General features: G+C 39.0%; 1 protein-coding gene and 1 pseudogene across 1 annotated transcript; both read left to right on the plus strand.

Moving 5' to 3' along the window:
- The first annotated feature begins 40,394 nt into the window (after window positions 1-40,394).
- Window positions 40,395-40,744, plus strand: LOC132225135 (ATP synthase subunit epsilon, mitochondrial-like). The gene has a single exon (XM_059680389.1). The coding sequence runs from the start codon at window positions 40,438-40,440 to the stop codon at window positions 40,591-40,593; it is 156 nt and encodes a 51-aa protein (XP_059536372.1). The 5' UTR covers window positions 40,395-40,437; the 3' UTR covers window positions 40,594-40,744.
- Window positions 40,745-59,212: 18,468 nt separating this feature from the next.
- LOC132223464 (eukaryotic translation initiation factor 1-like) lies at window positions 59,213-60,175 on the plus strand (annotated as a pseudogene).
- Window positions 60,176-72,089: the final 11,914 nt, after the last annotated feature.

The raw sequence follows: 72,089 nt of genomic DNA on the forward strand, positions 1-72,089 counted from the left end.
CGTTGCTACTTCATAACTGCAATGTTCGTAATGTAAATATCTGATATGCAGGATGGTCTTAGGCGACCCCTGTGAAAGGGTCTTTTGACCGCCAAAGGGGTCGCGACCCACAGGTTGAGAACCGCTGCTTTAAGGTATCCAGAAGCAGCCTCCCCAAAATGTGCCACTTTGACATGTGGACTACTTTGAGATTAAAGCAATCAAGACCCAGCACATTCAAGAAAATCTTTTACCTCTTTCTTAACTGCCTGTAACAATTTAGATAGAGTGTCTGGTCCAGGAAGAGAGCAATCATCAGCGATAGAGTATGGGCTAGGTGGGTAGACTGAAGGGAGCTGATAAGGCCTGTTTGTTCAAATTCCTCTCAGTGTCTCTGCATGGCATGGCAAACATTTGTTTACTAAACATTTACTCTTCTCATATTTCTGTAAATTGTCTCTCTCTCCTTTGAATTTCCAGACCCCCACCCTCTACTCCTTAGGTAAGGATGACATACAACGCCCAATTGCCTGACTACCTTTGGGTCTCATAAACTTATGGAGCCCCCATATATATGTAATTAAATTTGTGCTTTTTTCCTGTTAATCTGTTTTATGTTAATTTGATTATTAGACCAGTCAAAGAACCTAGAAGGGTAGAATAAAGTTTTTTTTCTCACCAACAACCTTACAAATAATTAGCTAAACTGCTTGTCCATATTGATATTTGAAACAAAATCCTTGTTAACTAAACTTTAGTTAAGATTCTGTCCTCCCGAGAACCAAGATGGCGGCGATATAGGCAGACTCGTCCCAGGTCGTGTCCGGGAGCAAATGGAATGAACAGCTGAAACTAGTAACACCCACACCGAATTGGCGAAATTGCTCAGCTGATGAGAGGGTTTGCAGCCAGGAAGAGCAGAACTCCCCTGGAAAGGTAAAAAAAAAAAAAAAAAACAGGGATTTGGGCAGGAAAGTTTGCCAGACCTCTGAGCCCAGAGAGTCGGAGGGAGACCGAGTGGCAGACAGCCGCGTCCCTTGGGACAGGCACAGCCCCTGATGGGGGAAAAGAGAACTGCGGGATTCCTGGCGCCGCCAGGGAAATTGAGAGCTGGGTTCTGTGACCTCGGAGGACTGAGCCTAAAGGGGGCAGCCTGAAGAGCTGACCTGACCATACAGTCCCAGTAAGAGAAGAAGCTTACAGAAACCAAGCCTTCCCCGTTTCCTCGGCCGGTGTTTGTTTGTCTGTTTTCACTGAATCCTGTTCATGGGACATTTCGGATACAGACACTCACCTGTGCTGAAGAGAGGGAGAGTGTGCGGAGGAGTGGAATCTGGGGAGAGACTGGGGAGAGAGGGGGAGCCGGGAGAGGTGGCAGCGAATTGAGTGCTGAGACACCCCTGAGCCCAAGACTGGGGCAGCCACTCTCTCCAGAGAGTGAGGCTCCTCCCCCCGGCCCCCAGGCAAGGAGCACAGCCACACCCAGATTCCACCCTGTACGGGATCAAGGATTAAAATAACCTTATCAGTCCCTGGGAGTTAACAGGGTCTGGCCTATAGAGGGATTTTCAATCCCAGCAACAACATAGCACCGGTAACTATTACGCAGTCAGCTCTGGGCAGTGAACTTCCACTGGAAAGAGAGGCCCTATAGCCCCAGAGGCCAACCCCAGAACACTGCCACCCAGAGGCTGACCCACAAACTGACTCTTTGCTAAACACAAAATAAGGCAGTCTGGGAAATAAATGCGACCTGCTTTAAAATAAGGACTGTGGTTCACAACACAGAGGAACAGTATATCGCAGGGAAACTCAACACTCTCCTGAATACCTGGAAGGTCTAAGGCGAGCCACACTGAAGAATAGAAGAACCGAAGGACCTTCACTACTGCATTTTTTTTTCTTTTTTCACTTTTTAACTAAGAAATCAATTTTTTTTTCTGTTCTTTTTTTTTTTCTTTTTCCAACACCTGATTTTACCCTTTTAATTACTACCTTCTTATTTTTTAACCAGTATTATTACTGCTACCATTTTACCATTTTTTAAAGTGCCATTTTATTTTCTCTTTATTTTATTTTGGGATTAGTGTTCTCCATTCTATTTTCATTGTTATATTATTGGTTGTATCTAGTTTGCATTCATATCCAGGGAGCTGTTGCTGGAATTTGTTGGGATTAATGGCTGTTCTATAGGAGTATTCTCCTCATATAAAAAGTCTCTTCCCCTCTTCCACTTCATTCTCTCTTTTCGCTCTTTTTTTTTTTTTTCTTTTCTCGCTTTTATTTTCCCCCCTCCTTTTTCCCGATTTCATTTTTGCACTCCTTTTTTTGGTCCCTACTTTTCTTTTCTTTTTTTTCTTTTATCTTTTTCTCTTCCTTCTTCCTTATCCCCTAATTCTCTTAAGTCAGGTGGTCACCTTTATTTGGAGTTATTAATATCGTGAATATATTTGTGTATAGTGCCTGGTACGTGGTGCCTTGTTGTGTTGTATTTTGTGCCTTTAAATCAATGCAGCAGATCCAAGCAACAGCAACCTCCTGAGCACCACATCCTCTGCCGAGGAACAGCAGCTGTACGTGAAACCTCGCCCCACCAGCCAGAAGAGCCACCACAGCTGTGAACAGCACCCACCAGAGGAGCTGCTGCCAACTGAAGAGCAGCAGCTACCGCAACCGCCCGAAGAGCAACCACAGACCAAGGAGTCACTGCCACCCAGGGAGCAACCACTGAACGACTCAACATCTAGATATGTCAGTGAGATCAAACATGGGTAGACAAAGAAACCCCCAAAGGAAAGAGAAGGAGGACTCTCCAGAAAAGCAGCTAAGTAATACAGAGGCATGCAACATGACAGATAAAGAATTCAGAATAAGGATCCTAGAGTGCATAAACTGGATGGAGGAAAAAAATCGACAACCTCTTCAAGAAGCAAGAAGAAACAGATGAAAAAATCGATAACATATGGAAGAAGCTAGAAGAAACAGATGAAAAAATCGATAACATATGGAAGAAGCTAGAAGAAACAGATGAAAAAATCGGTAACATATGGAAGAAGCTAGAAGAAACAGATGAAAAAATCAACAACTTAAGTAAGGCCCAAGAAGAAATGAAGCGTGATATAGCTGCAATGAAAAACTCCATTGAAAGTATCAACAGTAGACTAGGAGAAGCGGAGGACCGAATTAGTGAATTAGAAGACAAGGAAGCAAAACACACCCAAAATGTACTGCAATTGGAGAAAAAAATTAAAAGACAGGAGGAGAGCCTAAGGGAGCTTTGGGACAACATGAAACGAAACAACATACGAATAATAGGAGTACCAGAACAACAGAAGGATGAACAAGGATTAGAAAACCTACTTGAAGAAATAATATCAGAAAACTTTCCTGAGGTGGGGAAGAAAAAAGTCACACAATCCCAGAGAGTCCCAAACAAGGTGAACCCGAAAAGACCCACACCAAGACACATCATAATCACCATGGCAAATGTTCAGGACAAAGAGAGAATCTTACAGGCTGCAAGAGAGAGACGGAAAGTTACATACAAGGGATCTCCCATTAGATTGTCAAATGACTTCTCAACAGAAACACATCAGGCCAGAAAAGAATGGACTGAAATTTACAAAGTGATGCAAAGCAAAGGACTGAATCCAAGAATACTCTATCCAGCAAGGCTATCATTCAAACTTGAAGGGGAAATAAGAAGCTTCACAGACAAAAAAAGGCTAAGGGAGTTTGTCACCACCAAGCCAGCAATGCAAGGAATGCTAAAGGGACTGGTATAAAAAGAAGAAATAAAAAGCTCAGAAAGAAAACAGCCACACACACACACAAAAAGAAATGGCTACAAACAAGTACCTTTCAATAATAACTTTAAACGTAAACGGACTAAATGCTCCAACCAAAAGACATCGAGTGGCTGAATGGATAAAAAAACATGACCCATACATCTGCTGTCTACAAGAAACCCACCTCATTAGAAGGGACTCACACAGACTGAAAGTGAAAGGATGGAAAAATATCTTTCAGGCAAATGGAAAGGAAAAGAAAGCTGGGGTAGCAATACTTATATCGGACAAAATAGACCTCAAAGTGAAGGCCTTAACAAGAGATAAGGAAGGCCACTTCATAATACTAAAGGGATCAATACAACAAGAAGATATAACCCTGGTAAACATATATGCACCCAATGTAGGAGCACCCAAATTCATAAAAAAAAAATACTCCTGGAAGATATCAAAGGAGAGATCGACAACAATACAATCATAGTAGGGGACTTTAATACACCATTGACAGCACTGGATAAGTCCTATAGACAAACAATCAGCAAAGATACAGCAATACTAAATGACTCATTAGATCAGATGGACTTAATAGACATCTTCAGAACACTTCACCCCAAAGCCAGGGAATATACGTTCTTCTCAGGTGCTCATGGTACATCTTCAAAAATAGACCACATATTGGGTCACAAGCAAAGTATCCCCAAATTCAAGAAGATTGAAATCATAAAAAGCATCTTCGCAGACCACGATGGCATAATACTAGAAATAAACTACAATAAAAACAACCCAAAATACTCAAACACCTGGAAGCTGAATAGCATGTTATTAAATATTGATTGGGTTACCAATGAGATCAAAGAAGAAATTAAAAACATCCTGGAAACGAATGACAATGAAAACACAACAATCCAAAACCTATGGGACACAATGAAAGCAGTCCTGAGAGGGAAGTTTATAGCTCTACAGGCCTATCTCAAAAAACAAGAAAAAATGGTAGTAAATCATCTAACTCTACAACTCAAAGAATTAGAAAGAGAGCAACAAGAAAACCCCAGAGTGAGCAGAAGGAAGGAGATAATAAAGATTAGAGCAGAAATAAATGACATAGAGACCAAAAAAACAATACAGAAAATCAATGAAACCAAGAGCTGGTTCTTTGAAAGGATAAACAAGATTGACAAACCTCTAGCCAGACTCACCAAGAAGCAGAGAGAGAGGACCCAAATAAATAAAATCAGAAACGATAGAGGCGAAATAACAACAGACCCCACAGAAATACAAATGATTGTTAAAAAATACTATGGACAGCTCTACTCCAACAAACTAGACAACATGGAGGAAATGGACAAATTCCTAGAAAAATACAACATTCCAAAACTCAATCAGGAAGAATCTAAAAATCTCAACAGGCCAATAACTATGGAAGAAATTGAAGCAGTCATCAAAAAGCTTCCATCAAACAAAAGCCCAGGACCAGACGGCTTCACAGGGGAGTTTTACCAAACATTCAAGGAAGAACTAAAACCTATCCTCCTCAGACTACTACAAAAAATTCAAGAGGAAGGAACACTTCCAAGCTCATTCTATGAAGCCAGCATCACCCTAATACCAAAACCAGGTAAAGACAACACAATGAAAGAGAATTACAGGCCAATATCCCTCATGAACATAGATGCCAAAATCCTCAACAAAATCTTAGCAAATCGGATTCAGCAGTACATCAGAAAGATCATACACCATGACCAAGTAGGATTTATCCCAGGGATGCAAGGATGGTACAATATCCACAAATCAATAAACGTGATACATCACATAAACAAATTGAAAGAAAAAAACCACATGGTCATATCAATTGATGCAGAAAAAGCATTTGACAAAATTCAACACCCATTTTTGATAAAAACTCTCAGCAAGGTGGGAGTAGAAGGATCATACCTCAACATAATAAAAGCCATATATGACAGGCCCACAGCCAACATCATACTCAATGGACAAAAACTAACACCATTTCCCCTAAGAACAGGAACAAGACAGGGATGCCCCCTCTCACCACTCCTGTTCAACATAGTACTGGAAGTGTTAGCCATTGCAATTCGGCAAGAAGAAGAAATAAAAGGCATCCAAATTGGAAAAGAGGAAGTAAAACTGTCCTTATTTGCAGACGACATGATATTATACATACAAAACCCTAGAGATTCCATCAAAAAGCTACTAGACTTAATACATGCATTTGGCAATGTAGCAGGATACAAAATTAACCCCAAGAAATCTGAGGCATTTCTATACACCAATAGTGAACTTTCAGAAAGAGAGATTATAAAAACAATCCCGTTTACCATTGCACCGAAAAAATTAAGCTACCTAGGAATAAACTTAACTAAAGAGGTAAAAGACCTTTACTCAGAAAACTACAGGACGTTGAAAAAAGATATAGAGGAAGACATAAACAGATGGAAGAACATACCGTGTTCATGGATTGGTAGAATCAACATCATTAAAATGTCCATACTACCGAAAGCAATCTATAAATTCAACGCACTTCCCATTAAAGTACCAACGGCATACTTCAGAGATCTAGAAGGAACTCTCCAAAAATTCATCTGGAATAAAAAAAGACCCCGAATAGCTGCAGCAATCCTGAAAAAGAACAAAGTAGGTGGGATCTCAATACCAGATATCAAGTTGTATTACAAAGCCACTGTTCTCAAAACTGCCTGGTACTGGCACAAGAATAGGCATATAGATCAATGGAATAGAATAGAGACCCCAGAAATCGGCCCGAACCAATATGCTCAATTAATATTTGACAAAGGAGGCAAGAACGTACAATGGAGCCAAGATAGTCTCTTCAATAAATGGTGCTGGGAAAATTGGACAGATATATGCAAGAAAATGAAACTAGACCACCAACTTACACCATACACAAAAATAAACTCAAAATGGATACAGGACTTAAATGTACGACGGGAAACCATAAAAATTCTAGAAGAATCCAAAGGCAACAAAATCTCAGACATATGCCGAAGCAATTTCTTCACTGATACAGCTCCTAGGGCACTTGAAACTAAAGAGAAAATGAACAAATGGGACTACATAAAAATAAAAAGCTTCTGCACAGCAAAAGAAACCATCAACAAAACAACGAGAAAACCCACTGTGTGGGAAAACATATTTGCCAATGACATATCTGATAAGGGCCTAATCTCCAAAATTTATAGGGAACTCATACAACTTAACAAAAGAAAGATAAACAATCCAATCAAAAAATGGGCAAAGGACCAGAAAGCCAAGAGACATATGAAAACATGCTCAAAGTCACTAATCATCCGAGAGATGCAAATCAAAACAGCAATGAGGTACCATCTCACACCTGTCAGACTGGCTATCATCAACAAATCAACAAACGACAAGTGCTGGAGAGGATGTGGAGAAAAAGGAACCCTCCTGCACTGCTGGTGGGAATGCAGACTGGTGCAGCCACTATGGAAGACAGTATGGAGTTTCCTTAAAAAACTGAAAATGGAACTCCCATTTGACCCTGTGATCCCACTTCTAGGAATATATCCCAAGAAACCAGAAACACCAATCAGAAAGGATATATGCACCCCTATGTTCATAGCAGCACAATTCACCATAGCTAAGATCTGGAAACAGCCTAAGTGCCCATCAGTAGATGAATGGATTAGAAAACTGTGGTACATCTACACGATGGAATACTATGCTGCTGTAAAAAGGAAGGAACTCTTACCATTTGCAACGTCATGGATGGAACTGGAGAGCATTATGCTAAGTGAAATAAGCCAGTCAATAAAGGAAAAATACCACATGATCTCACTCATTCATGGACAATAGAGACCATTATAAACTTTTGAACAATAATAGATACAGAGGTAGAGCTGCCTCAAACAGATTGTCAAACTGCAGCGGGAAGGCCGGGGAGGGTTGGGGGGCAGGAGGTAGGGGGGTAAGAGATCAACTAAAGGACTTGTATGCATGCATATAAGCATAACCAATGGACATAAGACACTGGGTGATAGGGGAGGCTAGGGGACTGTCTAGGGCGGGGGGATAAAATGGATACATATGTAATACCCTTTGTAATACTTTAAGCAATTAAAAAAAAAAAAGATTCTGTCCTCCCTCTAGGTCCCTGAAATTTGGCTCACCCTCAGGCTGAGCCAGTACACAGAAACTCCTTAAGGGCCCATCCTGGAAAATAGCCTGGCCTGAGGGTAAAATTTTATCAAATTTACTGTCTGACCATTAAGCTCTTTCAACTCACTTCCCCATATCTTTTATACTCCTCTCTATAAAATAAAACTTATTTTTTCCTAAGTCTTAAGATGCTTTGCAGGTCTTATGGTCATAGTATTCTCTCTATTATGCTAGTCCCACTTGTTCTATTGCAATAGTCCCTTCTAACCTTCTTGCAATAATCCTTTTGAATAAAATCTCTCCTCAATAAGTCAGGATTTGTTTTTATTTGTCATTATGCACATTCTTACTGAACTTTATTGAGTTGATTTTAGCCCATCATTATGGTCTGTCCAGAACCTGGTGAATCTTAGTTCTGTTATCTAGCATCTTAAATTTTATGTCACCTGCAAATTTAATATGTTCCTTGTATACATTTCATTCAATTTCTGATAAAAGCATTAAATAGAATTATTCACATCAGAGCCCTTCATTAGGATACTGCCCTTCAATTTGACACTGAACCATTTTATTCAGCCCCTTAGGAGACAGTAACCCAATCACCTCTAGATATGCCCAACAACACTGTTACCCAGCTTACTTTTTTGTTTACAAAGAGACCACGAAGTACACTGTCAAATATCTTGTTTGATATATATCCTGTTATAATCCTATATAATAAAAGGCTAATATGCAAATCAACCAAATAGCAGAACGACTGGTCGCTATGACGCACACTGACCATCAGAGGGCAGACACTAAACGCAGGAGCTGCCCCCTGGTGGTCATTGTGCTCCCACAGGGGGAGTGCCACTCAGCCAGAAGCCCTGAGCCAGTCTCATGGCTGGTGAGCGCAGTGGCAGTGGCAGCAGCGCTAAGGATGTCCGACTGCCTAAGCCATCAGTTGGACATCCCCCCAAGAGCTCCCAGACTGCAAAAGGGTTGAGGTGACCGTCCCCCCCCCTGCATTAATTTCGTGCACTGGGCCCCTAGTCTAGATATATTATATTATGTCTGTATATCTCTTGGTCTAATAGTTTTTGTACCTATTCATTTAAAGAGACACAAAATCTTTTATGACTCTGGGGAGGTGTTAGACCTTGGTTCTTGAGTTCAGCTAAGAAAGAATTCACAGTCAAGAACTCTGGTGTGAGAAGTTTATTTAGAAACTCACAGAGGTAGAAGTGAGCCAGCTGGGTTGCATGAACTCAGCAAACAAATTACAAAGGTAAAAGAAGGGCCCTGGATCTTTCTTTCTAAAGCAAAGATAACATGCCTGAGGGAAGAAGAGGGAGAAAGGCACAAGCATGCTCCAGAGAGAGCATGCACTGGGTCCCTTGACTTAAGGGTTTTTACATGTTTTCTAAAGGCAGGAATTTTAGGGGAGGTTTCAGAGAGGATCTCAATAGAATATTCATCAGCTTTCCAGGTGTGTCCTTTCAGGGTCTTGGTCTTTACTGATTGGTCAGCAGTACTATAGTGGGTCATTAATCATTAAATTTGTTCCTGATGTTAGCCATGGCATTGTTTCATGTGATTTTTCTGCTTTTCTGGGACTGGAGCTGAAACACAACTGAGGCCCAGATGCTGTCTCTAGTTACACCAAAACTCTGTCTCTGTGCACAACAGATCCAAGGCCGTGGCCCTAACATTATTTGATATAGGTCAGTACCTCTTTTCTTTAGGCTTAATGCCTGAGTGGTAGTGCAAGAGCTGTATGGGAATCTTAGGAGGCTATTCTCCGGTCCCTTTGTTCCTCCCCTAAGGGGGTCTAAATTGCAAGACTAATAACATGCTAGGGGAGGGAAGGTCACCCTGGGGGTGAGGCTCTAGCTTACAATAATTGTTTTCTTTAGTTTTGCTATTACTAGACACCCAAGATTTTCTGTGTTAGTGAAAATCTGACTTATCATTCCTGCTCTACTCATGACTGTCTAACTGCCTACTCTATCAACTCTAAATGGAAAGAGAAGAACATTGGACAGGTGTCTCTCTCTCTCATCCTTTTTCCTTCAAGGAAAAAGGAACTGATGGTTGAAATTGTGTGTGTCAAAATAACCATACTGAATACTGATATTCACAAACTACCTAGAATATCTCTTTGTCAATCAGAAAAATCTAATAGCTTAACCTTCTTTTCTCTTGGGATTCAGGGTTGATTCAGTGTAATGATTGGAATGTTACTTTCACAACCAATACCATGCATTTGTCCAGGGTTTTCCTAGCTTCTAAAATTTGTCTTGGGAGATTCTAGCAAGAAGAAGTTGCCTTTGTCTTGTCTTATGATGAAGCAAATATGGCTTGAAGTCTATACCATGGTGAACTTTGTTGATGTGTTGATAATTATTTTCTTTCAACCAGACAAATATATGCATAGGTTTTCCTGCCTCCATTCTCATCCCCTTGATATATATACTTGTGAATGAGTGCTTGAAAGGGGAATACCAAAATCAGATCTTCTGAGCAATGTGAACAAATATTAATTGAGAAAAACTTAATCTTCACTAGAACTGCATAAATTTTAACAGATAAATTATATAAATTGAACATATGAATATATTCACTCAAACAATAAAAACAATTACAATGTAGATTGTAATGATAAAATGATAAAATATTATTTTCCTAGGATCTCTCTTAAAAGACTAATTAGCTCACAAATAATCCAACCCCTTTTATTTTATAATTCAATTCACATATCTCTGACCCTTGGAACTATAAACAAACACTTCTGAAATTAAGTTTCTCAGGAAATTATGAGACACCCACAGGTGAATCTATTTGTTTCTCAAGGAAATAGAAGTTTTCATTGTTCTTTCTCTATATTAAGGTATAATTTAAGGTGAAATTTTCCAAACTTTGTAATTCTGCCCAGACTGTTGTGCTACCTTACAGGCATGTCAATGTGATAATGCTCATGCAATATTAAATTATGTTTTATCTCTCTTCTCTATTTCAACAGAAGATTCTATTGCTGGCAGGATTTTTTATACTTACCCATAAAGGTGTAACTGGGACATGTATTCCCTCACTACTAGAGCATTGATAAAAGCTTTTTGTTATTTTAACTAGAGTCGTACTGAATCTCTACATTACTCTCAATTTACCTTCTTATTTCCTGATTTTGGTTGTATGGCATATGGAGAAAGAAAAATAATTTTTCCTTTACCCTTCTAGGTTCTTGGCTGAGACCCCACTTAATAAAAGACAGATTAACAGGAGAAAAACAAACAGAAGTCTAATAACATGTATGTCTCCTGTATAAATGGAAGAGACCTAGGACAACTTAATAACTCTCACAAATGTCCCAAGCATCACCTCAAATTCATCTCCAAAGACAAAAGAAGGTGTTGGGGAGAGGGGAAGAACAATAAACAAATATAAAATTATTATGCAGATTTGGGTCAGCCTTCTGTATTGACAGTAGTTTCTACTGATAAGGTCATCTTCTTCCTGGTACAGTGAGGAAACACCCTTACAAATGGAGATTTCCCTTATAAATATAAATTTCTCTTATAAAAGGGTAATTTCTACCAGCTTTTCAGAGCTTCTCTTGTGTCTGCTGTTTCTTACAAATAACCAGCTGAAACTAATCTTTATGCCAAAGAGGTATATTTTGGAGTGGCAAATTTAGCTTCTCTCCATGCCCTAATCCTATGTTCACTTTGGTTGCATTTTGATCTGAAGACTTCTTGGTACTGATATTGCTGTGGTGATGGTGAAGTGTTTGCAAACTACCATAAAGCCACCCCCATGTACACAAACACACACAAGGATTGTTGCAACAGAGCTAAACAGTCATCAATCAGTTCTTATTTGCAGAACATTTTCAAGTTATGCATTCACGTTTTCAGGTGAATTCAAAATATAACAGATTTATTTTCCTCTGTGACTTTTAGGCATTTAAAAATTACTGTTTGAAGCTGAACTTTATACTGGTACACAGGTATTGCAAATCACAGATTTACATGGGCACTAATACTATAAAAAAGGCAAAAAATAATTTAGCAATCTTTCCTAATGTGTCACTGATTAAAACAAAAGAACATTTTTTTAAAAAGAATAAAGTATCCAGGTAAAATGGCATTACCGTCTTCCTCACCCAATAGTTCCTTCAATTGTTTATTCAGCTCTTTTATTTAAAAAAATGCTGTGGTGCTGAGGATCAATGCCTACAGTATTGAGTTCTTTTTTTAAAAAAACTAATAGACTGTAACTTATAATTGAGCATGATAGGCAAATAAATTCAATTCCAGCATAATTATTGTTAATAGAATTAAGAAACATTTCACTCAGCAAAAATATAAAAATGAAATTTCATTTTCCATGCTCAAAATGAATCATTTTATAGTTTTTACATGGTAGCCAGAAAAGTAGCCAAACAGGAATTTCCAAAACTTCAGCCTTTTCTTATTCATTGTGATTCAGTGCCAAGTTCCTGCTCTGGCTGAAGCCCATGACAAAACACACACAATAAAAAGCACATGGGACATCTGATGTATAGTCAAAACTCTTCACTTCTTCCATTTCTACTTAGTAAGGAGATGAGGTGTGATGTCAAATGACTCACTAAATTTGAAATTTTCCATCAGTTTGAAACTAGTCACCTCAAACATTTGTGACCTACAACAAGATGTAAAACAGCTGGCCATCTGGATAAAACGGTGAATGCTGGTCTAGTTTCAAGCCATTCAGGATATTTGGCTACATTAGCATGGGTTTGAGTTAATAGAAAAGTTCTGGAAAATTAAACCTTAAATCAAAGTGATACCATCATAATTAGCTACTTATTAATAATAGGAAAGGAGCAAACGGGGAAGCCAGACATATAGGCATGTCATTCTGGCAGCTTCACCAGGAACCTGTAACTTTACACTCCCCAGGAAACCATCAGCCTATTCCCTACAGAATCACTGAGGAAGTAGACCAAGAAAGGGGAGATAGACACGTATGCAGTGTGACATAGGGAAGGTACTTGCCTGTCAGTCAAGCCTGGGGAATCATGGATTGGTTAGACTAGACAGGACCATTTCAAGCCTGTAAAAATTTGGGAAAACATAATCCCACAAAGGAGTTTGTTCTCTCAGCTCTCTGATTCCTTTGATCTTACTCCTATTTCTTTTCATTTGCCCATGTGGCCCAAGGTCATGCAGACCCCACGTGTAATGGACTGATGGACTGCAGTGGGAGACACAAACTACTAGTAAGCTAGACTAATGCTGGATTGGACTGCTCCCTAACATGGAATGGAAACTCTGGACATTGACTTTGATTTTAGCCCTGCTGAAGGCAAAATGGGACTTCTTCCTTGGCAGGACAAAGGGAAATGGGATCTTGAAAACTCAGGAGTATAATACCACAGAAATAAAGCTTTCTACAATATCTCATCCTCCCATGGGAGTCTCAGAAATTTCCTTTTCTTGGGCTACCTCAAGAAGCCCCCTCACACTGACAATCTGTGGAGAAGAAGATCTCTCCCCACCTATAATAAAAGATGGTCCAAAGTAATTAAACAAGGAGGCCATTAGATTGAGGTGGCTTGAATGTCAGTGGCCTATGTAAGCAAACCAAAATCTAAGCCTATAGTAAATGCTTTAAGATTTTGAAATCAAACTACTAAGGACAGCCAATCACAAACAGCCAACTAGCTTTTAGATACAGCCAATCAAATCATTTCCTGTTTTTCCTTTCACACTTCCTCTGCATAAACCTTTTCCCTGGTTCCTGTCAGCAGAGTCCTCCTAATCACTTCTGTTTTAGCACTACCCCATTCTAATGGATTTGTGCTCAAATGAACTCTTAAAATTTTTAATATACCTCAGTTTATCTTTTAACAGTATTTGGTGATGGGGGAGAGGATTGCTTCATTATGATTAGACAGAAAGAAAGGGCTTAGTTTTAAAAGCTTTTAAAATTTGCATCCTGTGGTTTTATCTTAAATTTTATAATATTCATTTAATTTCTTAAGCTAATTGGTGGGATTCTGTTCTCAGGCATGGTAACAATACACGACGTATTTCTGTTCTAATGCCTAAAAGAAATAGAGTTAACAGTAGAACAAAGAGCTGATCTGTATAGCTTTTCTGAGTTAAAGGTGATCATAGTCTTTTCTCTCTCTCTCTTGAACACATGTGCATAAATAGTATGGCTAGAAAAGATTGCAAATATATAAGCTTGCTTTAGAAATACACGAATTGAAATATTTAAAATAAAATCTCCTTCAACCTTTTTCATTCTTCAGCTTTGTCCTTTTGTGATGTGTTATTTATAGCAAAGCTTCAGGGGGAAAATTTTGAAGTCAACTCACAATGCAGATTAAGCCACTGAAAAATGGTGATTGTGATATGTATTCAATAGTGTTCTGTAAAATAACTCATTTCACCACCATACTGATGAGACACTGATATTTGGAAAAGTGATTCCGTAGATTTATAGCTTCATCATCTGTTTTGCTGATTGCTAGTCTCTCAAGGACAAATAGGCTTTCAGACACAATGGTAAATATACAGGATAAAGCAATGTTATGTCTACTCTGACTGGTTATGCCATAATTAGGGGAAAGTTGCCAGATAAACTTAATTGAGCATTTAGAGGGCTATATAAAACATTTCTTTTTATTTCTTCCCTAAAGGACCATGCTGAGTTTTTATTTCAAAGTATTATCTACTCTTTCATTGGCCATCTCTCTTCTTATAAGTTGATTGCCTGGGTCAGTGATGGCGAACCCATGACACGCGTGTCAGAGGTGACACGCAAACTCATTTTTTTGGTTGATTTTTCTTTGTTAAATGGCATTTAAATATAAAAAAAATAAGTCTTTGTTTTACTATGGTTGCAAATATCAAAAAATTTCTATATGTGACACGGCACCAGAGTTAAGTTAGGGTTTTTCAAAATGCTGACATGCCGAGCTCAAAAGGTTCGCCATCACTGGCCTGGGTGGTGTTTGGTGAGGTGTCACCATTTTTATAGTGATGTGTAATTCCACCACTCCAATTCCACCACTGTAATCCCAGGGTTCTTTTATTCTCCTTTTTTTAAAACTAGAGGAGGTTGACAATGACTAAGCCCTTCAGGGATGATAAGAAGAACAGAGTTTGAGGGAAACAAAAGAAATTTTAGAGAGAAAAATCTATTTGGAAAAGAAGACATGATTCTGCTAAACCCTTAGGGTAGAGAGAATAGTCTAGAAATGAGAGTGAACAATGATTAAACATTAAAAATTGTTCTTGCAATTACCTCTTGACATTTATATTGTATCATAACACCTCTAGAAACTCTTCTCAGGTTTATGAAAACAATAATATAACCACCAAAATTACTCAACAATTTATTTAAAAAGCAATAGACAAGTATATTGAATAGAAAATGTTTATTTGTTTTTTAGCTACTAAAACAGAGAAATTTAGCTGTCTGGGTGCCTGTTAGAAAAACACTGCACATATTCAGAGCAGTATTGAGGGCCTGATGGACATTTAAGCTGTTTTCAGGTTTTTGCAAATACAAAAAATGCTGCAAACAGCCTTGTATATGCATTTTTGCTTAATTGGGTAAGCAATGCTATAAGATACATTTTTCTAGGAATATAATAGCTGGGTTAAAGAGGGTTTGCATAAAAAGTAGATACTGTTAAATTGTTCACTGATGAGGTTGTGTACGGTATGAGTCTGTTCACACTGAGGAATTAATCTGTTTCAATCTGACAGGTGGTAGCTGGTTGTTGCTTTATTTTGCATTTTTTAACTAATGAGTAAAATCTATCCTTTGTATATTTATATGGGTCTTGAAAAATATATTTTTAAAATGTTCGAAGCATCTTATAAAGCGTTTTAAATAAAATTAAATCTAACATAAAATGCTAATTTTTGTCAATGTATTCTAAACCTAATTCAATAGGAAGCCACTGATTAGACTGATAAGAGCTTTTCTGTGACTCATCTTGGCATGTCCTCCTTTGTGATTGATGTCTTTCTTTCTAATTTTCACACAGGCGTTATTTTAAAGGGCCTTTGGAACTTCTCTCTCTCAGAGGTAAGTTTTGGGTATTATCTAATACTCTCTCTTCAGCTGTCAGTGATGGAAAGGACAAGAATTGAAGAAACAAAAGAAATAATAATATCAACAAAGCCAACACTACTACTACTACTACTACTACTACTACTACTACTACTACTTGCATCTAGTATGCATTGAGTGCTTGCTTTGTGTCTGGCATTACACTATGTCCTTCACCTGTAGTACTTTATTTAATGCTTGTAACTATATATTTTGCTATTGAGTAAACTCTGATTCAATCAATTTGCCTAAAGTCTCATAAATATTAAGTAGCAGATCCAGGACTCAAATCCAAAAGAAGAGGAAGACATTAAAAATATATACTCAAGAGGCTGATTACCTAATGTATACTGGCTGTGTGACCATAGTTAAGTAATCTAACCTTTGTTCCCTAATATGGATATTGAGATAAGGGTAGTGCTCACCTAGGTCAGTGGTTGGCAAACTGCAGCTGGTGAGCCACATGCGGCTTTTTGGCCCCTTGAGTGTGGCTCTTCCACAAAATACCACGTGTGGGCCGAAACTGGTTTGGCTCAGTGGATAGAGCGTCGGCCTGCGGACTGAAAGGTCCCGGGTTCGATTCCGGTCAGGGGCATGTACCTGGGTTGTGAGCACATCCCCAGTGGGAGATGTGCAGGAGGCAGCTGATTGATGTTTCTCTCTCATCGATGTTTCTAACTCTCTATCTCTCTCCCTTCCTCTCTGTAAAAAAATCAATAAAATATATTTTTTTAAAAAAATACCATGTGCGGGTGCACGTACAGTGCAATTGAAACTTCGTGCCCATGCGCAGAAGTCAGTATTTTGTGGAAGAGCCACACTCAAGGGGCCAAAGAGCGAGCCGTATGTGGCTCGCGAGCCACAGTTTGCCGACCACAGACCTAGTTAATTGTTATGAGGATTAAACTAGTTGAGATTTCTAAAAGTTTAGAATATTATCTATCTGGCACATAGTAAACATCATGGAAGCATTAGCCACTATGATCCAGAGCCCATGCCTCTAAAAAGAGATATCCCAGACCACTAGCTTTTCTTACCCTCCATTCTAGCACAGCTTGAACTCTCTGCTATAATCAAAACAATCTTCACTTAACCATCTTCATATAAACTGTGTATCACTCTTGCTTCTGGGCCCAAAGAACACTTCTCTCCCTTTATTTCTCAATCCTTGTTTCATTCCATCTATCAAACTCCAGCTATCTCTAAGTATACCCATAATCAGATAAAGTGCTATGGGTGTCAGAATGTGCCACCCTGACATCTGACATGCAGTATATTTTGAGCTGAAAATAATTAAAGCCCAACAAACCCATTTAAAACATTTTTTTTATTGATTTGAGAGAGAGAGAGAGAGAGAGAGAGAGAGAGAGAGAGAGAGATATCAATGATGAGAGAGAACCATTGATCGGCTGCCTTCTACCGGCCCTCTACTGGGGATTGAGCCCACAACTTGGGCATGTGTTCTTGACCAGAATCAAACCCTTCAGTCCTCAGGCTGACCCTCTAACCACTGAACCAAACCAGCTAGAGCTCAAGTTTTGTTTGTGTGTGTGTGTGTGTGTGTGTGTGTGTGTGTGTGTGTGTGTTTTCTCTCCTTTACTTGCCTAAAGGAATTCAGGTAGAAAATCCTGCTTCGGGAAGGGAGCCTTCACATATTCACATTAGCATGTTCATTTTAGCACATATGAATTAAGTATGGCAGACAGGGAGGATCCAAGAAAAACTTTATTCCACTAGATCTCCTTTTGTCCCATTTGTTTCTGGGTGGCCCTACAAGAATTTGTTTAGTAAATGTTTGCTTTTTCTCATCCATCTGTGAATTTCCTACCTCTTCCTCCTCCTTAGTCCAAATGACATGCATACCTCATTTGCCTCAGTCTTTAGAATTTTCATGCTCATGTGAACTGCCCATGCACACATATTAAGATTTGATTTTCTTCTGTTAATCTGCTGTATATCATTTGGATTATTTTAACATCCAGAATAACTAAGGGGGGAAGGGGAGAGTTTCCCTGGTCCCAGCAATGCCAAGGAATAATTTGAATTTTCCCCAATAGGACTACCTGCCTTCCTAGTCATACAAGCACCATGAAGACAAAACCTGAATACCATCACTCAGCCACAAATTAGAACTATAAAATTAACTAATTGTAACCCAATTCATATTCTGATCATAACTTAAGTTCTTCATCAAGACCATCCAGGGAAGTAATAAATATTCTCATTTTGGGAGGTAAAACCAGTATTATATCAGCAACTTGCATCAGAATTCTTGGGGAATAAAACTGCCTAGTAAACATTTGCAAGGCCCTAAGAATGGAGAGTGAGACATAGAGCTAAGACAATTAAAGATAATGGCCATTTTTTTCCTATATGATACAAAAAAAAAATATATGATTTAGTTATTTCTTATTTTCTTCCTTCTCCTTCTCCCTCTTCTTTTTTTCCTCTTCCCCCTCCTCCTTCTAGTTCTAAAATGAGGAGAGAAAGAGAAGAAAAGAAAAGGAAGGAGTGATGTGCCACCCAAACAGTAGATGACTGGGTATACTATGTGGGAGGAAAGACCACTAAGAAAATTCCTCAATGGCAAAATTATCTATTTTTCCTTACTTTAAAATATTGAGATAATTATACGTTCCCAAGAAGTTGTAAAAAATAATACAGAGAGTCATTTGTACACTTTGTCCAATTTATTTCAGTAATAAATTTTGAAAACTATAGTATAATATCACAACCAAGATTGATCTCAGTCACATTTTCCCAATTTTAATTTTATTCATTTGTGAGCATGTGAAAGACTTCTAAAAAGCAATGTCTGGCATTTAATTTGAAACTAGGTTCATTTCTTCAGTATAAACCTTCTCGCCAGGCCTCCACAAATTTTTATATCAATAGATTCCTGGGTTTTTTGTTGTTGTTGTTGTTGTTGTTTGATGAAGTAAAGCCAAAGAATTTTTTTCTACTCTGAATTAGAACAGTATAGAAGATAGCATATACAGAAATAAGAGTCCAGAAGTAAAGGGAACCATAAGAATGTAATCTATCTAAAATTCATAGAAATATTCAGAAGAGATTTGAACTTCCTAATAGTATGGAATGGAGTTAAATTGAAATATATATATATATATATATATATATATATATATATATATATATATGAAAGAACCCACTTAATAGTGGGTTACATATGTCATTGTAGTGTCCACCCTTGAAGGAGGTCCTTGTTTATGTGATGCACTTGAAGGAACTCCACAGTGGCCCTTCCCCAAAGTCCCTAATCACAAGCCATGGTGCTGCAAGAGCCAATATTATGAACTAATTGATTTATATTCTTAAAGGCATTTATTTATTCTTAAATCATATATATTAAGTGTAAATACTTCTAGAAAGATAACTCTGTTGGAGATGATGTACTGAGTTTATGTTTCAGTTACTACTCTGTTACAAACACAAAGTTATGATTAATAAAATATTAAGAGTGAAAATAAAAAGATATAGCTGGAAAAAATATGTGTATCATTGAGGACCAGAAATAGAAGCATAAATTGGTATGGGAGCCTGAAGCTAGCTCTAGATTCTTTGTTTAGAAGATGACAGAGGCATCTGGAAGTCTAGCTGCTGTGGGCTTAAGAAACTCAATGTGTTTTATACAAAACTAGAGGCCCAGTGCATGAAATTCGTGCATGGGGGGTGTCCCTCATCCCAGCCTGCACCCTCTCCAATCTGGGACCCCTCGAGGGATGTCCCACCGGGATTGGGCCTAAATGGGCAGTCAGACATCCCTCTCACAATCCAGGACTGCTGGTTCCCAACTGCTCGCCTGCCTGCTGCCTGCCTGATTGCCCCTAACCGTTTCTGCCTGCCAGCCTGATCTTCCCCAACCACTCCCCTGCCAGCCTGATCGACGCCTAACTGCTCCCCTGCCGGCCTGATTGCCCCTAACTTCCTGGTCACCCCTAACTGCCCTCCCCTGCTGGCCTGATCACCCACAATTGCCCTCCCCTGCCGGCCATTTGTGGCAAATATCTTGTGTCCACATGGGGGTGGACATCTTGTGTGTTGGAGTGATGGCCAATTTGTATATTACTCTTTTATTAGATAGGATGTGCATCCAAGTTTGAGTCTAGGGCCTTGGAGGAATCTCACTCATTTCACTAGTCATTGAAATAAAACATGCTCTCCACTTGACAGAGTTGAATAACAAATTAATGAATTAGAAAATATTTCTGAGAAAAGCAATCCAACACATGGCACTAAGGAACAGATTTTAAAAATTTAAAAAAGATAAATTAAAGAGACATAGATAGACCAAGAATTTCCAATATTTGTCTCATAAAAGTCCAGGAAAATAGAATGGATGGAATGACAGACATGAATTCTTTGAGGATATAGTAGCTGAAAATTTTCCAGAACTAAAGACACAAATTTTCAGATTTAAAGTGCACTCCAAACACCAAACAAGTTAAATAAACATAAATTTACATCTAGGCACATCTTTTAAGACTGCAGAGCATCAAGCTTAAAGAGAGGATCTTAAAAGATACCAGAAATAAAAGACCAATAACATACAAAATCACTGAGCTGATTTTTCAATTTAAAAAAAATCTATAAAAAGTGAAGTAATATCTTCAAAGTACTGAAGGTGGGAGGACAGCATGAACATGGAATTTTATAATCAATTAAATTACCATTTATAAACAAGGGCAAAATAAAGACATTTTCAAACATTTAAGACTAATAAAAGTTTATCTCAGATTCTCACTAAAAGAATTATTGAAATAGGTATTATAAAAAGAAGGAAAGTAAACAAAGAGAGAAGGTATTATTTTTGAAAACTGCAAAAATTGTACAGAATAGTACAGAAAATGATTCAGTTTATCAGTAAATTTAATTTTCCACTGTAAAAAAAGAATAATTATTTTAAAGGTAAAACCATAATTTCTAAACAGGTGTTGATAAGATTTTTAAGTAAAAGGCCAGATAGAAAATATTTTAGGTTTGAAGGGCATACAGTTTCCGTTGCAGCTACTCAGCTCTGCCATTGTAGATCACAGGAACCATAAACAATATATAAATAAATGAGCATGGCTGTGTGCCAATAAAATTTTATTCATAAAAACACATGACTGGTCAGCAGGTTATAGTTTGCTACCTTCTTCTCGAAATAATATCATTATTTAATATAAGTTGTTAAATAAATAAAATAACTTATCATTAAAGCATGCTAAGATGCCTTTTATAGTTGAAGGAAGGATATAATATTGGGTAATTGTAGACTTGTTTAGAATATCTCTGGAGGGAGAAGTGCCTTGAACTTTTAACAGCTACTATCACAGTGGGACTCAGTTGAGAGCAAGGTCCTTTGGAAATAGAATACCAGATAGAAATCTGTCAGCAACACTATAGGAAAAAAGTGGGGATGGGGAAGACAATTGATCTATGTAATCTTTTTTGCCTAGGGCTGGCTCTGGGGTTTTACAGCAGTAGTGATTAGCATAAACTGTTTTCTACTAATGAACTGTCATTCATCTTTTAGATTCAGCTTAGATTTTTCTTTCCCTCAAGCCTGATAAAGTGTTCTTTCTATATGCCTTCCATTGCCTCTTAATACTTATACCTAAGGTAGCACTTAACACACTTGATCATACTTGCCAGTCTATTAGTACTTATTTTTCATAGAAAATGAGCTCCATGAAGGGGAGATATCATGGTTGTCTCATTAATATTATATCTCTCATGCAAAGACAGTGTCTGCCACTTGGTTGATTCTGCACAAATGTTTATTAAAGTAACAAATGAATGAACCATTACTTTTGTTGAATTAATGACACATGAACATATGCCAAAATATATAACCTTAATTTTGGCATTACAGTATCCTCTTGGTCTTCTGAATTCATTCAAACAACAAATAATAAATTGGCATTCACTATAGGCCAGGCACCATTCTAAGTGCTTAGGATACAGTGAACAAAATGGACAAAGTCCCTACCTCATATTTCTCACATTTAATGGAGATAGGAGGTAATAAATATTGAGAAAAACCTTTATTATCAATAAAAGAAGTGCTCTTTGATGGTTCAGGACTTTAGAGCTTCAGAGTTAATATCAACCATCTCTAAGTAAGATGATGGAGATGGCATGTTACATTCAGTCCTAGCATGTTACACTATTCAATAAATCCCTAATGTCAGCTTATTTATTTGTCATTGAATGCAAGATTTTCTATCATATCCAAGTAATTGATGCTTCTTCTTAAATAGTATAGTAGAGGGGGGAAAACATTGCAATGGTCATTGGAAGAATTAGGTTCTAGGTTTGTCATTCATTTACTATGTGACCTTAAGCAAATTATTTCCCCTCCCTGGGTCTCAGTTCTTTCCATGAGAGAACTGGGTTCAATCAGTGTTTCTAAAACTTCAACCATTTTTATATAACCTCCATGATTTTTACCATATTTGTATATCAATCACCTCTGTTATTCACCTACTAATTTCCTTTAAATAAAAACATGACCCTTGTGTGTAAGTTTTGTCTTTAGTAGAAAATAATATGAAATCATGATTGTGATATACTGGTTATAGTATTTCCTAATGAAACTTATTAAATTCATAACTATTTCAAGGTTTTAAGTAACATGCAAAAGCATTCCACATACCATAGGTACTATTTCTATTTCATTTGAAAACCTTGGATTTTCAAGTCCTCTTTGAGGTCTAAATATTATTCTTCTATTAAATTCTTCTGTATGATCATTTTATCTCAAAAGGCTCCCAATATTTTCTTCTTTCAAGATGCAAAACACCCACATTTTAATAAAAAATATATGAGAATGCTTTGAATTTTGAAAATGAATGAAGCCTGTGCTTTGCTTAAATCTCTCTCTCTCTCTCTCTCTCTCTCTCTCTCTCTCTCTCTCTCTCTCTCTCAATATTTGCCAGGGTAAATATATATATTTTAACATCTTAGAATATTTGCCAGCGTAAATTTTCTGGTTCCTTCTCAGATACATTTGTCAAGTTTATTTTTTGCATGGTATATCTTTTTCTATCCTTTTATTTTCAGTTTATCTGTGTCTTTAAATTTTAAGTATACATCTTGTAGATAGCATCTAGTTCTATCTAATTTTTTAAACCCAGTCTGGAAAATCTTTGCCTTTCAGCCTTTTATGTGAAAGACTTAGTTAATTTACATTCAAATTAATTATTAATATGTTTGGTTTTAAGTCTACTATCATTTTTATTTGTGTGTATATGTGTGCATGTGCGTGTGTGTGCATGCGTGTGTGTGTGTGTGCTAGTTGTTCCAGAGATGAATACAATATACAATTTTAACTTATCAGATATATTTCTAAGTGAAAGCTTTGTAGGTAGAATGTCATTTAACAAGCTAAAAAAACTTCCACATGACATCTAAACTTTCAAAAAATTAAAACTCCAGGACTCTCTTTTACCCTGGGCCAAGCTATATTGTTTATAGAAAAGTTGTTTATCCCACTTAAATTTGCAAACAAAAATAGGCATTAAGGATGATTCTAGAAGGGTTAGATGAAGAAAGCTGTATCAAGCAAGATGGTTTCAATTATGTTGCAGTAACAAACCCCCAAATCTTAGTAGCTTGAAATAACTAAGGTTTAATTATTACTCATGCTCCTTGTTCATCAAGGGTAAGCTGGGAATCTGCTCCATGTTGTCCTTTTTTAGGACCTAGGATGATAGAAGAGCCACTCTTTGGAGCATTGCTTGTTTTCATGGCAGAAAGAAAGAGAGCTGTAACTGATACATTAAGTCCTCAGCCAAAAATGACACATGCCACTGATGCTTGCAATTTATTGTTGATAACTGGTCACACAGCCCTACCAAATCATAAGGGTCCAGAAAGTACAACTGTATCATAAATCCGGAAAAAGAAGAGAATTGTAATATTTGGCAAACATCATTAATGATTATCACAGGAGATTTTTTTTTTTTTTTGCTGGTTCCAGAATCTTAGATCTTAAGGCTTAATGCTGCTTAGATCTTCTGCTTTCAATGTGTTTAGCCTTAAAATAAATACTCCTAAGAAAAATAAAAATAAAATAATGATAGGTGGTTTGGGGAATGCTATCAGTTGTTGAGAATAACATGGGTAGGTGCTGACAGTTGTTAATAATACTTCCTTCCACTGGACTTGGAAATGCTTGAGCTGCTAGAATATATTTCTGTCCACAAAACTGTTTGAGTATGAGGGGTACACCAGGAGTAGATTCTATTGGTTTAATAATGGGACAAGTCAGTTTCATCCAAAGATAAGAAACTTGTAGGTAAATATTTGAAATAAAGTTCAGGAGATTGTCTGAGGGAAAGGGAAGACAATGGTAACCAAACTACCCACGTAGTTGTAGGCTGCTTAGGATCCTGATTGTTCCTAAGGGAGACTGCAAAGTCAGGATTTTAAGATTGAAATGTATGTACCTCCCCAGGAAAGAGGGAGTGAAGAAGAAAGGCAGATAACCCTGTTAACCAGGTGCTGGTAAAAATACAGGTACTCTTCTCAGTGTTTAAAACATCTTTATGAAATAGTGATTCAGAAATTCAGTATTATAGAAAGCATCCCCACAGATCCTTGGGGCAAAGAAATGATAAAACTAGGTGTTACACAAACTTATGCAGAATTAGAGACAGAGGCATTTCTTTTCTCTTTGTCACACACTCTCCATTTCACTTGTATTCATTGCTATTTCATTTAAAAGTGGCATTTAATATTAAGCAGATATTAAAATATAAGGGCTAATGATTAATATTTTCCACTTCAATACAGTTGCTACTAAAATTTTATAGATTCCTTTGTTAGAAGAGCTATGCTGCCATTATCAGATGAAAAGGCAAACCAATAGAATTTTCCAGAAAGACTGAATTATATGGGCAGTGTCCTACAAATCAGGTTGAAATGGTCCTGTCAGGTGAGTCATCAACTTTTCTATATTAGGATATATTGTTCACTCACCAGTGCAATCTGGAATACTAGGTCAGAGCTATGTCCTTTAAATAGAGCCAATAAAATTAAAGAAGGACTTTGCTGCTAGACTTGTCCAAAGATCATGACCTAGGTTTAGTGTTAACCAAAGTGTAGTCTGAGGGTCAATGCTAGTCAACAGATTAGTACCAGTGTATGATCTCTTTACTGGTCCACTTAGAGATTTGGAATAAATATGAAGTTGCACCAGAATGTGAATCAATGCACTATTTTCATCATCAAAAAGGTCTTCATGCAAACAAATATGTAAATATACAGTACATGTTTATATTATATACTAGAAGCCTATTGCACGAAGATTCTCGCAATAGGCCTTCCTTCCCCTGGCTGCTGGCACTGGTTTTCCTCTGGCAACCAGAACACATGCCTTTGGTCCTGCCGCAGCAAGGCTTGGCTTCTCCCCTCCAGCCACAGTGAGGCTTGGCTTCTCCCCTCCAGCCGCAGCAAGGCTTGGCTTCTTCAATCTTCAGTCTTCACTCTGGCTGGAGCCTTCAGTCTTTGCTCAGTGCCTGCATATGCAAATTAACTGCCATCTTTGTTAGGTTAATTTGCATAGTCGTTCTGATTGACTGGTGGGTGTAGCAGAGTGACACCAATTTGGATGTTTCTCTTTTATTAGTGTAGATAACATGTATATACATTATTATGTTATATATAACTATATATATGTATATATATATATATATACATATATATATATATATATATACACACACACACACACACACACATATATATTATAGGGGTAAAAGTAGTTTTACAGTTGCTTATATGGAAAAAGACATGCAGATTATGATTATTAATAGCTTTATTAACTCTGTGTTTTGCATACTCACAACTGTAGATATACAGTGTATGTTTAGTGACATAGTTGATTCATATATGGTGCAAATTCCATATCTCATTGCAGACAAGTAACAATGCTCATAGACTCATTGCAGACCAGTAACAAAACTCATAGCACTGGTCTAGGTTTCTCAGTTACATTGTGACATTGGCATATCCACAAATGTAGATATCTCTGTGACAATAAAAATGTATTATTTCAGTCCTGTCCATTGTGGCTCAGTTAGTTGGCCATCATCCAGTGCACTGAAAGGTTGCCAATTTGATTCCTGGTCAGGGCACATGTCCCATTGCAGGTTTGATCCAAGGTTGGGGTGTGAACAGGAGGCAGCCAATCAATGTTTCACTCTCACTTCGATGTTTCTCTCTCTCTCCCTCTCATTTCCTCTCTCTAAAAATTAATAATTTTAAAAAATGCATTATTTCAGACTATATGAAAATATTTAAAACAACATAATTAATTTGAGAAGAGTGTAGAAGCAGTCCTCCCTTTCTTGACAATCAGATATGGCTTGAGAGACCAGATGTAGCCATAGAGATTTTAGATTTTACATTTACATAAGGAAGTTCTGCTCATACACTGATGCTTTTTTTTTATATGCCTTCCATAATTGGACTTGCCTTTGACTGTTTCTTTCTCAGCTGCTCCAAAATATCAGCTCTTAAATATCTTGTCAAAAAGCTATCTTCATTAAACCAATTATCTTAATAGTATAATAAGAAAATATTATCAAACATTTTTGGCACCTTACTATGTGTCAGGCACTTTCCCAAGTGCTTTACATTTTTTTAGGCATTCAATCCTAACAATAATCTCACTAAAGAAGCACCATTATTATCCTCATGTTATAATGAAAAAAATAAGAATTGATGTTTAAATGATTTGTCCTAAATCACACATCAGCAAGGCGCTAGAGAGCCCAACTCATTTATGTACTTTAGCATTTGAACCTATATTCCTAATAATCATGGTGTATTTCCTTTCTAAGAGGAAGAGAAGCAATTTCTATTTAGTGACAACACTCCAGGACCAAGAATCAAAAGACCTGGATTTTAATTCCAGTCCTGCCACTGCTAGCCATATAAAAGGGCAAATCCTTTTCCCTATTTGCACTTCAATTTCCTAACCTAGAGAAATGAACAAGGTGGATTAGATGTTTTCTCAGATCCTTTTCAATTTTAAGGTTCTATGAGTCTGTAAATATAGATTTCTTACTAAAAGAGAACTTATGAATGCATCTCTTATAGAGAATTTCTTGTTAAAATAAAATTCCGTTTCTGATTCAGCAAAGCAGTATTGCTCTGGGCTATCTGCCTGGATGTAGAAATAGCCCTACAATATAAAACTGGATGCTAGCATGAGAGTCATTAAAATAGGATCCCATCCTTTGGCTTTCTGCTAAGGATATAACAATTGCACACAATTAATAAGCATGACATTTAATATTTTGGTTTTTCTTAACACTCCCCTCTAGGAATAAGGCTAACCTACCTTGTGGCTTGACTTTGCTTTATAAGGAATACATTTTCTCCCTAAAGTCTTGTCATGCTGGAAATGTTTAAATATTTAAGTATTTTGTTTCTAATATACAGCAAATTTTGCCAAGTTTCATAGTTGAACAGCTCACCATTTCTGGTACTAAGCAATAATGAACAAAGAATACAAGGCTAACATTGTCTTCTCCTGCTCAGAGATATGGTATAATTTGTAATGAATGGTGCATATTAATGCCTACAGATTTAGATCCATTTGTACCACAAATAATCAATTCGAAAAGAAAAACAACTTAAATATAAATAAGCAGCTACATTTCCTCAAATATGTATTTAAGGGCACAATGATGGCTCTGTGTTTCTGTCCGCTGAAGAGTAAATGTCAGGATAACAGTTTTCAAAAATATCAGAGAGTTTTTAAATGTCAGGTTTACTACCTTTCATTGTCATTTTGCTTTGCCTCTGAAGCAATGGTAAACTTAGGCCTGTGGTGGTAATCTTCAGCATTATCTCCCCTGGTGTCAAGTACATTAGACCAGTAATGCTGACAGCCATAGGGAGTACAGAGTTGTTTTTGTTCTTTTGGATTTTGTCTTTTTAGCTGATAATTAGTTAAGTTGAGGAGTGTTGGGGTTTTCTGGGGTTTTTCCATACGTGATTAAAGGTCCTGAGTCTGCAGTCAGCAAAGCCAGCAAGAAAGCTGGGTCAGGATCTTGATGGAAAACTAAAAGGCATAATTCTCACAGTATGACATTTTAGTAATTATGAATGTCCTATGTGTTAAGAGAAATGATGTGTAAACACTCAGGCTATTCAGATCCCACAACCATAAATATGAGTGATCACCATTACAGGATGTGATCAAATGATATCTCCTACCATAGATTCCTTAATCTAGAATGGTGGTAGACTTCATCTCAAAGATTAGTAGTCATTTAGATCAATACTTTTGTTGGGGAGATGGAGAATTCTCCCCCCAATCTTCTCTAGTTCTTATGGCTGAACAAATAACAAAATAATAAAATTGACATGTGAGTAGTTTAACAGGAGAAAAATCAATTTGATGCATGTGCACAGGAGAATCACAATTTGTTGCTCAGATCATAAAATGAGTCTCAAAGAAATTATTGAACCAGGAACGTTTTAGACAAAGAAACAATAAATATGTGAAGAATTGACAGGACAGAAAAGTTAGTGCTCGTTAGAAATGAAACTAAGCAAGGTTTGGGTATTCAGTAGTGAGGAATCTAAACAAAATTTGGACTTGGGTAGCAAATTAACAAAGTGCTTATAGCTCTTTGGCTCTGGATCTCTTGGCTCTAGTGCTAAGGGTATTTCTCAGCTCTCGTGGAGAAGGGAGGGTACTTTTCACAGGGGAGATTTGTTTTCTGCATTCAAGGAGACAAGGGAAGGTCAAGGCGCCCTCTGGCACTGGCTGCTTATCAAATAACCTTAATTTAAAGTAATCAATATGCCATTGTGGTATATTTTGGGGTGTCTTGTCTTGGGCCCCAGCACTTTCAAACTTGCTCTAATGCAACCAGTGGAGGTAGTTTTAATTAATCTAACTATTAATAGAAGATGATCAATGGCCCCTTTCTTATCTGTACAGTGCAATAGAAAAATGTGAAATATAGTTTTTGTTTGCTAGTTATCTGTATGACTTTCAGGAAATCTCTTATGCTACCTTGGCCTCAGTTTCTGCTTCTGTAAAATGATGTATTGGACCAGATGATTTAACATTTTGTAATTGAAAAAAGTAATAATTTTAAGGTATTAGGATGTAAAGATTAAGTCCTCTTAATAACATATCTTTGTTTTCCCTCCAAACCTCGTCATATGGTTTTCACAAAACATATATAGACTAAAATAGAGCCGAAATTAATAGAATTCTACTTCCATGATGTTTGATCTAAAGGAATGTTGTAATGTACACATTATGTTTACTGAAAGAATATTGCATACCTATTATTACCTAAATAGTTAACAGATATCACTTTTTGGTCACCAATAATGTGCAGGGCACTTAACTCACATTTTACTTACATTATGTAATTTAATTTTCATGACGATCTGTTGGGGTAAATGAAGACACTGAGGAAATAGCATAATTTTCCCTGCCTTAGTTATGATCAAATTGAGAAGATCACATAAATAAGCATATGGAGAGAAAAATGTTACCTTTATTGATAAAACAATTAGAAGTAAATTAGAGAATATGACATATCTGTGGACAAACAGGCTTCATAATACTGAACAACAAAATTGGACAGACTCAACACCCAAAACTGGGTACAACCAGTCCCAGGCATACCTGGATCACTGCAGGCTTTTCCTACTATTGGACCCCCTATACTACAGCATAGAGGAACAGAGCAGAATGTGTGTTCCTTGCAGCCAGCCTGTCTCTCAAGAGAAAGAAAAATAGGATAAATTGGGTTATAAACACTCTGCTCCTCTTCACACAACACTTAGAAAAGTCACTGTACTTCCATGAAAAATAATAGTGGTGGGGTCAGGAATGGTAATGGACCTTCATCCAAGCATAAAGAGACCCTGAAGTGGGGGAAAGGCAAATAACCCTTAAAGAAACTGAAGTTTAGAGATATTAAGTATTTTTTGAAGGTCATACATTTAGTAAGAGAAATTAGAATTTAATCTAACTTCTGGTATATTATATAGAATTTAATCTCAATTCTGTCTGACCCCAGAAACCATACTCATGCCCCCATTTCTTCCACATTGTTACCGTATAATACTCACCTTAGCAATATTTTATTGCTAGCTGAAGACACTCAACAATTATTTATTCAATTTAAAAATCCCCTGCTAAGTAAGGCTCTTAAATCATGGCTCCATCTCCATTAATATCACCACATTCAAACTATCAGAGTGATAAGAGGATGGAAGTATTATCCAAGAAATATTGGCGGTATTCTCAAAATGACTGTTAAGATGTACTCTTCCCTATGTCAGAAACCTAGGAACTTTTGGTTTATGATTTCTTTTATTTGTAGATTACAAAAATGACAGGAATACGAAATACTCTGTGATCTCCTGCCATGTTGATGTCACTGTGTCCTTTACTAGATCATATAAATAATGAAACATATTATTTCTAAGGAAATATTTTTCTAAGGGAAGGCAATGTCTGATAATGTTTCCAAGTTTACAGATTCTAGCCATATACCATGACACTTCAATTAACAAATTTTCAAAGGCCAAATTTTATTGTAAAAATAAAATCAACCTGGGATCAGAAGGACTGGGATAAATTCCAGTTTTTTCAGTAAGGAGTTAGAGGTGAAAATAACGTAAGAGGAAGGGGGAAGCTCTCTCTGAAAACATGACCTGAACCCAACGCAACAGAGTATTATGTACCTGGGCCCAGAATGAGAAGAAGAGCAATTATGTGTCAAGAGGGATTGGTATGTTCTCCCCAGGGTGTACCAGTGAGTTCTAAGAGATACAAAGCAGCACCACCAATAGCAATATGGAGCTAAAATGCTGTGTAGTAGGTCTGTTAAATACTGTGATCTCTGGTAGCAAAATTTCTGACAACAAAATCTATCATTAAAATGCATTGTCTTTATTACTAGATATCTAGCTACTTTGAGTAGACATTTGGCCTTTATCTTTGAAATTTGCATTACCTGAAATAAACAAAAAAGGTTCTAAATCATTTAGGAAAAGTCATGGTACAAACATTCTATCTTTTCTGATAAATGGTATGAAAATATTTGAACATGATGAAATTGAAATTGCCTAAAAGTAGATTTGTTCTTAAATCTAAAATACATACACAGGGAGTTTCTGGAAGACACCATAGTGAAAATGCTCATTAAATGCATCACTAAACCATGTAAAATGCAGTAGGTCATCACAAATTCATGGGTTGCATTTTATTCTCTGCTACAGAAAGCATCTCCTCATTATTAACAGAGCTGGGAAGCTGTTGAAGTTATCATGACTCTTAATAAGGTTATTTATTTCTTTTCTTCTTGATGGTGATAAGAGCTAATATGAGAAGGACAAGAGAGGAAGGACATCATTACCAAGTAACCATACACTATTTGTAGGAAAGACATTGTATTATTTGTGTAAATTAGGAGTAATAGATGAAAAGACATCAAATGATAAGTAGATGATTCTCCAGCGAAACTATTTAAATTTAAATATAAATCCTAGCCTGTTAAAGTTGTCTATAAGGAAATATTACTCACCCATATTAAAAGGCTTTTCAAGATTAAAATTAATGAAAGCAATTTAGGAATAGAATATTTCCGCACTAACTTCTGAGAACCTACGTGATCATCATATAAAAGAATAATAAAAATGTATTTTTGTCTGTCTCCTTTGTTTGTGTTTTGTCAAAAAGAAGCATAATAAAATGTTGTGAGCCAGAACTAAATCTCTGATATTCTTTTCTGGTTATCACAGTTTTGCACTTTGCAGTTAATATGTATTGGATAAATGTGCCAATGAATGAATTGTCCTTTGTTAGGTATTCTTGAAATAGCAGTGAATAAGAGAGACATGTTCTCTAATGACCTCATAGTTTGTTTGTTTTTTGACCTCATAGTTTTTAAAGGAAAAAAGGGGAACTAGCATCTCATTTATTGAATAAATATTTATTGAAAACCTACTGTGCACCAAGTGCTCTGATAGGCCTTAGAGATATAAAGAAACACATGAAGCAGACACTGTCCCTGGATCATAAGGAACTTAAAGCAACCAGGAAAATTAGACCTTAAATAATTAAACATTTCAAATATTATCCTATCTAATAAAAGAGAAACATAGTAATTAGCCATACATCCACTACCCTTCCCATTGGCTAATCAGGGCGATATGCAAATTAACTGCCAGCCAAGATGGCGGCCAGCAACCAGGCTACTGACACGAATAGGAGGCTTGCTTGCTTCAGTGACGGAGGACTCCAACGTTCCCCGCCTGCCGCTGCTGGGCTCTGAGCTGCTACGAAACATTGTTACAAATATAGAAGCTAAACAAAACCCCAGAAACCTGTTTTCAGTCAGCTGGGATCTCAGAGCTTGAGTTGCAACAAAGTTTCAAATACAGGAAGTAAACAAAGTCCAGAAACCTGCTTTCAGCAGCGAGGTCTCACAGCTAAAGCCAGCTCTCAGCTCCAGTGACAGCCATAAATCCAAGAATAAAAAAAAAAAAGGAAAAAAGGAGAGGTTGGGAGCTTCAGTCACCCGCCAGCCTGAAAACGGTCCTCAGCCCCTCACCCAGACTGGCCAGGCACCCCAGTGGGGACCCCCACCCTGAAGGGTGTGTGACCAGCTGCAAACAGCCATCATCCCCTCATCCAGGCTGGCCAGGCACCCAAGCAGGACCCACACCCTGATCCAGGACACCCTTCAGGGCAAACCAGTCAGCTCCCACCCGTGCGCCAGGCCTCTATCCTATATAGTAAAAGGGTAATATGCCTCCCAGCACCGGGATCAGTGTGACAGGGGGCAGCGCCCAAACCCCCTGATCACCCTGCGGCTCTGTGTGTGACAGGGGGTGGGGCCACAACCTCCCTATCTGCCCTGCTCTGTTCGTGACAGGAGAAGGCGCCCCAACCCCCTCATCAGCCCTGCCCTGAGTGTGACAATGGCGGCGCCCCAACCCCCTGATCAGCCCTGCTCTGTGGGTGATGGAGGGCGGTGCCCCAACACACCACCCCCCCACGGGCCCTGCTCTGTGCATGACAGGGGGCAGCACCCCAACCCCCTGATTGGCCCTGCTCTGTGCGTGACAGGGGGTGGCGCCGCAACCTCCCCATCGACCCTGCCTTGAGTGTGACAGGGGGCAGTGCCCCAAGCCCCCAATCGGCCCTACCCTGAGCGTGACTGAGGGTGGCATCACAACCTCCCAATCTGCCCTGCTCTGTGCATGACAGGGGGCGACGCCCCAACTCCCCAATTGGCCCTGCTCTGAGCCTGACCAGGGGCTGCACCTAGGGATTGGGCCTGCCCTCTGCCACCCGGGAGCAGGCCTAAGCCAGCAGGTCGTTATCTCTGGAGGGGTCCCAGACTGCGAGAGGGCACAGGCCAGGCTGAAGGACCCCCTCTCCCCTCTGAGTGCACAAATTTTTGTGCACCGGGCCTCTAGTCCTATATAATAAAGTGGTAATATACAAATTGACTGTCACACCCTCGCAAAGATGTCTGCCCCCATGTGGTCACAAGATGGCCACCACAAAATGGCTGGTAGTAAAGGGCAGTTGTAGGTGATTAGGCTAGCATGGGAGGCAGTTGGGGGCAATTGGGTCAGCAGGGGAGGGCAGTTGTGGGTGACCAGGCTGGCAGGGGAGGGCACTTGGGGCAACTGGGCCTGCATGGTCGGGCACTTGGGGGGACCAGGCCTGCAGGGGAGGGCAGTTGGGGGTGACCAGGCTGGCAGGGGAGGGCAGTTTGGGGCAACCAGGCAGGCAGGTGAGCGATTAGGAGCCAGCAGTCCAGGATTGTGAGAGGGATCAGGCCTAAATCGGCAGTCGGACATCCCCTGAGGGGTCCCAGATTGGAGAGGTTGCAGGCTTGGCTGAGGGACACCCCCTTCAATGCATGAATTTCATGCACTGGGCCTCTAGTAGTTTTATATTAGTCAGCTCAGGATGCCATAACCAAATACCACAGATTTGGGTGACTTAAACAACCAAAATTTATTTTTTTTGCAGTTCTGGAGAATAAAAATCCAAGATCAAGATGGCTACCAGATTGGTTTTTGGTGATACCTCTCTCCTTGGCTTGCAGACAGCTGCCTTCTTGCTATATCATCATATGGCCTTTCCTCTGTGCATTTCAAGAGAGATAGAGATAGATAGAGATTGAAACAGAGACTGAGAAAGAGAGGGAGAAAGAGAAAGAGATAGATATATAGAGTACATTCTAGTATCTTTCCTATAAGGACACCATCCTATCAGATTAGGTATCATCCTTATGGCCCTACTAGAGGCCTGGTGCACAAAATTCATGCACTGGGGAGGGAGTCCTCAGCCCGGCCTGTGCCTTTTTGCAGTCCAGGAGCCCTCAGGGGATGTCTGAGGAGTAGGCCTAAGCCATCAGTCAGACATCCTTAGTGCTGCTGCAGAGGCGGGAGAGGCTCCTGCCACTGCCACTGTGCTCACCAGCCATGAGCTTAGCTTCTGGCTGAGTAGTGCTCCCCCTGTGGGAGCACACTGACCACCAGGGGCCAGCTCCTGCATTGAGCGTCTATCCCCTGGTGGTCAGTGAGCATCATAGTGACCAGTTGGTCGATTTGCATATTAGCCTTTTATTATATAGGATTTCACCTTAACTACATTCTTAAAGGCCTCATCTCCAAACACAGTTAAAATATTGGTTAGGTTTTCAACATAGGAATTTTAGAAAGGACTCAATCCAGTGGATAATAAATTTGGTACATGCTACAAAAATAAATAAACTGTTGAACAAAATAGATCCAGAGACATAGAAGCATGGGAGAGACTGTTGAATCTCAGAGAGAAGGTGGAGGTGGGTGGGTGGGTGGGTGGTAAGAGGGGGTCAACCAAAGAACTTGTATGCACATATGCATAACCCATGGACACAGATAATAGGGTTGTGGAGGCCTGGGGCTGGGTGCAGGGCACGCTATAAGGAGTCAATGGGAGAAAAAAAGGGGCTATATGTAATACTTTCAACAATAAATATTTTTTAAAAAATGGAGGTGCACATTATACATTACACTATCAGAGCATACCTATGAGTCTGATACCTTAGTCTAGGACAGTGGTTCTCAACCTTCCTAATGCCGTGACCCTTTAATACAGTTCCTCATGTTGCGGTGACCCCCAACCATAAAATTATTTTCGTTGTTACTTCATAACTGTAATGTTGCTACTGTTATGAATCGTAATGTAAATATCTGATATGCAGGATGTATTTTCATTGTTACAAATTGAACATAATTAAAGCATAGTGATTAATCACAAAAACAATATGTAATTACATATGTGTTTTCTGATGGTCTTAGGCGACCCCTGTGAAAGGGTCATTCAATCCCCAAAGGGGTCGCGACCCACAGGTTGAGAATCGCTGGTCTAGGAGGTGAATAAAAAGCCTTCCCTGAAGAAGTCATTGAAGCTGACCTTGAAGTATGAGTAATAGTTAGCTTGGCTAAGAACAGAGGGAGAATAAAGAAGCAGCAACAATTTGTACCAAGGTTACATAATATAGCACATTCAAAGAAGTGAAATAACTAAAGCAGCTGGAGCAGAGAGAGGAAAGAGAAGAATGATATGAAACTGAAGAGGTAGAGGATAGATCACCTTATGATCCTCATGAAAGGGTTTCACCTCCATCCTAAGGGTAATGGGAAGCCATTGTGTGGTTTTATTAGGGATTGTGATTACTTTTTAGAAAAAGGAATCTGACTACAATGTGTGAGTGTGACTATGTGTGGGCCAGTGCCTATATACTATTATTTTACACACTGTCTTAGAGGACCATGGTACATGGCTACACACTATCAAGAATGCCCACTTTCAACATTCAACAATGTTTCTATTATGCTTCTATGTGATATGAGTACCTTTGCTCCTCCCTTTCAGGGGGGAAAATATGGAAATAAAGGGGCAGGGAGATGGTGCCCTTGGTTTAATACCCTGTTTCCCCCTCTCTTCCTCCTTAAATGATAATAGTATTTAACATTTATGGTAAATAATATTTATTGATCGCATATTATATATTGGGCATTGTTGTTATCTTATTTAATGCTCAAAGCAATCCTATGATATAGTTACTATTATTTTTTTCTATTTTATATGTTATAAAACTGGAGCACAAGCAACCTACAGTAACAAGCATCAAAAGTCTATTGTACTGCCCAAATTAAGAGAAGATGGAGCATAGACATTTAAAAACGCCAAACCTTTTACTTAAGGGCCTGATTACAGTCAGATCAAGATGAAGAATAATGGCACTAGACAAAGGTTCTCTGATTTTAAAAATACTACTGGACCCTTACTTGACTTCTTTGAAATCATATATTAGAGTTTATAAAATTAGGAGTTTGGAAAACAAAACAAACCCAGATATTACTTAAATGAAGACAAATAGGAAAGGGTTTGTTTTCAGTAGATCAAGATTTCTCCCAACATTGCCAAATCAATGAGCTACTACTATTATCACATAATAGAGAGTAAACTTTGAAAGTAGTGGCTTATAAAGGTAGTATAGGCTAAAATTAGATATGTGCATAGGCTCAGAATATGTTTTTGGTTCATGGAATATTAGGGAAAATCAAGAAGATTTGGGGGACATGATCTACTCTGGCACAATAAATGATCAGATGCTGAATGTATAAGGGCTCCTGCTCTTGTGATCCTTCTTGTTCCCCAGAGCATAACAGTGGTTAGGCCTGGGCTGTTTTTATCCAAGTTCCTAGAGAGTTAACATTCCTAAGCATTTTCTCAATCTTTTATTTTTAAAAAGAATATATTTTTACTGATTTCAGAGAAGAAGAAAGAAGGAGGAAGAGATAGAAACATCATTGATGAGAGAGGATCATTGATTGGCTGCCTCTTGCACACCCCACACTGGAGATCAAGCCCACAATTAAGGCATGTGTCCTAACCTGGAATTGAACCATGACCTTCTGGTTGTTGGAAGCTACCCATTGTCTTCATTATCAGGAAAGCGTAAACAAGGAATGCAGACGGCTGGTGGACCTTGAGCTCTGGCAAAGGCCAAAACTATGCACCGATTGTTTAGTCAAGACTTTTGTGGCTCAAGCAATTTCCTGACCAAATAGTCTCAAAGTAAATCTTTATTAATATTTACTGACCTTTAAGATAGTTTTTCTGCTACCAGAATTGCCTGCCTGACTAAGGGCAATATGTGTATCTAAAATTGAATAAAAGGCTGGCAGGGCCTGGGCACCAGTGAAGCCCTTTCACTAGAGTTGGGCTCTCTGCATGGCCCCCTGTTTCCAAATTCATATTTCTTGTCTAGTCTTGTCATTTGCATGTGGACCTTCTCCAGGTCCTGAACCCAAGCCATGCAGTACATGGCTTTTCACACTGGTTCATAGGTCAACACTCAACCACTGAGCAATGCCAGCCAGGATTTTAAAAAAAATTCTTTATTGTTGAGATTATAACAAATGCCCTCCTATTTCCCCACACATTTCTGCCTTCCACCAGTATCCCGCCCACCTGAGGCCTTCACCATCCTATTTTCTATATTCATGGGCAATGTTTATATGCATATAAATTATTTGGTTAATCTTTTTCTCCTCCTCTCCCCTTCACTCTGAGACTTGTCAGTCTGTTCCATGTTTCCATGCCTCTGGTTCTATTTTATTTATCAGTTTCTTTTGTTCTTTAGATTCCTGTATTTTTTATTTTTAAAATAGAGGCTCAGTACATGGATTTGTGCACTGGTGGGGTCCCTCAGCCTGTCCTGCACCCTCTTTCAATCCAAGAACTCTCGAGGATGTCAGAGAGCCAGTTTTGTCCCAATCCCCACAGGCCAAGCCGAGGGACCCCCAGTGCACGAATCTGTGCACCAGGCCTCTAGTATGCATATAAGATCTTTGGTTAATCTCTTCCTGCCCTCCCCCCAGCAGCAACCTAACTCATGGCCTATTTTTTGAGGAATTGGGCTCCCTTCTCTACTAGTCAGAGTGTCTTCCCCCTAGTGGTCATTGCACGTCATAGCTACCAGGCACCAGGCATACGGTTGAAGGGTCAGATGGTTGTTTAAGTATATATATATATATATATATATATATATATATATATATATATATATATTCAACTGTTGATAGATATGTATTCATTGCCATTTTTTGTTCATTTTTTAAATATTTTTTCTTCTCCTTCTCCTTCTTCTTCTAGAGGATCCTTAGCCCAGCCAGTGTTGCTCAGTGGTTGAGCATCAATCTATGAAGCAGAAGGTCATGGTTTAATTCCCAATGAGGCCACATGCCCAGGTTGCAGGCTTGATCTCCAGTAGGGGACATGAAGGAGGCAACCAATCAATGATTCTCTCTCATCATTGATGTTTCTATCTCTTTCTTCCTCTCCCTTCCTCTCTGAAATCAATAAAAAAATTTTTTTAAAAAAAAGAATACCCCTCAATATTTCATGTAATACTGGTTTGATGGTAATGAACTCCTCTAGCTTTTCATTGTCTGAGAAGCTCTTTATCTGACCTTCAATTCTAAATGACAGGTTTGCTGGGTAAAGTAATCTTGGTTGTAGGTTCTTGCTTTTCATGACTTTGAATATTTCTTGCCACTCTCTTCTGGCCTGCAAAGTTTCTGTTGGGAAATCAGCTGACAGTCGTATGGGGGTTCCCTTGTAGGTAACTAACTGCTTTTCTCTTGCTGCTTTTAAGATTCTTTTTTTGTCTTTAACCTTTGACATTTTAGTTATGATTTGTCTTGGTGTGGGCCTCTTTGGGTTCCTCTTGTTTGGACTCTGTGCTTCCTGGACTTGTATGCCTATTTTCTTCACCAGGTAAGGGAAATTTTGTCATTATTTTTTTAAATAGGTTTTCAATTTCTTGCTTCCTCTCTTCTGGGGGTACCAATGGACACAGAGAGTACCCCCATGATGTAAATGTTGGTACACTTGAAGTTGTCCCAGAGGCTCCTCATATTATCTCCATGTTTTTGGATTATTTTTTCCTTTTGCTGTTCTGATTGGGTATTGTTTGCTTCCTCATATTCCTTATTGCTGATTTGATTCTTGGAGTCCTCTACTTTACTGTTGATTCACTGTAAATTATGCTTCATTTCACTTAGTGTATCCTTCTGTGGAGGATGTTCTCACTAAGTTCTTTGAAGTTCTCATTAAGTTCCTTGAGCATCCTTATAGCCATTGTTTTGAACGCTGTATCTGGTAGTTTACTTACTTCCATTTCATTTTGTTGTTTTTGTGGAGGTTTCTTTTGTTCTTTCATTTGTGACATGTTTCTTTGCCTCCACATTTTGGCTGCTTCCCTGTGTTTATTTCTATGTATTAGGTAGAGCTGCTATGTCTCCTGGAATTGATAGAATGGCCTTGTGTAGTAGGTGTCCTATAGGGCCCAGTGGCTCAGCCTCCCCAGTCACCAGAGCTTGGCACTCTAGGTGAGCCCTTGAGTGCGTTGTGTGCACTGTCCTGTGTAGTTGATCCTTGATTGCTGTTGGCGTCAGTTGGAGAGATTGACCTCCAGTCCAATTGGTTGTGAGGACCAGCTGCTACTACAGTGGAAGAGCTGCTGTGCAGGAGATACCCCTCTTGAGCAGGACTTGCTTCAGTGGGGCTTTGGTGCTGATTGAGTCCACCCCTTGAGTGTGTCACTTGTCGATGTGGTACAGTTGTATTGTGGTGTAGTCTGAAGCTGACCACCGAGTGCAGTGGCTCTGGGGCCTCCTGGGAGGTACAAAGTCAGCCACTGCCTGTGCTATGCCTGCGGCCACCCAACACAAGCTACAGAGCAATCTGCAGATGACTGCTATTTGTGTTCTGCTTGGAGGTGCCCAGGAGAGGCCAAGCTGTGAACTAGGGAAGGCGGCTGCTAGTGCCAGGCCTGGGGCCACTTATCAAGATGTGTGGGGCATGCTGAGACTAGCCACTGTATATTTGAGAGATTTTAGGAAAGTCAGAAGCCTGAGCCAGGACAAGCCATTCATATGGAAAAGCCACTGCAAACAGCTTGGGTGGTCCTGAAAATTAGATGATTAACTCAGTAATCACCTGGGTGGGTCTCAGGTAATCACCATGGGGGGCAAACAGTATAAGCCAGGTTGATGGAGTCTCAGATATGGAGACTGCCAGTGAGTACTGTGGCAGGGAAGTCTCAGCAAAGGAACAATGACCCCTGCCAGCACATTTGGGAGAAAGCTGCCCCACACTTCTTGCTCTGATACCAGAAAAATTAGTTCCTTTCCATATGGCCCTGAATCCTTTCAAGCTGCTGTCCCAGTGCTGGAGCTCAGAGGGAGGGAGTCTGAGTAAATCCATGCACAGGCTCTTTAAGAGGAACACCTGGGCGCGCGTGAGGCGTCCTCACGATTCGGTCCGACCGTCCCCCCCTTTCGCGGCATCATGGTGGCCTACTGGCGACAGGCTGGACTCAGCTACATCCTCTACTCCCAGATATGTGCCAAAGCAGTGCGGGATGCACTGAAGCCTGAATTCAAAGCAAGCGCCGAGAAGACTTCCAGCAGCAGCGTCAAAATTGTGAAAGTGAAGAAGGAATAATGTCCCCTGACTAAAGCTTGAATGCTACATTTTCAAGGTGAAGATGTGTGGGCACAGGTTATGGCAGATTGAAAACGATCACACTTCATGGGGAAAGTAACACCTGTCTTGTTGATGGATTGACATTGCCAATAAACTGAAACATGCCCCCCCCCCCAAAAAAAAGAGGAACACCTGGGCCTCCAGCAGCTTCTCTGTCATTCAGGCATAGTCCACGCTGGTTTTTTATTTTGTTCCTTTGCTTTTCTTTTTTAAAATGTCTCCCTTTTCTCCCATTGACCTCTTCCCACCTGCTCTTGCCCCCCAGTACCAGCTCTCACCCCTCTACTGTCTGTGTCCATTGGTTATGCTTATATGCATGCATACAAGTCTTTTGGTTGATCTCTTACTCCCCTTCCAACCTCCCCTGCCTTTCCTCTGAGGTTTGACAGTCTGTTCAATGCTTCTATGTCTCTGGATCTATCTTTTGTTCATCAGTTTATTTTCATTATATTTCACAAATGAGTGAGATCATGTGATATTTATCTTTCTCCAACTGGCTAATTTTGCTTAGCATAATGCTCTCCAGGTTCATCCATGATGTTGCAAATAGTAAGAGTTCCTTCTTTTTTATAGCAGTGTAGTATTCCATTCTGTAGATGCTCCACAGTTTTTTAATCCACTCATCTACTCATGGGCACTTAGGCTGTTTCCAAATCTTAGCTATGGTAAATTGTGTGGTTATGAACATAGGGGTGCATATATTCTTTCTGATTGTTGTTTCTGATTTATTGGAATATATTCCTAGAAGTGGGTTTACTGGGTCATATGGGAGTTCCATTTTCATTTTTTGAGGAAATTCCATACTGTTTTTCACAGTGGCTGCACCAGTCTGCATTCCCACCAGCAGTGCACAAGGGTTCCTTTTTCTCCACATCCTCACCAGCACTTGTCATTTATTGATTTGTTGATGCTAGCCATTCTGACAGGTGTGAGATGGTACCTCATTATCCTTTTGATTCGCATCTCTCAGATGATTAGTGACTGAGCATTTTTTCATATGCCTCTTGGCCTTCTGTATGTCCACTTTCAAAAGTGTCTATTTAGGTCCTTTGCCCATTTTTTTATTGGTTTGTTTATCTTCCTTTTGTTAAGTTGTATCAGTTCCCTATACATTTTGGAGATTAAACCCTTATTGGATATAACTGGCAAATATGTTCTCCATGCAGTGGGCTCTCTTGTTGTTTTGTTGATGGTTTATTTTGTTGTGCAGAAGCTTTTTATTTTGATGTAGTCCCATTTGTTTATTTTCTCCTTAGTTTACATTGTCCTAGGAGATGTATCAGTAAAGATATTTCTATGAGATATGTCTGATACTTTGCTGCCTGTGGATTCTTCTGTGATTTTTATGGTTTCCCATCTTACGTTTAAATGGTGTTGGGAAAATTGGACAGATACATGCAAAAAAAATTACACTAGACCACCAACTTATACAAAAATAAACCCACTGGTTTTTACAGCCAAAAGTTACCAGAACTTCTCTTCCTGGCACTGGAACCCTGGTTTGAGGGGCCTGTTGTGGGCAGGGACCCCTTGCTCCTCATAGGGGGCCTCTGAATTCAAGATAGCACTCCCCAATTAAAAAATACCACACGTGGATGTTGGATCAGCCTGTTCTGCATCTCTGCCCCTTCTACCAGTCTTAATCCAGCTTCTTTTTTAATTTTCTAGTTATAGGATTTCCTTTCATCTATATTTCAGGTGGTTCTCAATGATGGTTGTTCTGTGGTTTAGTTGTAGTTTTGATGTGGTTGTGGGAGTAGGCAAGTACCGCATTTCCCTACGCTGCCACCTTGACCCTTCTCCCAATATTTTCAAGAATGTATTTCCACAAGAGACTACTGAAAGAGAATGAGCCTAGTCAAACAGTAGTGAGGGCTTTTCAAATACAGAAGCACTAAAGAGGCAGATATGAAATGTTTCCACTGAAAAAGCATAGGTTTTGACGTCTCAAAAAAATTAGGTTAAAGCCCAGTTATGTAATTTACTTAGCTGTATACCCTTGGGTAAGTTAGTTCTTTCTTCTGGTCTCAGTTGTATCATCTGTAAAATAGGTCAAAATAGTATCAGCTTCTGTGGGCAGTTGTGAGGAGTAAGTAAAGTATGTAAAGAATCAGGCATATAGTTAAGCACTTGATTTTTGAAAGCATCAAAAGCCCTCCAAAAAAAATTGGAACAACAATTAACAATTTTTAACAGTCTCTTTGGATTTGCTACAATTAACAATCTTTTTTGGATTGCTATAATCAAACACTCCTATATATTTTTCTGCATTGCTTCTTTAACTTTAGTTCCTAATACTAATTTGCAGATGTCTCAGACACTATCTGGGGCTCTGTGACTATTACATATTGCCTCAATTCAAAGTGGATTTGAAGTAATCAAATGGAACTAGTAATTAGATGGACTATAACATGTTTTTGTTTTTTCCCTGTCACTTGGCGTTTGACTACCCATGCTTCTAAGAGGCAGTATTACACAATGATAAAGAGGTGGACCAACTTGCCTGAGTTATAATATCAATTTTTCCCACTTACTAGCTATGGTATAGTAACTTTCTTTGTACTTCAATTTCTCTATCTGAAAAATAGTAATGATAATAAGAGTACTTATCACATATGTTGTTGTGAGGGTTAAATTAGCTAATACATGTAAAGTATCTAGCACATAACAAGCATTGAATAAATGTTAGCTATTATTTTTTCTTCTACTTAACAATTTTTGACCCAGAATAACTACCAAGTAGCTGTACAGTCCTCTGTTGGCAACATTGAAAAGCATATTCAGATGTAGTATATGAAACATATGAAATCTAATATGGTGCCGAAACCGGTTTGGCTCAGTGGATAGAGCGTCAGCCTGCGGACTGAGAGGTCCCGGGTTCGATTCCGGTCAAGGGCATGTACCTGGGTTGTGGGCACATCCCCGGTGGGGGATGTGCAAGAGGCAGCTGATCGATGTTTCTCTCTCATCGATGTTTCTAACTCTCTCTATCTCTCTCCCTTCCTCTCTGTGAAAAATCAATAAAATATATTTTTTTAAAAAAAGAAATCTAATATGGTAATGGTCCTAAATTGTGAGCAGCAGATCTCTCAGGGGTCACAGAATTACTATAGCACTCCGTTAAACCACTTGTGTAACTATTTTTTCTCAGACCTTCAATTAAAAAAAAAAGATACTGGAAGGGTAGATTTAAGTTGTTTGAATGTTAAAAGGGGATTCTGAGATTATATCTATATCTATATCTATCTATCTATCTATCTATCTATCTATCTATCTATCTATCTATCATCTCTCTATCTATTGTCTATCATCTATCTAAACACAATTCTTGTGCTTCATCAAGTCCTGAAAGTAATACTAAAAGAGATTATAGCTCTAAATGACATCTTGATTCCTATATCATCATTCCATGCTCCTCAAAGCTGTAGTTCATTAAGTAATTAGAAATATAATCACAGCATATTCTACAGAAATATAGCTCTCTTTCTAAGAGAAAATTGTTAACATTGCCTCTTTTATTAAATGCCTTCATCTACAATTAGTCACATCCAAGCTTCCAAGAGACATTGAAGACCAAAACCTGTAGTTACAAATGTCCTAAGGCATCTTAAATTGACTCTTAGTAAACTAAGAATAAAGTTAAAACATTGAAAAAACTCAACCTGATAAATCTTTATTCTAATTGAAATAACTTCCATAAAAAACATTAAAATACTAATTTTTAAGATTTTTGGATAAATTGTGTCTTGAAAACTTAGATTTAGTATGTCCGTTCAGCATCTGTAAAGCATAAAATCTCAATAAAGGAGTTTAAATGTACTCAGTTGCATGTCTGTGTGTGAGCCTTGTGGGGAGTGTGAGGCTTTGTTATTTTTTTGGCTATCTGTCATGTATCTTTCCTTTTAACTATCCAAGATTGCTATTCATAGTAGGTTAAGTCAGTAATTGTTCAGACCCCCCACACCCATTGAAGAAAGATAAGAGACAACATTAGTCAGTGTCAATTCAATTGAAATGCAGTCATTATCATTCTTTTATTTCTAAGTGGGAATGTGTGGGGCAAAACATTAATTTTCCTTCTACCCTTCTAAATTCTACTGGCTAGACTAATAATCAAATTAACACAAGACAGATTAACAGGAGAAAATGACCAAATTTATTACCTATGTACATATGAGAGTTCCACTAGAATATGTGATCCAAAGACGAGTTAGGGCAGTTAAGGCTCATATGCCATCTTGAGCTAAGGAGTAGGAGGCAGGGGTCATGGACTTCAAAGAGAAATTAGACAATTCACAGGTATATGAGAAAGAGGCAAACATGTGGTGAACAAATGTTTGCTGGACCAACCAGAAACAACAGGACACAGAGAAGATTCCAAAAGTCTTTGCTAGATTTCTCCCTATCTGCCACACTTAATTTATGTATGCTAAAGTTAATATGCTAAGTTTCCTATCCTGAAGCATATTTTTTTCTATCTGAATTCCTTTAGATAGGCAAAGGAGAAGGATGAAAGGTTCTTTCTGTGTCTCATTTTTTAAAAATAGTTTAAAATAATCAATATGCTAAAAGGCATATGTTGGGGGAGCAAACTCTGGTCCCTTCAAATGCATAGAGAAAAAGAATGCATTTAATAATTCCATTTGTTGTATGTGTGACTCTCATCAAGAATGTTAACCTCTCTGAGCCTCCATTTTCTGCTCAGTTTATTTAGTCAGTGATAGGTTTCTTGGAACCAGAGAGAGTCACACTAAGGTTAGGCAGTTGCCTATTTGATAGGGTCTTTAAAAGTTTTAACTGTGAACACTTAAGTAAAAGAGTAAGACATGCACTAGTCACTTAATAAATGTTAGATGAATCTGAATCTAAATTGAAAATGAGGAATAGGAGAATAGAAGAATAAGAGGTAATAAAGTTCTAGACTTCTGGACATAAATGAGATCATATTGTGGAAGAGGAAGAATCTCTTTTCTACCCTGGTCGGTTCTTTTGGCTGGTCTTTTAACAGATTAACAAAAGAATATGACCAAATTAATTTTATTTATTTTTAATATATTTTTATTTATTTCAGAGAGAGGAAGGAGAGAAAAGAGGAGAGATAGAAATATCAATGATGAGAGAGAATTGATTGGCTGCCTCCTGCACACCCCAATTGGGGGATCAAGCCCACAACCCAGGCATGTGCCCTTGACCAGAATCGAACCTGGGACCCTTCAGTCCACAGGCAGACAATCTATTCACTGAGCCAAACCAGTTGGGGCACCAAATTTAAATCAATATATATGATCTATGTTTGGGAATTCCACATACATGAGAGAGTCAGAGACTCCTGTTAAACAACAAAAAAAATATTCACTACGAAAACTTTTCTGAAAGAAAGGTTTATTGGGCCAAATGTTAATCAGAAAAGGACCAGGTCCTAGGGTATGAAGTCTTAAACCACCAGCAGCAGGGCTAGGTAGAAAAGACAAATGTGTCCACCTTTCTGGAGTTGATGGGGGCTTTTATACACTACTAGAGGCCCAGTGCATGAATTCATGCATGGGTGGGGTCCAGGTGACCCACCCTGATGGGAATCCTTGGGGAGCGCTGGTGGGGGGTGGGAGAAGGGGCCGTAGGTGGTTGGCCCACTGGCCCCATCCCCGATTGGGGCCTGGATCAGGCTGGTTGGCTGCCATAGTGCATGTCATAATCACCAGTCGTGCCAGTCCTTCCACCATTCTGGTTGCTGGGCTTTTATATATATAGACTAGAGGCCTGGTGCACAAAAATTTGTGCACTCAGGGGAGAGGTGGGGTCCCTCAGCCTGACCTGTGCCCTCTCGCAGTCTGGGACCCCTCGGGAGATAACGACCTGCTGGCTTAGGCCTGCTCCCAGGTGGCAGAGGGCAGGCCGAATCCCTAGGTGCAGCCCCTGGTTGGGCTCAGAGCAGGGCCGATTGGGGAATTGGGGCGCCACCCCCTGTCATGCACAGAGCAGCGCAGATTGGGAGGTTGCGATGCCACCCTCAGTCATGCTCAGGGTAGGGCCCATTGGGCGGTTGGGGCATCGCCCCCTGTCACACTCAAGGCAGGGTTGATGGGGAGGTTGCGGCGCCACCCCCTGTCACGCACAGAGCAGGGCCAATCAGGGGGTTGGGGTGCTGCCCCCGTCACACACAGAGCAGAGCAGATCAGGGGGTTGGGGCGCCGCCCTCTATCACCCACAGAGCAGGGCCGATCGGGGGTTGGGGCGCCGCCACTCTTACACTCAGGGCAGGGCCGATGGGGAGGTTATGGCTCTACCCCGTCACACACAGAGCAGGGCCCGTGGGGTGGGGGGGTTGGGGTGCCGCACGCTGTCACACACAGAGCTGCAGGGCGATCAGGAGGTTGGGGAGCTCCCCCCTATCAGGCACAGAGCAGGGCCGATCAGGGGGTTGGGGTGCCTTCCCCTGTCAGGAACAAATCAGGGCCGATAGGGAGGTTGTGGCCCCTCCCCCTGTCACACACAGAGCCACAGGGCGATCAGGGGGTTTGGGTGCTGCCCCCTGTCACGCTGATCCTGGTGGTAGGTGGCCTCGCGGCTCCACTGATCCCGGTGCTGGGAGGCATATTACCCTTTTACTATATAGGATTGAGGCCTGGTGAACGGCTGGGGGCTGGCTGGTTTGCCCTGAAGGGTGTCCTGAATCAGGGTGGGGGTCCCCACTGGGGTGCCTGGCCAGCCTGGATGATGGGATGATGGCTGTTTGCAGCTGGTCACACACCCTTCAGGGTGGGGGTCCCCACTGAGGTGCCTGGCCTGTCTGGGTGAGGGGCTGAGGGCTGTTTTCAGGCTGGGACTGAAGCTCCCAACTGCTCCTTTTTTTCTTTTCTTTTTTTTTTTATTCTGAGCCAGCTTTAGCTCTGAGGCTCCAGCTCTTAGGCCTCCGCTCCTGAAAGCAGGTATCTGGTTTGTTTAGGTTCTACAATCGAAACTCTGTATCAACTCCAGGTCTGAGATCCTGGCTAGCTGAAAGCTGGTTTCTGGGGTTTTGTTTAGCTTCTATTTTTGTAACTATGTTTCAAACTGCCAGCTCAGAGGCCTGCAGTGGGAACGTTGGAGTCCTCCGTCACTGAAGCAAGCAAGCCTCATGTTAGTTTCAAGCTGCCTGGCTGCCGGCTGCCATCTTGGGTGGCAGTTAATTTGCATATCGCCCTGATTAGCCAATGGGAAGGGTAGCGGTCGTACACCAATTACCATGTTTCTCTTTTATTATATAGGATGTTTGGGGGAAGAAAGATGTAAATTGTTTTGAAATAATTTACATTGGCTACAGATAAGCAGGGAAGGAAAAGGTGAAGTGGGGTTAGTTTTGTGATAGGATAGGTGCACAGTCTGTAAGTAAAAAATATTTACTATGTTTGATTGGTTATTGATTGCAACAGTCTTGAAAGTTCATGCATATGTGGGTTGCTGTGGCATCTGGTGGTTGCTACAGAAGTTGATTCAAAATATCAACCTATATTCAGGAATGTGAGCAGTTTCTTGTTAACTGGCCAACAGATACTAATTGGTTAAATAATCTTGACTCTTTCTCTCATTATTCTGTCGGCTGTAATTTAATGTAGAAAATCTCAGAATTTTTCTCTTTCCACCCCACCCACTACATGAGAAGTTCAGAGACAGAACATTAAAATGAGGTATAATGTATATGACATTTAGGGCTAAGTATGAGGTAAGACATCTTGGGGTTTCATAGGGAAGGAAGGTTATTCTTAGGACGGCAAGAAGAACAGATGTTCAGTAATTACAAGTTTGCCCTGCCCTGTGTATAGATCATAAAAGTTATTTCTGATGATGATTGTTATTATGGGCAAGACCCCCAACTTAAATTCTTTAAGGGAGAAGTAACAGTTTCACAGGGTCTTGATTGCCTTCAGCTCAAAATAACCCACATGATAAAGTAGCACATCTTGGGGAAGCCTGTTCTGAACCCCATCAAAATCTATACAATAAAAGTCTAAGTGACCATTACAGCAGAACCATCAGAATGACGGTCGTTATGATGCGCACTGACTGCCAGGGGGCAGACACTCAATGCAGGGGGCACGCTGCTCAGCCAGAAGCCTGGCTCATGGCTAGCAAGCGCAGTGGCAGTAGTGGGAACAGTGAGCTGAGAGGTAAGGAGTCTGCTGCTAAGGAGCAGCGAGCTCAGCGATAAGGAGAGAGCAGGCAGCAGACATCCCCAGAGGGATCCCGAACTGTGAGAAGGTGCAGGCCCTCCCACCCCCAATGCATGAATTTTGTGCACAGGGTCTCTGGTATAATTACAATAGACAAATATTGTAAATATATCTAGTTAAATCATACTAAATGCACCTAGCATTAACTAATATAAATGATAAGGGAGCAGAATTAGTTACCCTAAAATATGCCTCTTTGACATAAGAATTATTTTAGGCTGCCTATTTTTAAGAAACAGCAGACATGGGAGGAGCTCTGAAAACCAATTAGAAGTTACCTTTGTTAAGAACATTTACATATATAAGAAATATCCATTTGTAAGTGTATCTCCCAGGCTGTTCTTGGAAGAGGTGGGAAATCTTATCTCTAGAAACCCCTATTAATGCAGAAGGCAATGACTATACTAGTATGCACAACAACCCTATCCTTTTTTTACCATGCTTTTCTGGGTAATTTCCCATAACTAACTCCCTCACTCCCAACATCTTCTTTTGTCTTTAGATAAAGATGGTATTTAAGTTTATGGCTTCAGTCATTTTGATGAGTTACTCAGTTTTCCTATATACATGGGTCTTTCCCATATATGTAGGAAGCATACATGTTAGTCAATTTTTGTTTGATTATCTCCTATTTATCTGTCTTATGTCAACTTAATTATTAGACCAGCTAGGAGAACTAAGAAAGGAAAAGGAAAATTTTCTTCTCCCCCAGAAAATGTAAAGAACTAATAGAGACTTACATTTACAGCAATATGACAAGTTTGATATATTAAAAAATTCTGTATACCAAAGATTGAGAAATGCCTGATGAAATATAACCAACATTCTTTTTAGATGTGAGGCTGCTCTCACTAGAAAATCTAAAGAAGCACCAGGGTCAAAAAAAGAGAGAGCTTAAAACCATAATGATAAACTGACAAAGGCTCTATGGCTGCCCTGAAAGTATTTGAAGACCATTGTAATTAAAAAGTTTGAGTTTAAACCTCTGTAAAAGGACAGAAGACAAGGATTTGGTCATGGTAAAATGGAAGTTGGAAATAAAACCCCATGATTAACCTGGGATCTTTTAAGGGCTTTTTTTTTTTTTAAAATAAATGATCAGTTTAGAAAAGAATCTAGCATTGGAAAAGTGATACCAAAAAAATAATTGTGTTCATCTTAGCTTGGTCTCTGATTGAGGAAAAAAAAAAAAAAACTCTCCCCTAAGAATTATTAGCCTGGATAATTATAGAATTGAGAAACCACAAACCAGGAAATTGATAGCAAGTGGTCTTAGATTTTAAGCACTAGAGAACAATGAGGAACAGCAAACAAACATCATTAATATGGGACACACCCTCAGAGTATGTCCATTGTACATACTCTGCACCAAGCAATAACACATCAACACAATTTAAATACACAAAGGAAGAAGGGTAACATAAAAATAATAAGAAGCAAAAACAAACAACAAAAGCAGAATTAGGTCTTCAAATGCATCAGACATTAAAACTATAAAAGACAGAATGTAAAATAAGTCTTACATTTTAAAGAAAAGAAAGACAGAATAAAAAAAATATGAGCAAGAATAAGAGACTCAAAAAATACCAAGAAATTTGAATAAGAACCAAATATAACTTTGATAAATGAGAAATGTAATCATTAAAAATAAAATGCAAATGAATGGCTAAACAGCATACTTGAGTCAGAAGAGGAAAACAGAGGGCAGCAGCAAAGCCAGATATGAAACATTGAAAGAGACATGGATGATAGAGTGAGCATACCCAATATACATACAAATGAAATGCAGAAGAAACGTGGATGGGTGCTTATATTGGTAAAGAGGGGCATAATTTGAAGAGCTAATGGCTGATAATTTTCCAGAATGGGTGAATGACATGGGCATTTGGATTCAGGAAGATAAAACTTTACAAGCAAAATTAATATGAGACATCTGCACATACTGGTAAAAACATTCTAGTAAACTAGTATAACACCAAAAATCAAAGATTTTAAAAGTATGCAAAGAGAAAAAGTAGATTATCTTAAATGGAACAAAAGTAGAATTCTCAGTTGTTTGAGCAGAAGGCAGAAGACAATATCTCTACATAAATGGGGGAAAACAACTATCAATCTAGAAATTATCATTCAAAGTGAAGGTAGGAAAGACACATTTTCAGGAAATCAAAATGGGATAGAGTTTCTTACTATTAGTACCTAACTAAAGGAACTTTTGGAAGCTGTATTGCAGAAAGAAGAAAACTGAATATAGAGGCAAAAGCCAAGATGTAAAATAAAATAAAAAACAAATTGATGAATATGTGAACACATCAAAAGAAATAGTGAGCAAATATTTAAAATAATAATGATTAATATTTGATAAAATCTAAGATAAAATGACTGAAATATGATTCTTGGCAAAAATAAAATATACAAAGGGAAGGTTGATTAAATTTAAAGAGGTTTGAAGTCTTTATATGCATGGGAACCACACATACATGAAAGTCTGAGACCCCACATAAATGTAAGTTTCATTCAGAGACAGGAAGTTATAATAAGGCATATATGACATTCTCAGCTAAGGATGAAGTAAGGTGCCTTGGGACTTCAGAGGAGAAGAAGATCATTCTCAGGATAATTAAAATTCAGCTCAGATATGAAGAAATGTTGAATATGTGTGAACAAAGCATCCAGTTTAAGAAATTAGAAATATAAAAATGGATTAATCCCAAATAAAATTAAAGGAAAAAATAAAAATAAGCACAGAAAATGATTAATTGAAAATAAAAATACAATAGAAAAGCTCAATAAAGTCAAAAGTCGGTTCTATAAATAGACTAATGAAACAAACTTTTTTTCATTTTTTAAATTAAATTTATTGGGGTGATATTGGTTAAAATTATATAGGTTTCAAGTGTACAATTCTATGATATGTCATTTGTATATTGCATTTTGTTCCCACCAGCCAAAGTCAAATCTTTTTTTGTCACCATATATTTGACCCTCTATACCCTTTACTACCCTCTAAACCTCCTTCCCTCTGGTAACCACCATACTGTTTTCTGTGTCTGAGTTTTTGCTTGTTTGTTTTTATTTATTTATTTGTTGCTTTTCATTTTATATCCCACATATGAGTGAAATCATATGGTTGTTAACTTTTTCTGTCTGACTTATTTCCCTCAGCATGATATTCTCAAGATCCATCCATATTGTCACAAATGGCAGCACTTCATCTTTTCTTATGGCTGAGTAGTATCCCTTTGTATATATGTACCACATTGTTTTTTTTTTTATCGAATCATCAATTGCAAGACACTTTGGTTGTTTTCATGTCTTGGCCACCATGAATAATGCTACAATGAACATAGGGATGCATATATATTTGCAAATAAATGTTTTCAAATTTGGGGGGTAGATGCCCAGAAAAAGGATGCTGGGTCATATGGTAATTCTATTCTTATTTTTTGAGGATCCTCCACACTCTTTTCCACAGTAGCTGTACCAGTTTATATTCCCACCAGCAGGGAATAAGGGTTCATTTTTCTCCACAATCTCTTCAATAATTATTAATTTTCTTGTTGATAATAGCAATTCTAACAGGTTGAGGTGGTATCTCATTATAGTTTTGATGTGCAATTATCTAATAGCTAATGAAGTTGAACATCTTTTCATATATCCGTTGGCCATTTGTATGTCTTCTTTACAGAAGTATCTGTTCAGGTTCTCTGCACATTTTTAAATTAGATTGTTTCCTTGGTGTTAAGTTATATAAGTTCTTTATATATTTTGGATATTAAACCCTTGCTAGAGCTGTTTGGAAATAGCTTCTCTCATTTAGTTGGTTATCTTTTTGTTTTGTTGGTGGTTTCTTTTGCTGTGAAGAAGATTCTTAGTTTGATATAGTCCCTTCATTCATTTTTGCCTTTATTTCCCTTGCTTTTGGGGTCAAATTAATAAAATCCTCTCTAAGATCAAGGTACATAAGTTTAGTTCCTATGTTTTATTGTGTGCAATTTATTGTTTTAAGTCTTATTTTTAGGCCTTTGATCCATTTTGAGTTAATTTTTGTATATGGGACAGTCCAGTTTCATTCTTTTGCATGTGGCTTTCTATTTTTTCAAGGAACATTTATTGAAGGCTTTCTTTTCTCCATTGTATATTTTTGGCTCCTTTGTTGAAAATTATTTGCTTATATACATATGGATCTATTTATGGGCTCTCAGGTCTGTTCCATTGTTCTGTGTGTCTGTTTTTTGTTTGTTTGTTTGTTTGGTTTTTTTTTTTTTTTTTTTTTTTTTTTTTTTTTTACCAATACAAGGCTTTTTTGACTTTTGTCACTTTTTAGTATAATTTGAAGTCAGGGAGTTTGATAACTCTGATTTCCTTTTTTTCTCAGGATAGCTTTGACTCTTTGAAATCTTTTGTGATTCCACACAAGTCTGATGATATTTTTATTCTATTTCTTTAAAATATGCCATAGGGATTTTGATGGACATAGCATTAAATCTATATATTGCTCTGGGTAATATGGCCATTTTAACTATGTTAATTCTTCCAATCTATGAATATGGAATATCTTTCCATTTCTTTTAATGATTTTTAGTTTTCAGTATATAGGTTATTCACATACTTTATTAAGTATGCTCTTGCCTCCTCTGTCAAATATTAATTGAGCATAATGGTTTGGGTCAATTTCTAGGTTCTCTGTTCTGTTCCACTAGTCCAGTGGTCGGCAAACTATAGCTCCTGAGCCACATGCAGCTCTTTGGCCCCTTGAGTGTGGCTCCTCAACAAAATACCGACTTCTGCGCATGGGCCACGAAGTTTCAATCGTGCTGTACATGCGCGCCCACACATGGTATTATGTGGAAGAGCCACACTCAAGGGGCCAAAGAGCAGCATGTGGCTTGTGAGCCGCAGTTTGCTGAGCCACAATTTGCCAACCACTGCACTAGTCTATATGTCTGTTCTTGTGCCAGTACGAGACAGTTTTAAGAACGATGGCTTTGTAATATAGCTTGATATCTGCTATTGTGATCCCTCCAATTTTATTCTTTCTCAGGATTGCTGTAGCGATTCGGAGTCTTTTTTTATTCCAGATTAAATTTTGGAGAGTTTGTTCTAGTACTGTGAAATATGTCATTGGTATTTTAATGGAGATTGCATTGAATTTATAGATTGCTTTGGGTAGTATAGACATTTTAATGATGTTGTTTCTACCAATCCATGAACATGGTATATTCTTCCATTTGTTTATGTGTTCCTCTATCTCTATTTTCAGCGTCCTTTACCTCCTTCATCACATTTATTCCTAGGTATCTTAAATTTTTTCTTGCCATGGTAAATTGGATTATTTTTTAGTTTCTTTCTGTGAGTTCATTATTGGTGTATAAAAAAGCCATAGATTTCTAGGTGTTAATTTTGTATCCTGTTACATTTGCCAAATTCATTTATTAAGTCTATTGGTTTTTTGATGACGTCTTTAGGGTTTCCCATGTACAATATCATGTTATCTGCCAATAATGACAATTTTACTTCTTCTTTTCCAATTTGGATGCCTTTTATTTCTTCTTCTTGTCTGATCACTATGGCTAGCACTTCCAGTACTATGTCGAACAGAAGTGGTGAAAGTGGGCATCCAGTCTTGTTCCTGATTGTAGGGGAAATGGTTTTAGTTTTTGCCCATTGAGTATGATGTTGGCTGTAAGTTTGTCATATAAGGCTTTTATTATGTTGAGTTATGATCTTTCTATTCCCGCCTTGCTGAGAGTTTTTGTCAAGAAAGGGTGTTGGATTTTGTCAAATGCTTTTTATGCATCAATTAATATGATTTTTTTTATCTCAGTTTGTTTATGTTGTGTATCACATTTATTGATTTGCAGCTATTGTACCAGCTTTGTATCCCTGGAATAAATCACACTTGGTCATGGTATATGATCATTCTAATGTAAAGCTGGATTTGATTTGCTAGAATTTTGAGAATTTGGGCATCTATGTTGATGAGGGATATTGGCCTGTAATTCTCTTTCTTTGTATTGTCCTTATATGGTTTTGGGATTAGGGTAATGCTAGTTTCGTAGAAAGATCTTGGAAGTGTTCCTTCCTCTTGAATTTTTTGGAATAATATAAGGAACATAGATTTTAGTTCTTCTTTGAATGCTTAGTAAAACTTCCCTGTGTATCCTTCTGGCCTAGGGCTTTTGTTTGCTGGAAGTTATTTGATTACTGCTTCAATTTCCTCCTTAGTTAGATTCAGATTTTTTAATTCTTCTTGATTAAGTTTTGGAAGGTCATATTTTTTTCTAGCAATATGTCCATTTCTTCTAGGTTGACCGGTTTGTTGGAATAGAGTTGTTCATAGTATTTTTTTTTTACAATCCTTTTTATTTCTGTGGGGTTTGTTATTATTTTGCCTCTTTCATTTCTGGTTTTGTTAAATTGGGTCCTCTCTCTTTCTTTCTTGGTGAGCCTGGCTAGAGGTTCATCAATCTTGTTTATCCTTTCAAAGAACCATCTCTTGGTTTCATTGATTTTTTTGTATTTTTTTTTTGTGTGTGGGGGGGGGTCTCTATGTCATTTATTTCTGCTTTGATCTTCATTATTTCCTTCCTTCTGTTCCCTCTGGGATTTTCCTTTTGCTCTCTTTCTAAGTCTTCAAGTTGCAAAATTAGATGGTTTATTACAGTTTTTCTTGTGGGTTTTTTTTTTTTTTTTTTGAGGTAGGCCTGTAATGCTATGAACTTCCTTTTCAGGACTGCTTTCAGTGTGTCCTGTAGATTTTAGATTGTTTTGTTTTCATTGTCATTTGTTTCCAGGATGTTTTTTATTTCTTCTTTAATCTTTTTGATAACCCAATCATTGTTTAATAACATGCTCTTTAGTCTCCAAGAGTTTGGTTTTTTAAAATTTTTTATTGTAGTTTATTTCTGATATTATGCCATTGTCATCTGATAAGATGCTTGATATTGCAATCTTTTTGAATTTAGAGAGACTTTGCCTGTGTCCTAATATGTGGTCTATATTTGAAAATATCCCATGTGCACTTGAGAAGAATGTATATTCTGTAGCTTTGGGGTGAAATGTTCTGAAGATGTTGATTAAGTCCATCTGATCTAGTGAGTCATTTAGAATTGCTGTTTCTTTGCTGATTTTTTTTTTTTTTGGTCTAGAGCAGTGGTGGGCAAACTGCGGTTAGAGAGCTACATTTGGCTCTTTGGCCCCTTGAGTGTGGCCACAAAGTTTCAATCGCACTGTACATGCACGCCCGCACGTGGCATTTTGTGGAAGAGCCACAATCAAGGGGCCGCAGTTTGCCGACCACTGGTCTAGAGGATTTATTCAATGATGTCAATGGATTATTAAGTCCCCTACTATGATTGTATTGCTGTTGATCTTTTCCTTGATATCTTCCAGAAGTTTCTTTCGTTGTTGTTGTTTTTTGTTTGTTTGTTGTTGTTGTTTTATGTATTTGTGTGTTCCTGCATTGGTTGCATATATGTTTTCCAGAGTTATATCCTCTTGTTGTATTATGAAGTGGCTTTCCTTATCTCTTGTTATGACCTTCACTTTGAGTTCTAGTTTTTCAGATATAAGTATTGTTGCTCCAGCTTTTTGTCATTTCCATTTGCCTGCAAAATATTTTTCCATCTTTTTACTTTCAATCTGTGTGAGTCCCTTATTCTGAGGTGAGTCACAGCATATATATTGGTCATGTTTTCTTATCCATTCAGCCACTTGATGCCTTTTTTTGGAGCGTTTATTCCATTTACGTTTAAGGTTATTATTGATAGGTAATTGTTCGTAATCATTTTTAATTTTATGTCTTTGTTCCTTCTTCCCTTTCTATTTCTTCTTTTTACAATAGACCTTTTAGCATTTCTTGCATTCCTGGTTTGGTAGTGATAAATTCCCTTAGCCTTTTTTTTTTTTTCTGAGAAGCTCCTGATTTCCCCTTCAATTTTGAATGTTAGAATTGCTGAATAGAGTATCGTTGGATTCAGTACCTTGCTTTTCATCACTTTGTATACTTCATTTCATTCCCTTCTGCCCTGATGTGTTTCTGTTGAGAAATCATTTGATAATCTAATGAAGATCCCTTACAGATAACTCTCTGACTCTCTTGCAGCCTTTAAGATTCTATCTTTGTTGTTAACGTTTGCCATTGTAATTATGATGTGACCTGGTGTGGGTCTTTTTGGGTTTATCTTGTTTGGGACTCTCTATTCTTGTGTGACCTTTTTCTTACCCAAATCAGAGAAGTTTTCTGTCATTATTTCTTCAAATAGATTTTCTATTCCTTGTTCCTCTTCTTGTCCCTCTCACACCCCTATTATATGTATGTTACTTTGTTTCATGTTGTCCTGAAGCTCCCTTAGGCTCTCCTTTTGCTTTTTAATTTTTTCTCCAATAGCTGTTCAGATTGGGTGTGTTTTTCTGCCCTATCTTCTAACTCACTAATTCAGTCCTCTGTTTCTTCTAGGCTACTGTTGAAACCTTCCATCATTTATTTTTAATGTAGCCATATCATTCTTGATTTCCTCTCGATTCTTACATAAGTTTTTGATTTTTTTCATCCATCTGGTTTCGGAACTGTATGACCTCTGAATTCTTTTTTTCTGATATATTACATGCCTTGATTTCATTTAGTTCCTCTTCTGGTAATTCCTCCTTTTCTTTCCCTGGAGAGTTGTTTCTTTGTCTCCCCATTTTTGCTGTCTCATTATGGCCCTGGGTACCCTGCTTGGGGTTTGAGAGGTTGAAGACCCTATCATGGCAATGGTCCACAATTTGTTAGACCAGAGGCTGGGTCTGCCTTGTGTCTCATGCCTTTATTGTCTCTGTTCTGAGTTGTATCCCATTCAACCACAGATCTGGTCCCTCAGTTGTCTGCTTCAGATGTTTGGGGTGGTGGAAATATATGCACAGTTCCTCTGATATATGACTCCCTGTGAGGACCCAGAGCCCTCTGGCATGTAATTCGTTGTGTGACCCGGCACCTGTGGCAAGGCGATATCCTGGGTCCGTCTGACAGTTCACGTGCAACATGGTCCTATGGCCCCTGGCTGAGCACATTGGCTTGCTCCATGTTGACCCAGCATTGCTTTCCTATGGCCCAGAGTGAGGCATTTGCTGGGTTTCTCTGGGTAGCCCTTGCAGGACTATTCCATGGGCAAGGAAAAAGCAGTTGCAGGTTGCTCTGGGTCACACAGTCAGAGATTGTCTGTGGCCTGTGCGGTATGCGCTGCTTTACTCTAGGTTGCTCCAGCAGCAAGACCCTGGTCTCAGGATGAAACAGGCATGGGTTGCTCTGGGTTGCATAGTCCCCACTTTCTTTTAGTCCAGAGTGAGATGCATGCTGGGATGCTCCAGTTCACCCCTCCTCAGTGTGGAGCAGGGGCGGGTTGCTCTGGGTCAATCAGTCTGTTCTCCCCTGTCGCCTGAAGTGAGGTGTGTGTTGGGTTGCTCCAGATGGCCCTGGCAGGACTGTCCCAGGGGCCAGGGTTAAGCAGGTGCAGGTTTCTCTGGTTCACACAGTCAGAGCTCCCCTGTGGCCTGGACTGGGGCATGGTCTGTGTTGCTTCTTGTCACCCCTACAGCACATCCTGGGGCTGGAGGTAGAGTGGGCGCTGGGTGTCTCTGGGTCAGGCTAGCAGCACAATTCTTGGGTATGAGGTGTGGGTAGGACACAGGGTTCCCCCTGACTTGTAATCACTGTGGGGTCTTGGAACTAGATCCTAGGATGCTGGGTTCCAGTGGGCTGGTGAGAAGGCCTGGTGTGGGAGCTCTACTCTACTGGTGTGTGCTCCCTAGAGATGTCTGGGAGCCTGCTGGGGGGTGAGGGGTACTGCGCCACTCACTGCCAGGTCACGGTAGTTGTTCCACATGGGTTATGGCTATTAAGTGGTGTTCTCTAGGCATCCTCTGCCCTTCCTTATTGAAAAATGTCTCCTCAGATGTACCTAATTTGTAAATTCAGGGTGGATGTTCTCCAGTTTAATTGCTTTCCTAGCCTGGCCCTAGGAGGAGGTGCCTGACACTGCTGCTCATTCAGCTGGTATTTTTTCTGTCGCCTATTCAATTTTTTGGAAGAATTTGAGAAGGATAGATATCAAATCTTTACATGTTTGGTAAAATTCATTAATGAAGCCATCTGGTCCTGGATTTTTACTTTTGGGATGGAAACCAACAAACTTTTGTTAAGGCTGAATAAAAGAAAAGGCACAAAAAATAATATCAGGAAGTAAAAGGAGCATCCAGTCACTGAGCTACCAGGACTTAGTATGCCCCTCTCTGAGCTCTGTGGCTTCCTGAGGCTCTGCCTCCACCCTCTCCTGCTACAACCTTCCACAGGCCATTTCCACTGAGGAAAAGAAATTGAAACATTATATAGAATGTCCACTATCCAGAATCTTCAATCTTTTGACCCTTTACTGATGCAAGTAAGGAAGATGATCTGCTCCTGCTGGCACTGAGGATTACTTATCTATACATATAAAAAGCTAATATTCTAAGTGGCCCTCCACCCATTCGCTATGAAGTGCACTGACCACCAGGGAGCAGATGCTCAATGCAGGAGCTGTTGAGCTGCAGTGACTTGGCAGCAGCGGTTCTCAGGTGATGCACCCCAAAATCAGAGAGGAGGGAGCCAAATTCCTTGTGGGGCTGCATGATTCCACCTTCGGCCGTGGGTTATTTATTGCTGGGGCACTGTCAGCCTTGAATCTGGTTTACTGCACACTTGCATTTGTGTTCCACACCCTGTATGACAGCAACTTTACAGAGTGCCCACTCACACTCTGGGACCTCTCAGGGGATGTCAGAGAGCTGGTTTTGGCCCAATCCCTGCAGGCCAGGCCAAGGGACTCCACCTGCCAGAGGGACCCCACTCACTCCGCAGACACTGGGGAGGGACCGCAGGAGTTTGGCTCCCAGGCATGTCCAGCCCATCATGCCAGGTCCTGCTCCACCAGCCACCTTATAATTAATTTCTTTTCAATGTGCATGAATCCATGCACTGGGTCACTGATATCCATATAAGAATTCAACAGAGAAACAGCAGGAAGACTTTACTACTATCAAAGAGATCGCTGACAAATTATGATAAAAAGAAATTAGTCAAGGAGTGATTTGCCTGTAATGGTACTGTAATTGAGCATCCAGAATATGGAGAAGTAATTTAGCTACAGGGTGACCAGTATAAGAACATACACTAGTTCCTCACAGAGATTGGACAGGCTAAAGACAACAGCTATTGGTTCATGGGTTTTAAGTGCTTAAGTGAGGATTTCCTTGCAATGGGTAGAATTTCCCTTCATTCTCTTGTCACAAGTTTAAAAACCTCACAGCTTATATAATTTAATCATTTGCAGTCTGATTTTAACTCCTTCATGCAATAAACTGAAAAGAGCCATGCTGTCTAGTCTTCAAGTCCCTCATTTAAACAGAGGTTAAGCAGGCTGGCAGTGTCCAACCTGAAAGAAATCAATAACATAATGTTTCAGCCAAGTCTAGAGCCCCAAAATCACAAACAGCTATGTCTGATCATAAGCTCATTTGCAAATTCCCCTGCCCTAAGATGTCAACACCTGAATAGCTTTGGGGGAGGCTGAGAAGAGATGATGGCGTAAGACAATAATAGCATCTGTACCACTGGAGGGAGCCTTCGGTAATCAAAGATCTCCAAACTGACCAGGTGGGTGAAGCTCAAAGCAGCACCTTCCTCTAATGAGGTAATAAGGACCTCTGGCTTGCCACCAAGGTCTTTTCCCACAGACATATCATAGCTAATTGATGTCCAAACACCAGAATATGAGTCCAACCTTCTATCAGAGTTAAACTTTTGACAATGGAACAAATTTCAAACTGATATGTCAGTCATGTAGCTAACTGTGGAGCTAGCAACAGTTGTCCAAGGCCATGTGATGTAACAAACTGATTTGAGGTATTTTCTCCTCTTCAGTTTTTATATTAGGTAATGTACTTAAATATGTTTAAATAAAACTTGTTTGCAGAAACAATAAAAAGAGTGTAACTATACATGACATATATGTCAAAACTAAGCCATTAACATTGATACAAGACTATTAACTAAACTATGAACTTTATTCAAATTTCAGCAGTTTTTCTACTAAATTTCTTTTTTCATCAAAAATTTTTAAATGATTTTAGAGAAAAGAAGAGGGAGGGAGGGAGGGAGAGGGAGAGAGGGAGGGAGAGGGAGAGGAAGAGGGGGAGAAAGAGAGAGAGAGAGAAAGAGAGAGAGAGAGAGAGAGAGAGAGAGAGAGAGAGAGAGAGAGAGATGTGAGAGAGAAACATTGGTCGGTTGCCTCCTGCATGCTCCCCAACCTGGGGATTGACCTTCTGGTATACAGGATGATGCTCCAAGCAACTTATCCACACTGGCAAGGGCTTCAAAACAATTTTTTATTTGTGATTTTAGACTCACAGGAAGCCACAAAAATAGTCCAGTGAGTTCCATATACCTTCCCTCCAAAAATAATATCCTAATATCTTACATAAGCATAGTACATTACCAAAACAGGAAATTGACATTACTATAAAATATATTAACTAAACTATGAAAGTTATTGAATTTCACAAGTTTAATATCCTCTTCTCTCTCTCTCTCTCTCTCTCTCTCTCTCTCTCTCTCTCTCTCTCTCTCTCATCTGTGTGTATATGTATGTAGTTCCATGAAATTTTATCACATATGTAGATATGTGTGACCACCATCACAATCAGGATCCAGACCTATCATTTATTAATAGTACTATGGATGTACAGATAATTTTTGGATATAATACAATCATCATTTATTTTTGGTTAAATTGTCAAACTTTGGCTATTAGTTACTCATTTGGGTTGACTACCTTGTATTTTTAACATGCCACTTTTTTGTTTTTTAAAGAACGCCCTCTAACTTCATCATCTTTTTTTTCCCTAACCTAGCTCTAGAATCAACCATTTCTCCAAGGATCCCTGGTTTGTTTGTTTGTTTCTTTTCTTTTTGTTTGGAAAGCAGTATTTAAAAATCATGACCTTCAGGCAGATTGGGAACATGGCGGCTGGCAGGACGGAGGTGAGGGATAGGAAGTTAGTGAGTGAGAGGGTGAAGGGAGAGTGTGTGTATGTGTGTGGTATGTGTGTGTGTGAGTGAGGGACAGTTAAATCCGGCAGGAGTACCAGCGGCTGGCAGACCAGACTCTCCTGGACGGGGAGAGACTACCACCACTGCGGGCACTCCCCAGACTGCAGACTCAGGCATGGAGCCAACGCCATCTTGAAGGGGAGAGCGGCCGTCTAGAACTCATCAGCAACACCATCCAGACAGGCCTTGGACACTGCCCGCAACCCAGCAGCCACTCCAGCCAAAATCCTGCAGCCACACCCACAGACTCTCAGACCCTAGGACCTCCACCTCCAAAGGAGCACCTCTCCAGAAGCAGTAAGTGCAGCTCCCCCCTACCCAGTATCAGACCTCTGGGCACTACATTAGCGTGTTTCCAGCGTGCAAGCCTCTGGAGTCCACCACCCCACAGGCAGCCCCTGGGAGCCACTGCAAGCGCCCACTGGATGCGATATTGTGCAAATGGGGGTGCACTGTCCCATAGTAAAAATTCTGAATTCACTCTTCCTGAATAACTGCCCACAGACACTGTCGCACAATTTCAACACCAGGACCCCTCAGGGTGCATCAGAGCTCCCTGCCACAAACCAAACTCGTGTTTCCAGCAGGCAGGCATCTGGAGCCCACCACCCCACAGGCAGATCTGGGGAGCCACTGCAAGGCTCGCTGAGTGCAATATTGTGCAAACGGGGGTGCACTGCCCCATAGCAGAAATTCTGAATTCACTCTCCTGAATAACTGCCAATAGACACTGTCACACAACTTCAGCCCCAGGGCCCCTCAGATTACTGTCCTGCAAATGCACCACGGGTACCCTTGTGGGCTGCCACTGGGAGTGTGTGTATCCAACCACAGGCACAGCAGCAAAAACTGAGTCTTCCCACCCCACAGCTGCAGAACTCTGGACACTACAGTTGTGCTTTTCCAGCATGCAGGCCTCCTGAGCCCATCGCTCCACAGGAGTGTTCTTATCCTAACAAGGGTGCAGTGCCCTAGCAGTAGAAATTCTGAATACTCTCATCCTGGATACCTGCCCACAGATGCCTCGATCGCTTGGCTTCAACAGCGCCCATCAGAGTGCACCAGTGCTGCACTGGCAAGCACACCATGGGTGCCCCTGTGGGCTGAAACTGGTAGCGTGTGTATCCAACCAAAGGCCTGGCAGCAAAAACTGAGTCTTCCCACCCTATAGCTACAGAAATATGAACAGAATAGTTGTGCCTTTCCAGTGTGCAGGATATTCCTGAGCCCCACTACCCTGACAGACAGCTCCTGGATACTTCCATGAGCCCCTGCTGGGCATGTGGGATTTTAGCCAAGGATGCAAGGCAGCAAAAATTGGGACATACCCCTCCCCGGCTGCTGACATATGGACACTGCGGTTGCACCATTACAGCTCGCAGGCCTACATCAAGAAAACCCAAATAGCTCAAGTAGGGAGCTACGCTTGATTACCAAGCTCAGGAGATCTGAGAGATCACACCAGCAGCACCAACCTCAAAAGAACTGGGATAGCAAAACAGATCTAAGACACAGAAACAATTAAAACATTAGAGAAAAACATGGGGAGACATAAAAGCAATCCCCAAAGGAAAGAAAAAGAGAAATCACTAGAGAGGGAGTTAAATGAAACTGAGGCAAGTAACTTCTCAGAGAAAGAATTCAGAGTAATGGTTATAAGAATACTCAAAAGGCTAGATGAAAAATACATGCAAGTCAATGACAAATACACACAACTCAATGAGAATTATAAGGAGCTGAATGAGAATGTAACCAACATGAAAAGGAACCAAGAGGATATGAAGAACGACATATCTGCAATAAAGAACACAATGAAAGGCTTAAATAGTAGACTAGAAAAGGCTGAGGATCACATAAGCGAGCTAGAAGACAAGGTAGGAAAAACACACAAACACAGCAGCAACTGGAAAGAAAAATTTAAAAGCAAGAGGAGAGCCTAAGGGAGCTTTGGGACAACACAAAACGAAACAACATCTGCATAATAGGGGTACCAGAAGGAGAGGAAGAGACGCAAGGAATAGAAAACCTGTTCGGAGAAATAATGACAGAAAAATTCCCCAATATTGGCAAGAAAAAAACTACGCAAATCCAAGAAGGACATAGAGTCCCAAACAAGATGAACCCAAAAAGACCAACATCAAGACACATCATAATTAAATTGGCAAACATCAACGACAAAGTAAGAATTTTAAAAGCTGCCAGAGAGACAGAAAGTTACATACAAGGGATCTCCCATAAGAATATTGATGGATTTCTCAACAGAAACACACCAGGCTAGAAGGGAATGGGATGAAATATTAAAAGTGATGCATACCAAGGGACTGAATCCCAGAATACTATACCCAGCAAGGCTATCATTCAAATTTGAAGGTGGAATCAGGAGCTTCACAGACAAAAAAGGACTAAGAGAGTTTATCACCACCAAGCCAGCAATGCAAGAAATGCTAAAGGGACTGCTGTAAAAAGAAGAAACAGAAAGGCAAGAAGAAACACAAATATTAAGAATAAAAATGATGACAAACAAGTACTTATCAATAATAACATTAAATGTAAATGGATTAAATGCCCCAATCAAAAGACATAGGGTAGCTGAATGGATAAGAAAACATGACCCATATATCTGCTGTCTACAAGAGACCCACCTGAGAACAAAGGATTCACACAGACTGATAGTGAAGGGATGGAAAAAAAATTTCAGGCAAATGGAAATGAGAAAAAAGCTGGGGTTGCAATACTTATATCTGACAAAATAGACCTCAAAGTAAACACCATAACAAGAGATAAGGAAGGCCACTACATAATACTAAAGGGAGCAATCCAACAAGAAGATATAACTCTGGTAAACATATATGCACCCAATACAGGACCACACAAATACATAAAACAACTTCTGGAAAATATCAAGGGAGAGATCGATAGCAATACAGTCATAGTAGGGGACTTTACTACCCCACTGACATCACGAGATAAATCCTCTAAACAAGAAATCAGCAAGGAAACAGCAATCCTAAATGACTCACCAGATCAGATGGACTTAAATGACATGTTCAGAATATTTCACCCCAAAGCAACAGAATATACATTCTTCTCCAGTGCACATGGGACATTTTCAAAGATAGACCAAATATTAGGACATAGGCAAAGGCTCTTCAAATTCCAGAGGATAGAAATCATAACAGGCATCTTCTCAGATCACAGTGGCATAAAAATAGAAATCAACTACAATAAAAACAATGGAAAAAATCAAACACATGGAGGCTAAATAGCATGCTATTAAACAATGGTTGGGTTACCAAAGAGATCAAAGAAGAAATAAAATACATCCTGGAAAGAAATGACAATGAAAACACAATTCAAATCTATGGGACACAATGAAAGCAGTCTTGAGAGGGAAGTTCATAGTCTACAAGCCTACCTCAAAAAAAACAAGAAAAAGTGGTAATAAATTACCTGACCCTGCAACTTAAAGAATTAGAAAGAGAGCAACAAGAAAAGGCCACAGTATACAGAAGGAAGGAGATTATAAAGATCAGAGCAGAAATAAATGACATAGAGAAAAAAATACAATACAAAAGATCAATGAAACCAAGAGCTGATTCTTTGAAAGGATAAACAAGATTGATGAACCTCTAGCAAGGCTCACCAAGAAACAAAGAGAGAGGACCCAAATAAACAAAATCAGAAATGAAAGAGGTGAAGTAAGAACTGACCACACTGATATACAAAGGACTGTAAAAAAAATACTACAAACACCTCTACTCCAACAAACTGGACAACCTCGAGGAATTGGACACATTTCTGAAAAAATACAACCTTCCAAAACTCATCCAGGAAGAATCAAAAAACCTGAATAGGCTGATAACTACTGATGAAATTGAAACAGTAATCAAAAAGCTTCCAGGAAACAAAATCCCTGGACCAGATGGCTTCACAGGGGCGTTTTACCAAACATTCAAAGAGGAAATAAAACTAATCCTTCTCAGATTATCCCAAAAAATTCAAGAGGAAAGCGAACTTCCAAGTTCTTTCTATGAAGCCAGCATTACCCTAATCCACAAAGAAGATAAAGACACCACAAAGAAAGAGAATTACAGGCCAATATCCTTGATGAGCATAGTTGCTAAAATCCTCATCAAAATTCCAGCAAACTGGATCCAGCATTACATTAGAAAGATCATACACAATGAGCAAGTGGGATTTATTCCAGAAATGCAAGGCTGGTACAATATCTGCAAATCAATAAATGTGATAAACCATATAAACAAATTGAGAGACAAAAATCACATAATCATATCAATTGATGCAGAAAAGGCATTTGACAAAGTCCAACACACTTTTCTGATAAAAACGTTCAGCAAAGTGGGAATAGAAGGATCATACCTCAACATAATAAAAGCCATATATGACAAACTTACAGCCAACATCATACTCAATGGGCAAAAACTAAAACCATTTCCCTTAAGAAAAAGAACAAGACAGGGATGTCCGTTTTCACCACTCCTATTCAACATAGTACTGGAAGTGCTAGCTAAAGCAATCAGACAAGAAGAAGAAATAAAAGGTATCCAAATTGGAAAAGAAGAAGTAAAATTGTCCCTATTCGCAGATGACATGATACTGTACATAGAAAACCCTAAAGACTCCATAAAAAAATTATTAGGTTTAATAAATGAATTCAGCAACATAGCAGGATAAAAATTAATGCCAAGAAATCAATGGCCTTTTTATACACCAACAATGAACTTACAGAAAGAGAGATTAAATAAAACAATCCCATTTACCTTTGCACAAAAAAATTAAGATACCTAGGAATAAACTTAACTAAGGAGGTAAAAGACCTATATGCTGAAAACTACATGACGTTGAAAAAAGAGATAGAGGAAGACATAAACAGATGGAAGAACATACCATGTTCATGAATTGGTAGAATCAACATAATTAAAATGTCCATACTACCCAAAGCAATCTATAAATTCAACACACTCCCCGTTAAAATACCAATGGCATATTTCACAGTCATAGAACTAACTCTCCAAAAATTCATCTGGAATAAAAATAGACCCTGAATAGCTACAGCAATCCTTAGAAAGAAGAACGAAGTAGGAGGGATCTCAATACCAGATATCAAGCTGTATTACAAAGCCACTGTTCTCAAAACTGCCTGGTACTGGCACAAGAACAGACATGCAGATCAATGGAATAGAATAGAGAACCCAGAAATCGACCCAAACCAATATGCTCAATTAATATTTCACAAAGGAGGCAACAACTTACAATGGAGTCAAGACAGTCTCTTCAATAAATGGTTTTGGGAAAATTGGACAGATACATACAAAAAAAAAATGAAACTAGATCACCAACTTACACCATACACAAAAATAAACTCAAAATGGATAAAGGACTTAAATGTAAGACGGAAAACCATAAAAATACTAGAGGAATCCAAAGGCAAAATCTCAGACATATGCTGAAGCAATTTCTTCAACGATACAGCTCCGAGGGCATTGGAAACTAAAGAGAAAATAAAGAAATTGGGACTACATCAAAATAAAAAGCTTTTGTACAGCAAAAGAAACCATTAACAAAACAACAAGAAAGCCCACTGCATGGGAGAACATATTTGCCAGTTATCACTGATAAGGGTTTAATCTTCAACATTTATAGGGAACTCTTACAACTTAACAAAAGGAAGATAAACAATCCAATTAAAAAATGGGCAAAGGACCTAAATAGACACTTTTCAAAAGAGGACTTTCAGAAAACCAAGAGACATATGAAAACATGCTCAAAGTCACTAATCATCTGAGAGATTCAAATCAAAACAACAATGAGGTACCATCTTACACCTGTCAGAATGGCTATCATCAACAAATCAACAAACGACAAGTGCTGGAGAGGATGTGGAGAAAAAGGAACCCTCCTGCACTGCTGGTGGGAATGCAGACTGGTGCAGCCACTATAGAAAACATTATGGAGTTTCCTCAAAAAGTTAGAAATGGAACTCCCATTTGACCCAATGATCCCACTTCTAGGAATATATCCCAAGAAAACAGAAACACCAATCAGAAAGGATATATTCACCCCTATGTTCATAGCAGCACAATTTACCATAGCGAAGATCTGGAAACAGCCTAAGTGCCCATCAGCATATGAATGGATTAGAAAACTGTGGTACATCTACACAATGGAATACTACACTGCTGTAAAAAGAAGGAATTCTTACCATTTGCCACTGCATGGATGGAACTGGAGAGCATTATGCTAAGTAAAATAAGCCAGTCAATGAAAGATAAATATCACATGATCTCACTCATTTGTGGAATATAATGAACATAAACTGATGAACAAGGAGAGATCCAGAGATGGAGAGGCATCAATTAGACTGTCGGGCTTTAGAGGGAATGTAGGGGAGGGTGGGGTTAAGGGGGAGAGATCAACCAAAGGACCTATATGCAAGCATATAGGCTTAACCAATGGCCATGGACAACAGGGGGGTGAGGGCATGAGTGGGGAGATAGGGGGTAACGTGGGGTAAGGACACATATGCAATAACTTAATCAATAAAAAAATAAATTTAAAAAATCATGATCTTCATGCTCAGTATACTTGTTGCTACTGGATAGCCCACTTTCTAGGCCTTCTCAATGGATATAGCTAAGAAATTTTATATGTATATATAATTTCCAATCCAGAACCACAGGGTCCTTCCTTTGCTTATTTGTAACTTCTCTTACGAACAATGAGAATTCTGGGTTTCATTATGTTCAATATACACATAAAATAGTGTCAGAATTGCTGGCCCTAGACCTATAAGAAAAAAGATTGATCAATTTTTAAAATGTAAATGCTTCCATAACAGCGCTAAACTAGTTTACTTCAAGGTATGTATAACTAATTAGAAGCCAACTTGGGAGGAATAACAGGTAGCAGTAGAAACTGAAATGAAGGGGTTTTGGTGGAAGAAAACATGGCTAGAAAAGACTGAAGGAATGGGTACAGAAAGGCAGAGCAAATTCTGTCTCCTACTTGCTTTGACTAAGGTACAAACTTGATCATGTCACCCTCATATCCTGGCAATTCCTAAACCCACTATCTCTGTGATAATAACCCAGATCAAACAGAGCTGGTGAAAAATACCTGAGTTTGGGGGGAAAAAACATGGTACTGAGTAGTAGACATAAAGCTATATATCTGACTGTGGTACTTTGGCTGCATTTGATGACTTTTTTCTCTCTTTTTTTGTCTTCTTTTCTTTTCTTCCTTTCTTTCTTTTTTTATTTTTATTTTTTCCTTTGACGAGTTTGATTTGCATCCAGCAGAGATACTTTGGCATTTGGTAAAGTATTCTTATATATCTATCCAGTGGCAGTGCAATAACAAAGAGGAAGAATCAAGAGCATTAAAAAAATACTGAAAAGCAACTGTTGGAAGGAAGACAGCAAGTATAACAAACCAGCCAGAGACACATCCTCTAATTGTTATTCCAGACAGTAACCATTTTTCTGGGTGGACTAAGACAGCAATAAATATTGAGAACAGGCAGGCCTCCATGAATTCAACCTTTCTACAACTTCACCAACTTAGACTTTTCCTCGCAGAATTCAAGTGTTAGTAACAGAAATTTCAATAAATTCCAACTCAATAGTTGTATCCTTTTCTTATTATCATACTAGAGGCCCAGGGCATGAATCTGTGCACAGATGGGGTCCAGCTGGCTCACTCTTATCAGGCAGCTTGGGCCGGGCTGGCCAGGGGGGGGGGGATGCAGGAGGTTGGCTAGCCAGCCACACTCCTGATCAGGATGGGGGGCCAATTGGGGTGGGGCTGGCCAGGGGAAAGGGGCTCCGGAAGGTTGGCGGGCCAGCTCCACCCCTTGGTCAAACTCCCAGGTAAGGGGGCAATTAGCATATTAGCCTTTTATGACATAGGATGTCATACTCAAACTCCTTTCCTGTATATAGTTTTGGAAGTCCTAGAACCTTGTAAGAATATTTTCAGTTAGTTGTTGATTTATCAAGCAGTGATGGAAAATATATACTTTTATGAACCACATATACTGGGGTTCAAATTTGGATTCAATACCTGCTTCTACCTCCCTGAAGTCCATTAAGCCTTATTTTCCTTATGTGTAAAATAACTATTTCAGATTGTGAAAGAGTCTATCCAAATGCTAACCAATCCCATTTCCTTTACATGATCATACAGAAACACCATTAACCAGCCTCCCTTGAAATTAGGTTGTGGCATTTTACTGGGTTCTGTCCAGAATAATGTGGGCTGAAATGATGTATACCACATCTAGTCCTGGCCATGAAGCATCTCATGTGGTCCTTCATACTCTCTCTTTATTGACTTGTTGGCTAGTGGAATACACAGGATCTAACACAGAATTCTGAGGAAGCTTTATATAATAGGGAATTACTAAATATACAGAGCCTATTCCCTGGGCCACTGCTTAGAGAACCCTATGGAAAGCCAATATCTGAATAGATTGAGACATGAGTGAAAAAAATTGTATCAAAAATGTATGATTACAGTAGAAAGATCATACACCATGAACAAGTGGGATTTATTCCAGGAATGCAAGAATGATACAAGATCCGCAAATCAATAAATGTGATAAATCACATAAAAAATTGAGAGACAAAAATCACATAATCATATCAATAGATGCAGAAAAAGCATTTGACAAAATCTAACACTGTTTCTGGATTTAACTGCATTCCCTAGTCTTTCCCCTGCTTCTCTTTTCTTTTTCTTACTATTCTACATAAAAATCAAGAAACTCTCAGTAAAGTGGGAATACAAAAATCATACATCAACATAATAAAAGCCTTATATGACAAACCTACAGCCAACATCATACTCGATGAGCAAAAACAAAATCCATTTCCCCTACAAGCAGGAACAAGACAGGGATGCCCACTTTTATCACTCCTGTTCCATATAGTACTGGAAGTGCTAGCCATAGTTATCAGACAAGAAGAATTAACAAAAGGCATCCAATTTAGAAAGGAAGAGGTAAAACTGTCCTTATTAGCAGATGACATGATATTGTACATAGAAAATCCCAAAGACTCCATAAAAAAAACTATTAGACTTAATAAATGAATTTGGCAGTGTAGCAGGATACAAAATTAACATCCAGAAATCTATGGATTTTTTATACACCAATAATGAACTCACAGAAAGAGAAACGAATAAAACAATTCCATTTACCATTGCACCAAAATAATTAAGATACCTAGGAATAAGCTTAACTAAGGAAGTAAAAGACCTGTACTCAGAAAACTACAGGATCTTGAAAAAAGAGATAGAGGAAGACATAAACAAATGGAAGAATATACCGTATTCATGGATTGGTAGAATCAACATAATTAAAATGCCCATACTACCCAAAGCAATTTATTAATTCAATGCAATCCCCATTAAAATGCCAATAGCATATTTCATAGACCTAGAACAAACTCTCCAAAAATTCATCTGGAATTAAAAAAAGACCCCGAACAGCCATAGCAATCTGAGAAAGAAGAACAAAGTTGGAGGGATCACAATACCAGATATCAAGCTACATGACAAAGCCACGGTTCTCAAAACTGCCTGTTACTGGTACAAGAATGGACATATAGACCAATGGGACAGAACAGAGAACCCAGAAATAGACCCAAGCCATTATGCTCAATTACTATTTGACAAAGAAAGCAAGAGCACACAAGGGAGTCAAAACAGTCTCTTCAATAAATGGTGCTGGAAAATTTGGTCATATACATGCAAAAAAATGAAACTAGATCACCAACTTACACCATACACAAAAACAAACTCAAAATGGTTAAAGGACTTTAAAATCTTAGAAGACTCCATAGGTAGCAAAATATCAGACATATCTCCTAGCAATATCTTTACCGATACTTCTCCTAAGGCCATGGTTGGCAAACTGCGGCTCACGAGCCACATGCGGCTCTTTGGCCCCTTCAGTGTGGCTCTTCCTAAGCCTTAAGAGTACCCTAATTAAGTTAATAATAATGTACCTACCTATATAGTTTAAGTTTAAAAATTTTGGCTCTCAAAAGAAATTTCAATCATTGTACTGTTGATATTTGACTCTGTTGACTAATGAGTAT

Source organism: Myotis daubentonii, chromosome X, assembly GCF_963259705.1.
Source record: "Myotis daubentonii chromosome X, mMyoDau2.1, whole genome shotgun sequence".
NCBI lineage: Eukaryota > Metazoa > Chordata > Mammalia > Chiroptera > Vespertilionidae > Myotis > Myotis daubentonii.

Bases quoted from the DNA above. Each gene is read 5' to 3' on its own strand.
- LOC132225135 (XM_059680389.1), top strand. From the start codon at position 40,438: ATGGTGGCCTACTGGCGACAGGCTGGACTCAGCTACATCCTCTACTCC.